Here is a 72,089-nt window from a genome sequence, read left to right as displayed (position 1 = left end):
ATAGGGTGATATGGTACTACAAGGTCATTAAGATAAGATGGGGCCTGATTATTTAAGACCTTGTATGTGAAGAGAAGGACTTTCAATACGATACTCCCGGACAGACTAATAGTTAAACTGCTGGAAATTGGACTTCCTTCCACCACCTGCCGCTGGATCAGAGACTTCCTCTCAGACCGTGTACAGAGAGTTAGAGTGGGGCCTCATCTTTCCTCAGCCCTCAGCCTCAGCACTGGCTCTCCACAAGGCTGTGTACTGAGTCCCCTACTGTACACTCTATACACACATGACTGTGTTAGTTCCCACCCAGACAACACAGTCATCAAGTTTGCAGATGATACCACCGTGGTGGGGCTCATCTCAGGGGGAGATGAGACTGCATACAGAGCTGAAGTTCAGAGGCTGTCAGATTGGTGTGTAGATAACAACCTGGACCTCAATACCACCAAGACAAAAGAACTGGTAGTGTCAGGGCTCTGTGTGCGGGCAGGCGGAGAGGAGGATCCAAGCGCAGGACTCGAACACAGAATTGTGAATCAGAACCTTAGCTTTATTGAAAGCCAAACGTGAAGTGACCACTGAAACCGGAGACCAGGAACACACAGGCATAATCTGAGGGTACGACGCGACACCGAGCATGGGAAAACACAGGGCTTAAATACACAGGGTAGTAATGAGGGAATGGGCCACAGAAGGGGGACACAGCTGGGGGAGATCAGGGCTAACGAGACGGGGGAAACAAAGCTGCACACACTAACATAAGACAGACTTTCACAATAAAACAGGAAACATGAATCACAACTCAGAGACACGGACTCAACACAGAGAGACAGAAAATGACACATGGAACTGAACTATACATGAAACCACAATTCCTAAAATATGGATAACAGAAACATGAAACTCTAATAATAATAATAATAATAATAATAATAATAATAATAATAATAATAATAATCACCACAACCACAAGAGAACAAGAAAACAATCCATGATGCAAAATTAAACCAAAACATAATAAACTCAAAATACTGGGTCCAACGGACCCAGAACCGTAACAGGTAGTTGACTTCAGAAGGAGGAAGTCCGAGCTGCAGCCTGTCAGCATCAACGGGGAGTGCGTGGAAAGGGTCTCCAGTTTCAAGTTTCTGGGTGTGCACATAGACACAGACCTCCAATGGAGCTCTAACACCTCTGCGGTCTTAAAGAAGGCCCAACAGCATCTCCACTTTCTGAGAATCCTCAGAAAAATGGACCTGAAGAAGGAGCTGCTGACCGTCTTCTACCGCTGCTCCATTGAAAGTGTGCTGACATATTGCATCGGTGTGTGGTTCTCTAGCTGCACCACAGCACACAGAAAGGCACTCCAGAGGGTCATCAACATGGCCCAAAAAATCATTGGACATCCTCTTCCCTCCCTGAAGGACCTGTACAGCACTCGCTGTCTCAAGAGGGCACACAGCATCCTACGGGACTGCACACACCCAGGACACTGGGTGTTTAAGCTGCTGCCGTCTGGCAGGAGGTTCAGGCTGCTGAGGTCCCGAACAAATAGACTCAAGGACAGCTGTTACAACAGGGCAACAGCCCTGATCAAGGCAAATAGCTGACCTGACTGGATACCTCCCTGGACTTTTTTAGGGGGAGGTAACAATGTTTAAAACGATAACAATAATATTTATATTTATAACAAGGTGCAATAATAATTAATGTGCAATAATAACAGTGTGCAATACACATACACTTATTCTTCTTTTTTATACTAAGTTAATATACTGTGTTGTGTTGTTTGTTACGTTGTGATGTGTCGTATCGTGTCGTGTTATATGTAGTGCCGACGTAGGACAGTTTTCCAATTTCATTGTACTACTGTACTATGTATGACTGTGCAATGACAATAAAGAGTTATCTTATCTTAAAATTGATTTTGGATTTGAAAACGAGCTGATAAAGAGGATCCCGTGTGACTAAAATAAGCTCTCTTTTTCTAATCCCTGTAAGTACAAAACTCCATCTGGGGAGATACCGCAAGTTCTTTATGTTCCAGGTTATCCTCCTTTCAACTGTGCTCTGTGAAAAACATCACCAAACTCATATTATGTCCAAAACCTCCACATGTTCATCCTTCCAACTTCCTTGAGCAAAGACTGTCTTCCTACGCTGGCACTGATCATGACTACCATGGCCACCTCGTTTCACTGGTACTTTCTTATATCTCTCAAAACAGCCTCTGTCACCGTCATTCTTAAAATCTAGAGTCCAATAACTTCAACATCAGCCTCAGTCACATAATGTCCCTCAGGGATCATTGGGTGACTTCTGTTATGTATAGTTTATCTTTTTCCTCTAGGAAACATCTTCCATCGTTTTCATGTTTTTATGCAGACAACACACAACTATATTGTTCAATGAAACAAAGAACAATCAGCTCAAGCTCAATGGCAATACAAGTGACGTTATTCTTGTGACTTCTAAGGACTCACTTTTTAAAATAAAACCGTTTTGCTGTCTTGGTCATCAATGGCAGTCTCTACATCCGTTCCTCATTACCATCTGTCTTCAGCTGTGTGAGCTGCCTCTTGTAGCATCCACTGTGGGCCAGTAAGTTGTAGGTTTTCATGTAGTCAGTCCAGATGGCACTAAGCTTTGTACTGCCTGGTCTTAGAGTCCTGATGTATTGCTTCATTTACCAGCAGCTTTGCTGGATGTCTGACTTTGTGATGTGGACTAATTCTTGTTATGGCAGATGTACAGTGCTTCTTTGTCCCAGAGTTTCTGCTTTGGGTGGGTCTGACATTTTACTGTTCTTCCCTTGGAAGTGCGCTTACAATTTGGACGGGTCTTTGGAGAACAGGGTCATTCTTTTGGCTTCGTTGATGTAGCTCTGTGGCCAGATCTGTGAGCCTTTGTTTGGCAGTGTCTAGAGCTTCAGTTCCACAGTTAAACTTGATTTATAACAGTGTGAAGGTAACAATACTTACATGTGCTGAAGCTAGGAACAAGGCTAAGTTGAAGGGTAGAACCAGATGAGTTTAATTCTAATCTGAGGACTGTGAGAAACTATGAACAACAGCTATGTAAACACTATGAACATGAACTATGGAGGTTAAATGAAAATAAATTAATCAAAAATACTTAACTCTCTGTGTTTGTGCATCCACTTTTGTGAACGCTGGTCTTAAATACAGCTGTCTCAATCAGTCTCAGGTGGTGATTCTGGGAGGAGCAGCGAAGGCTCCACCCCAAGGAGGAGAGCAGCCACTGTGGAAAATTACTGTGACTCACCCAGACCATGACAGTGTTGTTGTTTAGTGAATGCAACTGATTAAAGTAGAACTGCACTGAATTGAATTACAAAACATTTCAGCATAACTTACAGAAAAAATGTATATTCACCATCCACCCACCCAAATCTCAGTTGGCTAACTGAGAAGAAACTGTAGAGTAGATGGCGCTCACTACCACAGACCGGTAGAAGTTCTGCACACAGATTACTGTACACATTAAAGGATACGAGCACCCTTAGAAAGTAGAGTCTGCTCATTCCCTTCTTTTATAGAGCACTGCTGGTCCCCCAGTCCAGTCTGTCATTCAGGTGAATGCCCAAGAACCAGCAGCTGTCCAGTTTCCACCTCCTCACCCATGATGTTGATGGGCCTAGTCACATTTGTTTTTCCTTCTGAAGTCAACCACCATGTCTTTTGTCTTGCTGATATTCAGAAAGAGGTGATTTCTTCGAGACCACTCCACAAGTTCCTTGCCAGCTTCTTGTACTTGGAAATTGTGTGTTAATAAAATTGGATGAATGTTTATCATTTGCACTGCAGTTTCCCATAAGGAAGCAATATGCAAATGTTGTGTGCATTCACACATGTGCACACACACAGACACAACACGCAGTTGATGCCGGGATATCTTTATTGAGCCTGTTGTTCTGAACAAATAAGTGCTGGAACAGTGAAGTGCCTTGGTAATGTTAGCAGAACGCCTTTTTTAATTAAAAAACGTCCTGCATGAAGCAATGATAACAGCTATCTGTGTGAAGGAGATTAAGTGGGAAATGGGGATTGTGTAACAGACTAGGTCACTTTGTTCACTGTCTGTTTTAGTATATGAATATTACAAAACTTTTCATGAATTATCCAGAATTATGTAGTAAAGTGGTGAAAAATCGTTATGTGTTGTTTGATGTGTACAGTGTTATTTAAATTAACCCTCCCGTACTTTATATTGAACTAAATAACTGAATTATTCCATTTGAATGTCATGTACCTGTAGAAAAAACAAATAGAGCAACAAACTGAGACTATTCTACGCATTTATTTGTGCCAGCACTGCACCTCCAAATCTGACTGAGTGGTGATCGTTATGGAGGGTGGGGTTCAGGTCGTGCCAAACGCCTCTTACGTTTTCTGTCTTATTATACAGTGACGTCGTTGCCACCAACTACTTTAACACCCCGCAGCGCATCCGGACACAGCACTGCACCCAGCTCTTTAAATTGATGATAGTAATGGTATTTGTTTTTCTCGCTAAAAGGCGACACACTGCACTTCTGTCATTGTCAGCAGACGGAAGATACAGCGCCGATTAGAGGAGCGACCAAGCAGTGTGTATGTCTTTTGTTGATTGGCTGAACCGTGGCCACTCTTCCCACAGCCTGCCGCTCACGGAGCTGCGCGCAGATATATTGAGTGCACAGACTTGAGCCAGTCCAGTTTCACAGCCCGCCGCTACTCCCAAGGGCACAGGACGAGGAAATCTCCGAGCGGCTTTATTTTCTGTTAAAGTAAAGCAGAGGTAAGATAGCGAATACTTTTTTTAAAGTGATGCACCGGTGCTTATACTACCCACTATATCTACAGCTAGTAATAAATCATAGAGAATAAGGCACATCACCTGAAGGCGCACTCCCTTTGGGGAACTCTCACAGTTTGCGTTACGTATTTGCCACATTTTTTTAAAATATTTTTTAATTGTCACTGCTCATAAAAGGTGAAATTATAAATTGCTACTAGTTCGTTACAACCAGTAGTATCAGTCGTGTACTTGGTACTCAGTTGAACATTTGTCTGAAAATGATTAATTTTAAAATTAATTTTTTCCTCTCTCCCCTCATTTCCGTACTTAGACCATGGCTTCCCTCGCATACAGCAGTTGCATGTGGATGATGGTTCTGGGCGTTTGTGTGTCACTTGTGGTTGGAACAGACTGCGGGAAGGAGTGTGCACTTTGCGTATACCATCTGCTGGGACAACAGTCTGGTTTCTCATCAATGGTAATGTCACTATATATTGTTTTGTTTATATTTCTTAAAAAGAGACAAATGAATAATTCATGAATTGTAATCAGTAAGTTGACAGTGGCACTGTGCCGTCTGTCCACGGTCAGTCGGATTGTACTTTTTATACAAGCCATTAGTCAGTTTTTCTTCTCCCCTGAAAGCAGTTCATTTTGTCATAGTTCATAAAAAACATGTAAAGTGACATTTACAGTGTTCAGCGAACACATTACGACACAGCTTCTTGCCTTTGCTATTCTTTTGTACTTTATTCTTTTCTGTTCAGTTTTCTATGCCGTTTTTTTCTTTACTAACTACATTTCCGCCTGTTTTCCGTTTTTATTTCCCTTCTAGTTTCCATAGCTTTCCTTTTCACATTTGTAGACTCAGTTATACCAAATTAGACAACAGTCGTAACTGTAATCTCTGTGGGATTTCAACCCATGCCATTTTTTCTGTATATTATGTTATTCTCGCTCCTTGATTTGATTTAGTCTTTTCCTCTTTTCACGCCTCCCTTTTCCCTTTCAAATGCCACTTGCAAGATCTGTTGATGGCTATAATATTGATCTGGCATTCGAGTTCTTCAAACTGCAAATGCATTTTATCGTTTCCCTGCCTTTTCTTTCCATTTAAGACCTCGCACTCTTCGTGTTTTATATTTGTCTAATATTTGTATATATATTTGTATATTTGTTTTAGGTTTTTCTCAAAACTGAAATAATTCAGACGCTGATGTTTCAATCACTTTGAGTATGCAGCATATGCAGTTACAGATTTCAGCCTTGCGTGCTTCATGTTGAGACACAGACAAGTTAAAATATTGACCAGAGAAATAAAAACTCTATGTTTGGAACATATATTTTGCATTGTTTCATATTCTAAGAAGACTACTCCATATCATATTTTACATGTGAAAGAATTTCAAATCATTTAATTAATTATCAGTGCGTTTAGTATATTTAAATTACTTCTTACTTACTTCATTCTCTGAATGTTATTGGTATCTATTGAGATCTGAATTACAGAACCTTACATTTTGAAGAGGCACTTACACTGTTTTTATATTATAACAAATGTATGTGTGCATATATATACATATAATGTACATTATTGTCTTTAGAGGAAAATGGATAAATATGTATTAGGTGCTAATATATTCTAATATATTCCCAGTTCAATTTTCAGTCTTCAAAAGCAAACAGCACTGAAAACTAACCGAGGCACAAATTCTCCCTACATGCTATCGAACATTTTTTTCGAGTCAACATATTTGTGATGACTCTACGAAGTGAAATCCAATCATACCAAGAGGTTACGTGCAGATTATCCTCACAGTGTGCAGCTCAAGGGCCCAGCAGTTGCATTTATTATGACTATGTTCCTTCGCTTGGAGTTAAATGAATTCATAACTTAAGCAGGTTTATATTAGATGTATCTGCTACACTCATGACAGGTGAGGAACAGATGAGACGTCTTGTGGAAAATGTATTGTCAGTAGTTAAAGCAATCGCTAAGACCGTGGACCCGTTGTAATGTGTTCTTGTTGATTGTTTCTCTGCACTGTTGAGTTTATGCCTTTGCTGTCTTATCGTGACACAGTTTGTGTCTTTGTGTGTCTGTTTGTGTCAGCCTCTCTTCAGGTTCAGTAACATTTCATTAGGTAACAGTGTCATGGTTTAATGAAGAGGGGAAATAAAACAACAGTAACAGCAGAATAAACCATTAAGGGAAGACTGAAAATCATTCATTCTTATATTATTATCATTTGTCTGTGACAAAAAAGTAAAACAATATGAAATTCTTTTCTATTTCAATTCTTCCAAACAAGCACAAACTGAATTGGAAATAGAGAAACTGTTACATTTAGTGATCACAGTCTTATCACATATAATATATAACATGTGCAACAAGCTCAGGCTCTAGCTTTCATTCAGAAAATAAACTGTTGCTATATATTGCCAAGAAATTGTTCGGTAACCTGTCTTCTTACCAGCAACTTTGCTCAGGGGTCAGATTGCCACTAACACTCAGATTATTCAACATGTGTCCAGCATGTCCTCAGAGCTTTATGTGCTGCCCTGAGCAGATGTTGCTGTTACAAAATCTTGGACTTCAGGTGGAATTTGGTGTGGATATTGCATGCTGTTGTTCTCTTAAAATTTACTTTTGTTTCTTTTCTTTTTAGAAATTTTAATTGCTTATGCTGCCCTCTTGACCAGGACAAGAACTTAATGGGAATCTTGTGGCTAAAAACAGGACAAATAAATAAAAAATAACAAGAAAAGAAAAATCTTGGAACAGATCTAAAAGTCAATAATGGGTCTTATTATACCTCACCTTTTAAAAATACACTTTCCATAAATACTTTTCTGATGTCTAGAAGTTGTCGTGGTACTTTACAAAATGAAAATGTATCATTGTCACTTATGTTATTAAAAAGGACAGAAAAAGAGCTGTGTAAGAGGTATTAGCTTTATGAGTAGTATAGAGCCTGAATATAACTTCTGATTATAAAGGAAGACAGAAACATTTGAACAGTTGTTCATCATTATTGATAGTTTATTGATGTTTTTGAAGAAAGATGGTTCAGCATGGACTTCTAAATGAAGCAGTCATTTATAGTGTCCAGCTCAAGCTGAAAACTGATTCAAATGAATACTGAACTGGATAAAACAGCGAGTTGTACTTGGAAGCTATTGCATTTATGAAAGACTTGATAGCAATTTTGATTTTTTTTTTTTCAGACATGCTCTACTCAGTGTGATGGTGGGTTGGACAGCCAGAAGCTGCGCCTGTGCCAGGACTTACTGCTGGAAGAGGAAGGCCGTATTCCAATGGATGCTTACCCCAATGCACAGGGGGCGCAGGAAGCAGAAGGAACCCTGAACACTGATGATGAGTTTGCAAGATCACCAGAACAACAAATGTCCAAGAAGTATGGTGGATTCATGAAACGCTATGGTGGCTTCATGTCTCGCCGCTCATCCTCTACAGAGGGCTCACTAGAGGAAACCAGAAACCAGAATGATGAAGAAAACCTCCACCTGGACATCCTAAAGTTCCTTAATACAGAAATTGGGCGTAGCAATAAGGGGGTAGATCAGGGAGGTGAGGTAGTAAAGAGGTATGGAGGTTTCATGCGTCGGGCTGAAGGGGAGGTTGCGCAGGGTGACCTGCTAGAGGCAGTGTTAGGCCGAGGCCTCAAGAAACGCTATGGAGGGTTCATGAGGCGTGTGGGTAGGCCTGAGTGGCTGGTGGACAGCAAGAATGAAGGGGTGATGAAACGAGCTTCGGAGAACGGTGGTGAGCTACAGAAGAGATACGGTGGCTTCATGGACTAGGAGAGTTATGACACCCCAGTCCCTCATCCGTCCAACCTTATCAAGTAATTACCTTGTTATCAGAACTTTTTTGGTGTTCTTGTAAGTTGCCTGCCCACCTATACTAAATTAAATTTCATCTTCTTTTGCATAATGTGCTGATCTTTGGTTTGACTGGTCCATGTAATGATATAAAGAAAAAATATGAACATGCACTGTTCAAATGTACACAAGCTGTTATTCGGTGTTTATGTTTCTCATGACAATATTATTTATTAAAAGAATATGTTAATCAACATGTGTGTGTTCACATTATAATTTCACAAACTCTGACATGTTTGAGTTTATGTGTTTGCAGGCTCAGAAAAGAAATCAAGTGCTCTCATTTAAATATGCAAATATTTGCTGCACATCAATAAAGACAAACAACTTATGACTGGCTGCTATTGTAGTTTCTATAATAGTGATACTGTAATAAAAATAAAATATAAACGCTACAAATTATATAAAAAATGACTAAGGGTATATAAAGAGTTGTACACATGTGTTTTAATCGTTTTTTTATATAAATCAAAATTTAAAAGCAAGAATAGCTTATATTGCCTGTGGGTTTACCTTTCAGTATACACTGGACTTCAACACACTGAACAAATAAATCCAATGTCTACACTGTTTTCAAAAAAGGTAAACGCGATAGTTGTCAAACCTTAATCCAGTCACAAACCACAGAGCAAGTGTCAGGACATTAAAATCTGAGTGGGTGGTGGAAAGTGTAGTTCTCATAGACGAATGGGATACATTTGAATCATATCTGTTATTAACCTCTGTCTCTCTTCCACAGCATGTCTTTATCCTGTCTTCCTTCTCTCACCCCATCCAGTCGCAGCAGATGGCCCCGCCCCTCCCTGAGCCTGGTTCTGCCGGAGGTTTCTTCCTGTTAAAAGGGAGTTTTTCCTTCCCACTGTCGCCAAAGTGCTTGCTCATAGGGGGTCATATGATTGTTGGGTTTTTCTCTGTATCTATGAAGCGCCTTGAGGCGACTTTTGTTGTGATTTGGCGCTATATAAATAAAATTGAATTGAATTGAATTGTAAATCAGGCTAAAATTATATTCTAAGTAAATAAAGTTGCTTATGTTTGGTCTTCTTGTAATTGTGAGTTTTTATTAGATCATTTAGTTTGTGTTTAGTTTCTAGCTCTTTGCTTCTTACTGATGATAGTCCTCCCTCCCTCTGCGTCTCATCTTCTCTTGTGGTTTGTCAGTCCTGTCTCCCCAGTCGCTGTGTCAAGCTCACGTGTCTTGAGTGTGAGTTTCTGGGGGAAGGTGTCGGAAGGCCAAAGACACAGAACACCTGACCGACCTCCATCAGAGGACAGTCACAGGGAAAGTGTCCCGACTGCACTCCGATGTCCGTGCGGCACACAAAGAGGCCAAGTTACCACCAGGGGTAGCAGGACAGACTGGAGAAGAGTGACAGGTGGCGCTGGCATAAAAACCCTCCTGCTGATTTCCCCGAAATGAGGAGCAGAAGAGCTGCTGGAGAATCCACCTCGGAGGATGTTCTCCCAGACGAATGACTCGATCGAAGCTGATGTTTTTCACCGTGTCTTTCAAAAGCTCCAGGTGGGTTTGGATAACATTTTTAACAGTAGACAATGATTCACACCTTCCATTTGCTCACCTTCACCTCACACCTAGATTAAAACACTACCTGCAGCCCTCACTCCCTCACCTCTGACCTCCTACCTGCACCAGGATCTGACGGTGTGTCCACACACCGCCCGGGCAACAAAGGAGTGGCTCCGTAAGAAGCATTTGAAAGTCCTGGAGTGGCCTAGCCAGTCTCCAGACCTCAACCCCATAGAAAATCTGTGGCGGGAGTTGAAAGTCCGTGTTGCTCGGCGACAGCCCCAAAACATCACTGCTCTCGAGAAGATCTGCATGGAGGAATGGGCCGAAATACCAGCTACTGTGTGTGCAAACCTGGTAAAGACCTATAGTAAACGTTTCACCTCTGTTATTGCCAACAAAGGTTATGTTACAAAGTATTGAGTTGTATTTTTGTTATTGACCAAATACTTATTTTCCACCCTGATTTACCAATAAATTCTTTACAAATCCTACCATGTGGATTCATGGATTTTTTTTCACATTCTGTCTCTCACAGTTGAAGTGTACCTCTGGTGCAAATTACTGACCTCTGTCATCATTTTAAGTGGGGGAACTTGCACAATCGGTGGCTGACTAAATACTTTTTTGCCCCACTGTATGTTATGATTTGGCGCTATATAAATAAAATTGAATTGAATGTCTAAAACTAAAACTAAGAGCCAGGATTCAACCTCAGCCAGGCAGAAGGTGAATGAGTAGGCACCACTGGTGGTGGTGCCTGGTTTTAGAGGCTGTATATCTGAGTGTCATCAGTGTGAAAGTGGTTTTTAAAATATACACTCAAGTGTGCATTTTAATGCAATGAAAATGTTTTCATACACAATGAAAACAGCATTATATGCAGCTTGGAACCCTGAGGTATACCACAGGTCAAGGGGGTAGTGTTAGAAGACTCATTTCTGACAGAAAAGTAAATGCTGACAGAAGAAGAACTACTCAAATAAGACTTCTGATACACCAGTCAAGATATGAAAAAAAATGCAGTATTAAAATCCCGTGATCGAACGAGATATTGCTCAAATCGTGTGATTGCACAATTTGAGCAATATCTGAGGTAGGCGTTCAGACAGAGGTAGTTAGTGCTGGGTGAATCCCCCCACCAGTGGCTTAAATCAGTTTCTGTTAATGCATTGTGGTAATACATCTAGGATCAGAGACTTGGACACTTTGAGCGGATAGCCGGTCCAGACTTCTGTACAGAGGTAACTGGGATCTTAACAGTAGGCTGGCACCATCCGTGAGACTAAACACATATTTATAATTGTTAAACTTTCTGGATGCATGCTCAATCATCCAGGTAAGTAAATCCCCAAAAGTTGATTCTGTTCATCTGGACGTTTTCAGTGGGAGAAACGTTTCGTCACTCATCCAGGTGACTTCTTCAGTCTCAGCTGACTGCAGGTTTCAGGTCAGTTCCTTGATCATTAATATGCAAATTCTTCATTGATGACAACTGATCAACAACCACTGATCAATGTTCATGAGTCCCATTCACAGAGAGTTGGGGAATGGCTGCAATCACAGCATGTAAGATGGTGACAGTTGTACCCTTAGGCCCCCTCCTCGATTCAGAGATGGTCTTTCCCTTTTCACGTAAATGGCCTCCTTGACTCCGCCCTCAAACCAGCGTTCCTCCCTGTCCAGGATGTTACATCCTCATCATTGAAAGAGTGTCCACTGGCCTGTAGGTGTGCATAGACTGCAGAGTCCTGGCCTGACGAGGTGGCTCTTCTGTGTTATTCCATCCACTTTGGTTGTTTGGTTTCCCCGATGTATAAATCAATGGTCATGAGAATTGACTTTAATTATGACCAAGGAACTGACCTCCCAGCCCATTGTTCCTTCACTGAGCTGGTTTCAGTCATTATGCAAATGTACTGTTTATAAGATTGAAACCTGCAGTCAGCTGAGACTGAAGACGTCACCTGGATGATGATGAAACGTTTCTCCCACTGAAAACGTCCAGATGAACAGAATCAATCTTTGGGGAGTTTTTAAACTTGTTTAAACAGATGAGAGAGAATAATGTGTCATTTATATGTACCAGGCTTGTCAACAGTATTAGTTAGGGCAGAACGTGAAGCTGGCTAAGAGTGATCCAATACAATTATGAAGGTAAGATACCTGGGTGGATCTTTATTGTACAATGTAGTATTAGTTCTGAGAAGTGAGATCTTACCAATTTTTAGAAAACTGTCACACTGGAAAGGTTATAAGATAACATACACATATAAGAATACCAAATACATAATGTACTTTGTAAATTTATTCACTGGTCATCCCCAGAATATATGCCAGTGGCCAGCCTCCCATGTCATGGCCCAGGGTCCCAGGGTTTATGTTATGGATGTTACGTTATGTGTATGTAGTACCATATCACCCTATTAGAGCACTTCGCTCTCGCTCTGCAGGCCTACTTGTTGTTCCTAGAGTATTTAAAAGTAGAATGGGAGGCAGAGCCTTCAGTTTTCAGGCCCCTCTTCTGTGGAACCAGCTTCCAGTTTGGATTCAGGAGACAGACACTATCTCTACTTTCAAGATTAGGCTTCAAACTTTCCTTTTTGCTAAAGCATATAGTTAGGGCTGGACCAGGTGACCCTGAATCCTCCCTTAGTTATGCTGCTGGGGATTCCCATGATGCACTGGGTGTTTCTTCTTCACTCACTATGTGTTAACAGACCTCTCTGCATTGAATCATATCTGTTATTAACCTCTGTCTCTCTTCCACAGCATGTCTTTATCCTGTCTTCCTTCTCTCACCCCAACCAATCACAGCAGATGGCCCCGCCCCTCCCTGAGCCTGGTTCTGCCGGAGGTTTCTTCCTGTTAAAAGGGAGTTTTTCCTTCCCACTGTCGCCAAAGTGCTGCTCATAGGGGGTCATATGATTGTTGGGTTTTTCTCTGTATCTATGAAGCGCCTTGAGGCGACTTTTGTTGTGATTTGGCGCTATATAAATAAAATTGAATTGAATTGAATTGTAAATCAGGCTAAAATTATATTCTAAGTAAATAAAGTTGCTTATGTTTGGTCTTCTTGTAATTGTGAGTTTTTATTAGATCATTTAGTTTGTGTTTAGTTTCTAGCTCTTTGCTTCTTACTGATGATAGTCCTCCCTCCCTCTGCGTCTCATCTTCTCTTGTGGTTTGTCAGTCCTGTCTCCCCAGTCGCTGTGTCAAGCTCACGTGTCTTGAGTGTGAGTTTCTGGGGGAAGGTGTCGGAAGGCCAAAGACACAGAACACCTGACCGACCTCCATCAGAGGACAGTCACAGGGAAAGTGTCCCGACTGCACTCCGATGTCCGTGCGGCACACAAAGAGGCCAAGTTACCACCAGGGGTAGCAGGACAGACTGGAGAAGAGTGACAGGTGGCGCTGGCATAAAAACCCTCCTGCTGATTTCCCCGAAATGAGGAGCAGAAGAGCTGCTGGAGAATCCACCTCGGAGGATGTTCTCCCAGACGAATGACTCGATCGAAGCTGATGTTTTTCACCGTGTCTTTCAAAAGCTCCAGGTGGGTTTGGATAACATTTTTAACAGTAGACAATGATTCACACCTTCCATTTGCTCACCTTCACCTCACACCTAGATTAAAACACTACCTGCAGCCCTCACTCCCTCACCTCTGACCTCCTACCTGCACCAGGATCTGACGGTGTGTCCACCTCCTGCCTGAAAGTCTGTGCCGACCAACTGAGGCTACGTCCACACTAGCCCGGATAGGTTTGAAAACGGCATTTTCATCTGAAAACGCTCCGCGTACACACTAGCATTTTTAGTCGTTTTCACAGAGTTGTGCGTCCACATTGAAACGGCTAAAAGCGCTTACGTTCCAGTCCTGCACATGCGTGAAACGCAAGAAGATTCCACCTGCCTCATTTCTGTCTGCTGCTTATTTACTTTCTGGCTCTTTAAAACGTTGCAGCAAAATGTCGAGGAAAAGAGGAAAAGAAGGAACACGAGAAGCTGGAGAAATACCAAGGGCTCAGAGAAGAGCTCGAGAGGATGTGGAGGGTGAAGGTAACGGTGGTCCCCGTGGTAATCGGAGCACTAGGTGCGGTGACTCCCAAGCTAGGCGAGTGGCTCCAGCAGATCCCGGGAATAACATCGGAGATCTCTGTCCAGAAGAGCGCAGTCCTGGGAACAGCTAAGATACTGCAGGACGCTCAAGCTCCCAGGCCTCTGGTAGAGGACCCGAGCTTGAAGGATAAACCGCCCGCAGGGGCGTGCTGGGTGTTTTATATATATATATATATATATATACATATATATATATATATATATATATATATATATATATATATATATATATATATATATATATATATATATATATAAAGAAAATATATATATACATGAACATAAATCCAGTAACTATGTATAAAATTGAAAGCATTAAAATTGAGATGTCAACATAATGTTTCACAACGGTACTTAAGAGAGAACTGAGAAAAATTCTGACTAATCTCAACAAAAACACAGATTAAAGGTTTTCTTGTCTAGAAGATGTACGGATGGGCCTAACAGACTGTTAGATTCAACAAGTCACAGGGAGTTAGTGGCTGAACATCACAATAAAGCCAGGTGCTACTGAAGGTGCTTATGCCAGTGAGATTAAAGTGCATATTGAGTAAGCTATTAATTAGAGCTGTTTACTCACATATTCATTATGTGCTTTTGATGTAAGGATATCTTTTCAATGTAACCATTCGAAGGGGACCAATGAAGTAGTCATTTGATGGGTACTTCTCTGCCAGTTCATCATATGTTATCAGGGACATTTTGTCACTTGTACATGGTTGCAGTTCAAAGGCCCGGTAGTGCTCCCTAAACCAAGACGAAAACTTGCTGACAATGAAATTCATTGTACCCTGAACAACACATATTCTTATTATCTCTCCAAATCCAGGTAGCCCATCAGTAAAACCACAGATAACTATCATTCTATTTCTGTAGTTGATCCCTCTATAGTCTGCACTTTTAGTCATGTTTACTTCTGTCATGTCAGTATGCATCTGTTTGATAGGCAGAGAAATGTCATCTTTCAGAACCTCAAGAGGAACTCTTGATGCACTTGACACTTCAACTCCAGCTTTCTGTGGATGTAATGAGTGTAAGTGATAGGCAATCAGCAGTTGATGTTTCAATTCAATTCAATTTTATTTATATAGCGCCAAATCACAACAAAAGTCGCCTCAAGGCGCTTCATAGATACAGAGAAAAACCCAACAATCATATGACCCCCTATGAGCAGCACTTTGGCGACAGTGGGAAGGAAAAACTCCCTTTTAACAGGAAGAAACCTCCGACAGAACCAGGCTCAGGGAGGGGCGGGGCCATCTGCTGTGATTGGTTGGGGTGAAGAAAGATTAAAGACATGCTGTGGAAGAGAGACAGAGGGAAGATTTGCTTCACCATGTTTTCTAGTCTTTGTCTTAGAATGAAGTTGGTTTGGAAACATATTCAGCGATGCTTCATCTCCTGCTTTGCGTTTCTGTGGGTGCTCGGTGCTAGCAGTGTCCAAGCGTTTTGTTTTTTTCCCCCCTTTTCATCCCGCACCCCCCCTGCCATGGCAGGCCCCACACTTTGGGAAGGTCTGACCTAGGATGTGCCTATAATAAAACACTGCAGCCTCCCCCACCAACAGACTGGCTGGGGAGGGAGTCAGAAACAAAGGAATGTCTTTGATCATACAGTTTGAACCAAGACTTACAAATTTAAGTAACACAATGACAACATTTAACAATTTCAACCTATGTCAACAGTTTCCACCAAATTCAGTTAAGTTAGAAACACTTTACTTCAAATGAAAAAACTGACTTATGTGCAACCAACATAGCTGTATTAATTCAAACTATATCTAGTCATCTTAGCTTCAACTAAGAAGTCCTTGTTCAGCTACCTTATGGAGGGCCAGGAGTAACAAAATGAATTCATTCAATACGCCATTAAATTATTAATTAAATGTTTCATTAATTAATTAAAATGTGAATTAATTCATTAAATATTTCATTTCTTTTGTATTGAAAAACATAAACACTCACATCGCTGGTAGGTTAATGCAATGCCAGCTGTTTAATTCACAGCAGCTTCTGCAGTAACCATGGTAACCACAGACACTAAGCAGGTGGGTCGACGCAGGTCAGACTCTGGGAAGTACCCTTCATGTCTCTTTGAAAGTAAAAGTCAGTCGTTCATCAGTGTGCAGCTTCCAGCATGGTGCTGATGAAAAACTGCCAGATGGCTGCAAACCATCCGACACATTTAATGTTGAAACAGGACACACACTCTGTAATTGCTGACCTCATATTGTGTACAGAGACTGAGCCCATGTGTGACGTTTGTTTTTATGTCTAATCTAATCTAATCTAATTATATCTAATCTTTCACATGTGACGCCGTTGCTATCTCAGTTACACTGGCTTCCTATTGAATTCAGAGTCCATTTTAAGATCCTGGTTTTGACTTCTTTGCATGGACAAGCACCAGCTTACATCTCTGATCTTCTACAGGCCCATGTCCCAGCAGGTCCCTGAGATCATCTGATCAGGGCCTACTTGCTACACAACACACTAAGATAAGAACTAAGAGAGACAGAGCTTTTGCCACAGTGGCCCCCAGACTGTGGAACTCCCTCAAAAAAGCTTAAGATCTGTGGACTCAGTTGTCTCTTTTTAAAAAAAACAAGTCAAAACGCACCTTTTTACAATTGCTTTGGGTTCATTTTTGCCTGTTTTATGTTTTATATATCTTTTTTTGTTGTCCTATGTGCAGCACTTTGTAATTGTGTCTAGAAAGATGCTATATAAATAACATTTTACTTACTTACTAATCTTTGCTCTCAAACTTTTAAACAGCAGCAAGTCTGCAGCTGAGAGAATACAAACTCAAACAGTCGCAGCAGGTTTGAACGTTTCTGTTCCAAATCAGCTGGAAGTGCCACGATTTCACTCAGTCTTTTATTTGCAGCATGTTTTAAGTGTTTAAAACGGGGGAATGATGGAGGACTGCGTGTTAAATGAGCTAAAATCACTGCGCAAACACAGCATTGCATTGTCATGGGAACATGCGTGTATTAATTTGGTGATTTATTAAAAGTATAAATGTTATTATCATTTATTCTTATCTGCTGCTGAGTCTCTTACGCTGATGGAAATGCAGATAACACATCACAAACATCTGTTCAACCAACCACATTCATTCCACTCTGATCTGACAAACTGGAGCGTTCGTCTCTTTCACAGCAGTGTTGTGTTTGACTGCTGTATTTTTATGTTCTTTATATTGCAGACTCTCTCTGGAATAGTTGGCAGTAATAAGGATGATAAAAGAACATGGATATGACCTGTGAATTAGATTCATAGACGACTGTTAGATTAGTTTGATGCTGCCAGCGCTTTCATGTGACCGCGCTGGGAAATCTTGGGTGAACTTAGAGAGCCGATAACTTCGTGTGACCGTTTATCCTGGTCCCAGTGTTAGGGTCAGTGAATCCAGATAACAGAAAGATATCCTGGATATGCTGACCTCGCTCCGTGGTGTACAGGGCTCTGAGGGAGCAGCGGGCCTACCCATTTACCCTCATGATTAATATTTACAATAAAAATATTGGTTGAACATCCAGAAGTCTGTATGTGTTTCATCATGTCTAACAAGCCTGGCACAGTTAAACCTAACAGTTACTACGTGACGGAAACACCAAGCTCGAGCGTTTATAAGGCGAGCGGATCGATTACACGCTTTGCCGTGAGACTGGGCTGAACAGACATCTCCGAAATCATCGAAGCACTTTTGCAAAAAGGCTCTATCTTGACAAACTGAACAGATATCTGAAGATTCAATCACAAAAAAATATTAAAATTGTATTTGGTGACACACAAACAGGGCATTTCAAAGTACGGTTCACTTTCCACATGTCCTTGTTGGCTCTGAGAAACACCCACTAAAACAATGGCCACCAAGCCAAAGAAATGGCTTTAACTTTATCAGCATTGACTCCGCCCACCTTCTGTACATTGGGGTTCCTCCCAGTGGACAAGAGGGCCTGTTTCCTGCACCGGTGGGTCGGGTAACAGGTCCTAGCCATCGTCTGCGCCCATGCAGTGAACAATGGTTCAGAGTACCCGGCCCCTTTGGACTCCTTTGGTGGTTTTGCCTGAGTGCCATCAACCCGGGGATTAACTGAAGGCTTTTCATGGAGTTTTTAGGACATCCTGATAATAATGAATTATAATAGTTCAGCCTAGAAGTAATTAATGCATGAACTAGTTTTTTATAAACAGATCAGCAAGGGAGCTAAGTGACGGGAAAGGTAAGTGACTCATGTTGTAGGTGACGTCAGACACCGGAGATGTGGCGGAAAGAAAGTGAATGGTAGCTTAGAATTTTACAAACGTTCTTTCACGCTTCAAGTTTACCAAATATACTAATCAATATATTAATCAATTGTCATATAACTAACCACATCTGTTTAATCATCTCCAACACCCTGGAGGGAGAGTTTAGACGCTCTCCAAGATTTCATCGACCGGTGCTTCGATGGTATAGTTATGAAGAAGGCCGAGAGCGCATCTTCCCCGGTCAATGAGTCGCCGTCATCAAAAAGCTGTCGCCTGGCAGACTCCCCCGGCACACCATCGCCCGCTGGCAAAGACTTTGCTGGCATCCTGGAGTCAATCATAATTGAATCGAATAGAAATTAGATATTTCTAATTATAGAGATGTTGCACAAATGGAAGAACGCAGTCTTACATATTTTTTTAATATGTGCACTGAAGGACATGTCCTGGTCAAAAATGACTCCAAGGTTCCTCACAGCGTTACTGGAGGCCGAGGTAATGCCATCCAGGGTAAGAATCTGCTTAGATACCATATTTCTAAGCTTTTCAGGGCCGAGTACAATAACCTCATAGCAGTGAAAATGTATGCTATGTCTTCTGATGATACTGTCTAAGGCAGCGGTCCCTTTTTGTTGTATTTATCCGCGACACCTTAAAGGCCGGTCCATGAAAATATTGTCGGGCATAAACCGGTCCGTGGCGCAAAAAAGGTTGGGGACTGCTGATCTAAGGGAAGCATAACATCTGGTTTACGGCCCGAATAGCCTGGGGGAAGAAACTCCTCCTCAATCTCTCTGTTTTGGCCTTAAGGGAGCGGAAGCACTTCCCAGACCTTAATTAATCCATAATTAACCTCAGTGTGTGAAGAGGACTCTCCATTTACATGCACAAACTGGAGTCTATTAGATAGATATGATACAAACCACTGCAGCACAGTACCTGTAATACCTACAGCATGTTCTAATCGCTCTAATAGGATATTATGGTCGACAGTATCGAACGCTGCACTGAGGTCTAGCAGGACAAGCACAGAGATGAGTCCACTGTCAGAGGCCATAAGAAGATCATTTGTAACCTTCACTAAAGCTGTTTCTGTGCTGTGATGAGCTCTGAAACCTGACTGAAACTCTTCAAATAAACCTCTGCAGATGATCTGTTAGCTGTACATCGATGCTGAAGAGATTCAGTCATTTTTGTTATAATCCAATCACTCGATGTCCAGTTACATTCTATCATCTTCTCTCTATGTGACCTTACTTCAACATGATTTAAAACATAGTTTAAACATTAAAAACACTTGAATACATTTCTCCTTTTCTATGTTTTACAATTAATTCCATCACACATGAATATTAAATCACATATAAGTATATTTTCCTTCATGTTTCATTCAATTTATGCTTTTATACTTCGACTGGATTCATCATGAGCTCAGTCACACATGAATATCTATTTTAACACAATCTCTTTTGACTCCGTTATATAGAAATATGTTGTTTCCCTTTTTATTTTCTTTGATACTCGTGTTTGTCAGTCACAATAGACACAGTATAAATCATTTTATTAAATGATATATTCTCTGAGTGTTTCTTTACAGTTTCCTACTCAGGTAATCACTGTGAACTCCCTTTTATGGGAAACAGATGTCAGGGACGTCGTCATCGTCATAGAGCAGATGTTCCTCACTCACATCAGCTGTGGAGGCTGGATATCCCCTGTTTGAAGATAGCAGGACAGTAAATTCCTTCAGTACCATTAATGCTAAGGTTCATTTCCCCCTTCATAACAATGACAGAGTTCTTCAGAGCCTCTCTTCCAAGCTTTTTCTTTCTTAATGCATAAACATGTAAGCGTCTAAACCATCTGATCCAGAGATATTCGCTTTTCGCTTGTCTGGTCTTTTAAAACCTTGATTACTTCTTTTCTGAAGTGTTTTTAAAAAAACCAAAATAATCAAATCTCACACCCCTTCTCAATCTGACTCGATGGCTCTGAAAGACTGAATAGATTTGAGTGTTTTCATTCTTCATCCACCTGTTGACCAAGGATCTTTAATCTTCCTCCTAGAAGGAAATCTTATCCTGGCTTAATTCCAATTTCTATAGAGTTCTGCTTGCTCAGATCTCCAACATGGTCCTTTTGAAACAACCTCCATCTAAACAGTAGCCAGTCTGCCACAGGGACAACGTTCCCGTGCATTCCTGACGGTTCCTCGTTTTCTTCTAACTAGAATGAGGTCGGGTGATGCATCTTCTTGACTTTTCCCCTCTTTTTGTAAACTGGGCTCCATGTATTGTTTGACTTTCTGGGTCTTTCCAAATCTGCTGCGTTCGAATGAGAGCTGCTGCTGGTCACTAATTCTTCTGTGTGAACTTGGTATTTGCTTTAATTTTATGTGTAATATTGAGAGGACTCTGACATGTGACATACAGGGAGTGCAGAATTATTAGGCAAGTTGTATTTCTGAGGAATAATTTTATTATTGAACAACAACCATGTTCTCAATGAACCCAAAAAACTCATTAATATCAAAGCTGAATGTTTTTGGAAGTAGTTTTTAGTTTGTTTTTAGTTTTAGCTATTTTAGGGGGATATCTGTGTGTGCAGGTGACTATTACTGTGCATAATTATTAGGCAACTTAACAAAAAACAAATATATACCCATTTCAATTATTTATTTTTACCAGTGAAACCAATATAACATCTCCACATTCACAAATATACATTTCTGACATTCAAAAACAAAACAAAAACAAATCAGCGACCAATATAGCCACCTTTCTTTGCAAGGACACTCAAAAGCCTGCCATCCATGGATTCTGTCAGTGTTTTGATCTGTTCACCATCAACATTGCGTGCAGCAGCAACCACAGCCTCCCAGACACTGTTCAGAGAGGTGTACTGTTTTCACTCCTGGTAAATCTCACATTTGATGATGGACCACAGGTTCTCAATGGGGTTCAGATCAGGTGAACAAGGAGGCCATGTCATTAGTTTTCCTTCTTTTATACCCTTTCTTGCCAGCCACGCTGTGGAGTACTTGGACGCGTGTGATGGAGCATTGTCCTGCATGAAAATCATGTTTTTCTTGAAGGATGCAGACTTCTTCCTGTACCACTGCTTGAAGAAGGTGTCTTCCAGAAACTGGCAGTAGGACTGGGAGTTGAGCTTGACTCCATCCTCAACCCAAAAAGGCCCCACAAGCTCATCTTTGATGATACCAGCCCAAACCAGTACTCCACCTCCACCTTGCTGGCGTCTGAGTGGGACTGGAGCTCTCTGCCCTTTACCAATCCAGCCACGGGCCCATCCATCTGGCCCATCAAGACTCACTCTCATTTCATCAGTCCATAAAACCTTAGAAAAACCAGTCTTGAGATATTTCTTGGCCCAGTCTTGACGCTTCAGCTTGTGTGTCTTGTTCAGTGGTGGTCGTCTTTCAGCCTTTCTTACCTTGGCCATGTCTCTGAGTATTGCACACCTTGTGCTTTTGGGCACTCCAGTGATGTTGCAGCTCTGAAATATGGCCAAACTGGTGGCAAGTGGCATCTTGGCAGCTGCACGCTTGACTTTTCTCAGTTCATGGGCAGTTATTTTGCGCCTTGGTTTTTCCACACGCTTCTTGTGACCCTGTTGACTATTTTGAATGAAACGCTTGATTGTTCGATGATCACGCTTCAGAAGCTTTGCAATTTTGAGACTGCTGCATCCCTCTGCAAGATATCTCACTATTTTTGACTTTTCTGAGCCTGTCAAGTCCTTCTGTTGACCCATTTTGCCAAAGGAAAGGACGTTGCCTAATAATTATGCACACCTGATATAGGGTGTTGATGTCATTAGACCACACCCCTTCTCATTACAGAGATGCACATCACCTAATATGCTTAATTGGTAGTAGGCTTTCGAGTCTATACAGCTTGGAGTAAGACAACATGCATGAAGAGGATGATGTGGACAAAATACTCATTTGCCTAATAATTCTGCACTCCCTGTATGACAAATTAATTTAAAACTATTTACATCCCCCAAAATGTATTGACCTATCCAGTTCCCACATGGGCTCTTCTGGGATCACTCCTTGTCCGAGGGTCCAAATCCCCTTTTCTTCAATCCCCACAGTTATGCAATTGTTCTTTTTTTCACACTTTGTTTTTCTAACTTTCCTAAACAAACAAAAACAAACAAACAAAATATTCTCAGCTTCATGATGAGTTTTTCTCTCCTGCTGGGAGAAGGATATACAACATTTGGATAACTGAACTTTGGATTTGTGTCGGTTCCCATAGATACTGACTGCAAAAACGACATCATCCCGTCAGCGTGTTTTTAGTGGCTGAGGCTATGCGCTGGGGATATTACTGCTGACACACTTCCAACAGAGCAGCTACCATAATAATAAAGATAAAAAATAGTTTTTAGCAGAAAAATAAACATCCAAAAAATATTTAGTTTCTTTTTAATTTTATTCAGTTAGCACCAAATCACAACAACCGTTGCCTCAAGGGCTTTATATTGTAAGGTAAAGATCCTAGAATAACACAAAGCAAACAGAGAATACCCCAACAATCAATATATTCATGACATGACAACAATCAGCAAACGATACAACCCCCCTTTGAAGCACTTTGATGACAAGGGGAAGTAAAAACACTATGTTAACAGAAAGAAGCTTCCAGCACAGCCAGGCTCAGGGAAAAAAAGGGATAAAGACACGTTGTGGAAGAGAGCAAGAGATTAATAATAACCAATACTGAAGTGGAGAGAGTTGTGCAAAACAAATAGTGAGTGGAAAACACTCAGTGCATCATGGAAAGCCCCCATGATGGGGCCTGATTATTTAAGACCTTGTATGTGAGGAGCAGGATTTTGAATCCTGGATTTAACAGGAAGCCAAAACAGGAGAAATCTGCTCTCTTTCTAGTCCCTGTCAGGACTCTTGCTGCAGCATTTTGGATCAGCTGAAGGCTTTTCAGGGAGTTTTTAGGACTTCCTGATAATAATGAATTACAGTCGTCCAGCCTGGAAGTAATAAATGCATGAACTAGTTTTTCAACATCCACCTAATCAGAGTGATGCTGAGTGAGGAGGAGAGATCATCAGAGGGATGAATTTAAATTTAGAGATATTGTGCAAATGGAAGAAAGCTGTCCTAAATATTTGTTAAATATACATATTGAAGGTGGGCAGCATGGTGGCACACTATTGCCTTAGAGCAAGAAGGTCCTGAGTTCAATTCCACCAACACCTGGCTGTGTATTTGGGATCACTGTCTTGCTGAACAATCCACACTCGTGTCATCTTCATCATCCTGGTAGATGGGAGCATATTTTCATCAAGAATGTCCCTGTAAATGTTTCCATTTATCCTGCCTTCAGTTATGTGAGGCGTACCAATACTGTATGCTGAAAAACAGCACCGCATCATGATGTTCACCACCTCCAAATGCCGCTGTTGGTGTTTAACAGTGATATGCTTTTGACCTTCAAAAGTGTATCACAGCTTCCAAAAAGTTCAACTTTGTTGAGATTGAAAAGGAATTCATCCGACCAGAATATATTCTCCTTTATTTTCCAGGGTTGTCAAAATGTTGTTCTGCAAACTTTGAGCATGCTTCCACATGGTTATTTTCTTGCATGGTAGGCATGCATACAAGAAGCTATGGCGGTTGATTGCATTGAAACAGCTGTACCTGCTGATCCCAGGTCTTTCTGTAGCTCTCCACATGTGGTCCTTGGCTCTTGTACAACTATTCTGATATTTCTTTTCACTGTTCTGCTTGTAATCTTGCAGGGAACACCTGGCTGTGACCCGATTTATGGTAAAATAATAATTATAATAAAATAATTAAAATAATTATTAGTTTAGAAATTCTTCTATAACCAGTGCCATTGGTACTTTTTGCAACAATACGGCCACAAGTGTGTTGCAGAAGCTCTTTGGTTTTACCCATGAGATATTTGTGTGACACCTTGGTAATGAGACATCATTTTACAGGCTTTATCAGTTGGGACTGAACCAGCTGATATGGATTTGCACTATGTGACAGCATTTCTTGGATCATTGATGATAACTGGTGATGTGTTCAATACTTACTTTACCTGCTGTTTAGTGTTTAACAGCAGGTAAAGTAAGTAAACACACACACACACACACTTCTATATACTTCAGGTGTAACGACTGAATATTAGAATTAGGCTGTTGCCTTCCTTTGAGCTCAACAGTCACCTCTTGAACCATTTTTAAATAGAACAACTGATATTTTCTCTGTAACAGATCACTCTATGTAACCTGGTTTTATGCTTAAATCCCAGCAGATACGCAGCTTCTGAAACCTTCAGCCCTGTAGTACCACAGCATGGCGTGATTAAAGTCATTTAAGTCACACTACTTTCTCATTTTTATGCCTAGTTTGAAAAGGTTAGGTTTGACAGTGTCTACATGCTTAAAGGCATGGAAGCGCTTTAAACATGTAGCATGTGGCTAATTACACGCTGTATGCGTAACAGTAAGCACACGTACTCCAAGTCCCATGATGCATCTGGGCAGAAAACAGGCACAGACACACCCCGCATATCCGTGTTGGTTCTGTTTGATGTGACATCGTGCTTCTTCGCCCGCAGGCTACACAAACTGCTGTGACACAATATTGAACGGCTTGTGTTGGAGACGCGGTGTTGTCCCACCAAATAAAGAGCACGGTACGTTTCCTTTCTCTGCGAACTCTACAGATACTCTTTATTAGTTTCCGTTATCAGTTTGATAACGTTAGCCTATGTGGAGAGCAAAGGTTGACTCAAACTGATGCGGTGTGTGACAACAAGGCGAGGGAACGGGTTCACTGTCAAACCGCCTGAACGGGACTCTGGGTTTTTGGTGAGTTAATGAAAGTTAATTTCAGCTGAAAGCATCAAAGTGTTTCATGATATGCTTGCCTTTTGCAAACGGCTGTAACACGGCAGCGTGTTCAAGCTGGTGTTAAACTGCCAGTGATGCTTCACAACAAGATACAAGTTTTGATTTTTGAGTAAGTTTTTGTCTAAATTCCTAGAACTGGTTACTTTTAGTGAATCGTACAAAACTTCATCACCAGAAAATTACTTACCCGGATGTTTGACAATCAACAACTCGAGTTTTAATTGTCCCAGAAAAGCCTGCAGTCGTTTTAAAAAGCAAAAGGTGTCCTGATTACCTTTGACACGAAACCTACTTTCTAACCTTTGTCCAATCGGGACAACAGTTTTCAGAGTTTTGAGGTTTTGACCGTTCAAAGAGGAAGTGGTTGTTGCCTTGCGGTTTGGTGCTGTCTGCAAATTCTGTCTCACGTGTAAGGAGGTTTTTGCGAAGGGTGATTTCAGTCTTGTGGCATATATTTAAAAAAGTACACACACATAGAAAAGTACACACATTGAGTTCTCAGGTTTTTCTCACTTACTCATTATAGAAATAAAATCGGGTCCCTGCCAGCTTCTGAAAGTAAAGTAATGCAACCTCTGATGAGCAGCACATGTTGTATTATACAATGTCATTATTTAACACGGTGGTTGATTCGACAGCTGTTAGCTGTCCTTAGCAGCAACACATTGAAGTAATGAATGGCTGTCAGTCTGGCATCATTGTCAGTTTTTAAACAGCGTTGCTTTACGTTGAGCTTTGCAGCCAGTTGTTCATGTACAGCTCTTGCTCTGGTCCACTACAACATTTCAGTCGAGGTCTGGACTTTGACTGGGCCATTGCAGCTCATTGATTCTTCAGCCCTTCTTGTTGCAGGTGTGTTTGGCTCTTTATCATGTTGCATGGCCCATTTGCAGCCAGCCTCTAGATTTTAAACAGATAGCCATACATTTGACTGTAGGAAACTAAGATAGGAAACGCATTACAATTAGGGCTGGGCTATACCGATAATCACGGTCACGATAGGAAAATGAAATATTGCGATAGAATATGGGTAAAACACGCATGCGCAGTTACTTTTTTTAAGTAGTAATGGAGTTACAATATTGTAAACGTAACTAATTACCAGGAAAGGTAACTATTGCATTACTTTAGAAAATGTTTAAATTAGAGATGGCACGATACCACTTTTTTTTATGTCCGATACCGATATCATAAATTTGGATATCTGCCGATACCAATATAGAATAGAATAGCCTTTATTGTCATTGTACAGAGTACAACGAAATTGGAGTGCCACTCCCTTGGTGCAAGTTTCAATAATAAATATAAATGTAAAATATGAAAAGTACAAAAAAAACAATCGTAAGTACTCAAACAATAGTATGTACAATATATACAGGATAGCAGCATAATATAATGACAGTGACTGTATGGAATAGGTTCAATTGTTTTTGTGCTTATTTACTACGGTGGTAGCTCTGGGAAAGAAACTATCCCTGAATCTGTTTGTCCTGGTTTTATGTGACCTGTACCGTCGGCCTGACGGTAATAGTTCAAAGAAGTAAAAACGAGCACCAAACTGGAGAGCTAAGAGCCGCTGCACCCGTGCGCGCCGCCATCTTGAATCTGTCAATATGAATCCGATATAGTGTTTTTTAATCAATAAGACTGTTTTTTTAATATCTTGCTGCATTTTGTATAAGTTCATACTCAAGTTTAAATAAACAACAACACTAAAGCTATTCTGTTAAACCTGTATGTAAAAAATACACTGCACCCAAAACATTACATAGTTCAGCAAAACTGATCAATCTAATAAACTTAAACCTGCTCCATCCTCCCTATTCTGGCATTTTAAAGAGTACTTAGCAGAAATATTAAGCAACCTAACTAATAGGGTTGCAAACTCCCAGCAAAAAAAAGGGGGGAACCACGCTCCACCTCATGATGCTTAATCGACATAATCAACTTTAATTTGATGCAGTGTGAAAAAAAATGCACAGAAATAAATTATTTTTCAAGAATAATTAAATAGATTCAACATCTTTCTTCAACAGAACTGCACAGATGGTATCTTTCCAAAGGAAAAAGTACTATAGCTTACTAGGGTATATTAGACTTAATAGTTACTATATACAGTAATGGACTTCTATACATTTTACATCAGATTAAAACTTTGGGTGTAAGATTCGGATAATTATTTATTAAAAGCTCGACATTTTAAATGAGAATAAGAAAGAAAAGTATGTCTTTGTGCCCCCTTTTCCCTGTTCATGCCCTATCGGCCCCCCTGGCTAAACTTTGCTAGATCCGCCCCTGCACAGTTACAGCCGTCAGCTGTAGAAAAAGATCCTGGTGTAGAAAGTAATATTAAATACATTATAACAACAGCTTATCAAGCTTAAACGTGCTGCTGTTGTTCAGCCGCTGGTTTCCTCTTTCTGGTGCAAAGTGGGCCAAAAACAAACAAGAGACACGGACTCGCCACAGAAAAGCCGATCAGCTGATCATTGATCAGTGTCACGATTGAAGTGGCAGCAGGAGAGAGAAGAGGCAGTCGCTCCATAGGTTGTTAAACTTAACGCTGGAATGCTTTACAAACATTCAGAGATGAACTTACACACTTGCTTTACTTCTCTCTGGGAAAACTTCCTCGGAGATGAAATATTGGTTTGGTAGCGAGGCTGCAAATACACACAGCTGCTCTATCACGTGACCACACTGCTGCGACGTGCTACGGTTATGAGCTGAGTTACGCCGTGTTGCAAGTTTTGTGAGGTGCTTTTTTTTTTTTTATATTTATTGGATCGGATTACATTTTTTATTTCTCTCCGATATCCGATCCAGTAATTTACGTCAGTATCGGACCGATACTGATATGTAATATCGGATCGGTCCATCTCCAGTTTAAATATGTAAAAGAGCTTGGATCCCCTCTTAATGAACTCTACTAAAATATAAATTACTAAACATACTTGAACATACTAAAATATATCTTCAGCTGTTTGTTGTAAAAATGAGTTTATTATTAAAGTAAATGGGAACTAGCCTTTTATCTCTTCTAAGAGAAAAATCATTTCTGCACTTCCACTTCAGCTGTTTGCTACCTTTGAATTATCTGGACTCTCCATGACTTTGTCTCATCGCTCTACATATCTGTTTGTATGTCAGCACCCGCCCATGCCTGCTCTGGTTGATTTACCATGACTACTTTACTCTTCCTCAGCCAATCAGCAGCACTTGTGCAATTGTTTCACCCTCCCTAGCTCACAGTAAGATGAAGACGGCTTTAAGCATCTGTGTGTTGAAAAACAGTAACGCACCCACCGCATTTTCTTGTTAGTAACGGTTACGGCGTTGTAATGATAGAAAAAGTAATTGGTTAGATTACCAGTCGCTGAAAAAAGTTATTTTAATGGCCTTATTCTCATCACTGTGAAGAACATGGCTGCTGGTTTGTGGTACCCCAGATACTCCACCTTCCTCCGTCACTTGGTTTGGCCGTGAGTCTGGCCTGCCTCAGAGACTCCAGGATCGTGGCCACCTGCTCCACATTCTTGGCACAGATGTCGTTGTGGATGATGTTATCTGGGGAGGTGCAGGAAAGTGTCTGGGACTCCGAACAAGCCAAATGCATTAGTCTGTGTGTGGACAGGGGAGGCCAGTTAACCAAAGAGTAAAAAGTACAATGGTGAAATATAGCGCTGCATGATCAAGCAGTGTCTGTAAAAGAGCTCACGGGAGTGTTCATATAAGTAATCTCATCATAATCAACGTGAGGTAAGAACGTGGTAGCAAAGTTGTTTTTGATTCATTTCTATAGAAGAACACTACTTTTAATCTGAGCTTTTTTTAAAATTAATTTTTAATATGTGACTTGAGACACATTCATGTATTAAAATAGCTAGGTGTTTATAACCACACAAATTCAATTAGGCAGGTATTTCTTTTAGTTTGCAGACAACATGTGCTTCATTTTGCCAGCATTCAGTACGAGTTTGAGATGGAACAAATGTGACTGAATAATAAATGCAATCTGTAGATGATCAAAATCCAGGGCATTTGAGTTTGTGTGATAGTAAACAACAGTGTCATCAGCGTAGAGATGCAGCAGATGCATTCTGCTCCAAATTATTAATGTAAACTGCAAATAGTGTCGATCCTAATACAGAGCCTTGAGGTGCACCTTTTGTGACACTTGGATAACAAGAACAATCGTGAACACTCTGCTTATGATCAGAAAGATAATTTGAAAACCAGTCAGTAGCTTGGTCTGGAAAGCCAATATCTAAAAGTCTGTGACATAACAGCTTATGATGTACTGTGTCAAATGCTTTTGACAAATCTATAAAAAGTGCCACACAGTAAAAGCTTCCACAAAGTCATTTAAAACTTTAATCGAAGCTGTGACAGTGCTATGTTGCTTTCTGAAACCAGACTGATCGGGGGAGAGAATATTATTTTAGAAAAAGATTTGGAAAGCGTCATTCGCACTGAAAAACTACATTTAACATACATTGCTACTACACCATCTTTTCTTGGACGATGAACACCATATCTATCTTGTCAGGTAGGCATTAACATGTAAAATATGTAACCCAGGCATGTTTTTAAAACTACTCAGGTGGGCCAGGATTAGGCTGAATGCCAGAAATGAGTCCACTGTCAGAGGCCATAAGAAGATCATTTGTAACCTTCACTAAAGCTGTTTCTGTGCTGTGATGAGCTCTGAAACCTGACTGAAACTCTTCAAATAAACCTCTGCAGATGATCTGTTAGCTGTTTGACAACTACTCTTTCAAGGATGTTTGATATAAAGGAAGGTTGGAGATTGGCCTATAATTAGCTAAGACTGCTGGGTCTAGAGATGCTTTTTGAGTAAAGGTTTAACTACAGCTAGCTTGAAGGCCTGTGGTACATAGCCGATCATTAGAGATAGGTTGATCATATTTAAGATTGAAGCATTAATTAATGGCAGGACTTCTTTGAGCAGTTTTGTAGGAATGGGGTCTAAAAGACACGTTGATGGTTTGGAGGAAGTAATTATTGAAGTTAACTCAGAAAGATCAATTAGAGAAAAAGAGTCTAACTTAACATCAATGGTACTAAGAGTAGCTGTAGATAATATTACATCTGTGGGATGATTACTGGTAATTTTTTCTCTAATGATAAAAATTTTATTTGTGAAGAAGTTCATGAAGTCATTACTAGTTAACGTTAAAGGGATGGTTGGCTCAACAGAGCTCTGACTGTTTGTCAGCCTGGCTACAGAGCTGAAGAGAAACCTGGGGTTGTTCTTATTTTCTTCAATCAGTGATGAATAGTAAGATGTTCTGGCTTTGTGGAGGGCTTTCTTATAAAGCAACAAACTATTTCTCCAGGCTAAATGATGATCCTCTAAATTTGTGACACGCCATTTCCTCTCCAGATTACGAGTCATCTGCTTTAGGCTACGTGTTTGAGAATTATACCACGGAGTCAGGTACTTCTGATTAGAGACCTTAGTTTTCACTGGAGCTACAGTATCCAGAGTCGTACGTAGTGAGGAGGTGAAATTATTAACAAGATAATCGACCTCTGTTGGGGTAGCGTTCAGATAGCTGCTCTGCTCTGTGTTGGTACAGGGCATTGAAGATGATAACAGTGGGTGGATTATATTCTTAAACTTAGTTACAGTGCTTTCAGAAAGACATCTATTTTGATAAAGTCTACTCTCCACTGCTGTGTAATCAATGATTGTAAATGTAAATGTTATCAGGAAATGATCAGACAGGAGAGGGTTTTCAGGAAACACTGTTAAATGTTCAGTTTCTATGCATATGTTAAAACAAGATCTAGAGTGTGATTAAAGTGGTGGGTGGGTTCTTTTACATTTGAGAGAAACCAATTGAGTCTAATAACAGATTAAATGCCATGTTGAGGCTGTCATTTTTAGCATCTACATGGATGTTAAAATCACCCACAATAACTGAGCATTAAACCAGATTAAAAACAAAGAGTTCTGATAAAGTCTGAGTAAGGCCCAGTTGGATGACGGGCCGCAACAAAAAAACAGGTAGTGTGCATATACTTTCTCCTGGCTGTGTTTGACATCATTATTTAGGGCTGTGCTGATAATATGGTATGGTATTACTTTTTATGTGATTGTCGTATCACAGTGTCATTGTTATAGCAATGCTATGCGTTCACATCTTCAGCACACACAATGGAACAAGCACAGACACACAGGCATGTCTGAGAGGGAGAGCTATTCAATCTTCAATACTGTGTAAAATAAACTTGTTTCACCACTTAAGACAAAAAAACTTTTCTCCTGCTATATATGCACTATGATGCAGCTCATGTCAGATTTGCACTCCAAACGAGGTAGTGTATGATAAATGAGGGGCGCTTGCTGATTGTACTCATTATTTATTTACACTTATAAATGTTCCTGCCTGCAAGTTGCCAGTATCAATGCTGATACACGGTGCATTCAGAAAGCATTAACAGCATATCCCTTGTTCCACGTTTTGTCACGGTACAGCCTTTTTCCTAAATTATTATTGAAATAGTGTCGGTCCTAATACAGAGCCTTGAGGTGCACCTTTTGATTATGATTATTCCTGAATTCATTTTTCACAAAATTCTATAATGCCCCAAAACAACTTGCTTTGAAGTTCTTTTAAATTCATTAAAGACAAAACTAAAAAGAGTCATAGGAATAACACAAAGGTTTCTGTAATCTGACTGAAGCTACTTGTATAAAAAATTGGAGGAAAATCATTTCATCAAGATTTCCAGTCTTATTCATAATACCAGGAAACGTTTGTTTTGTTTTTGATTGATGTCTCTCTTCTTTCTTTCCAGATTCATTATGAATTTCTTCTTGGAAACCATCAAAGTACTCCTTTTGTCCATCTGGTACAATGTGGAGTCTTTCATCTACTTCTTTGTGCCAAAGAAAAAGAAGAACATTGCTGGTGAGGTGGTGCTCATTACAGGAGCCGGTGGTGGAATCGGCCGTCTCATGGCTCAGGAATTTGCAGCTTATAGCACCGTGCTGGTGCTGTGGGATATCAACCAGGAAGGGATGAAGGAAACTGCTAGACTGGCTAAAAGTAATGGAGCCAGTCGAGTCCACTACTATATCTGTGACTGCAGTGACAAGAATGAAGTTTACAGAGTGGCTGACCAGGTAAAGTTTCTGGGTGAACATTAGACCGACGTGCCTGTAGCGCAACTGGCATCTACTTCGTTTTTGACTTGAGTTAACATCGATGTGTACGTGCAACAAGTTAACCACCTGAGCTTATTACAACGTCCAAACTTTCAGTGGCTTGAAAATAAAAATACATTATATTAGTCTAAGTAGTTTTAGAACTTTTAACTTTTGTATTCAAATGATTTTAAGTCTTCAGAGAAATCTGTGGTTTCCCTCATTGTCTAATTCAGGTTCATTGGGGGGCTGGAGCCTATTGTAGTGGGTGAAAGATGGGGCGCACCTTAAACAGGTTTCTACTTGTTGCAGGGCTAACAGAGAAATGACCATTAAGAGTCATAGTCACAATTTAGAATCAGCAGCTAATCTAACCATATATTTGTGATGGGTGAAGCTGGAGTACCTGGACTGCTACACAGAAAAGTCCCAGGAAGCCAGTGCTTTTAACTGTAGGACGTAATTGCTGTGCAGCAACAGTGCTAACCACTGGATCAACATGTTACTTACTTTGTTATCACACTGTCTGATCCATTCACTTTAATTCAGTTTTTTGGCTTGTGACAATGATGCTATGGTTGCACAATTATAAGAAACCATATGAAAAATTTATGACATACAAGTTGTTCATAATTTCTGCAGGAGTTAGCAGAGCTGCGTAAACGTTTGCTCATTAAGACCCCGTTGAATGCTAATGATGTGTTAATTCTCTCCTACTTAACAGCACATGGAGTTTTTGCACTTATGAGTAACTCGCTCTCTCACACTCAGCCACACACACATAGTGATACACTAAAATTAAAATTAGCTGCAGACAGCTTGAGTAATGCCGTCCTTTGCATTGTTGACTTTTCATTTATTTGAAATGCTGGTGCAACGTGGCAATGACAGCAGTCGTGTTAATCACAGTGGCTCCTACAGCAGCTTTTCCCTCATCGTTAAAGTGAAGCTCCGCATATTTTAGGTATAATTCTTTAGGGCAAAAAACCCCAAAACAATAATAAAAATAATCCAAAGACTAAAATGCACCTTTCTCTGACTCAGCAATTAATTAATTCATGTTTTATATTAAGACTTTTGCTTTTTGTACACATCTGTATACATTAGCAGTACGGTTAAATAATTGATTTGTCCTTTCATGTGTAGAAACATGAGTCAGCAATAACCATCGAGTACAAGCATCACTTCCTGCCTTCTGTCTTGTTTGGGTCTAGATCAGCGTTTCACAGGAAGATTTAACACTGAAAAATGTAAACAGAATGAATATACAGTGTAGGAAGCTGTAAATGAACGGACACTCACACTACTCCCCGGTAGTGTTGCTTAGCGGCGTTACTACTCGTGGTGTCATTGTCCACGTCACAGGCGTGGGATCGCTTTACCTTGGCCACGCCCGCTCCGGCTGAGGAGCCACCACGGGCCGTTTTAAGTGTAACTGTAACCATCCAAACATGTTTCTCTCTTTGCATACTCTCTCTTGATTCAGTTTGTTGTCTGAGGTTTTCTCTAAGATGGAAGCTGACAGGATCTTTGTTTTATCACTTTATTGGGAGGCTTTTATTTTGTGTACCATAATGAAATATTTTCTAGTCAGTGTAACATAATGTAGTGTGTGTTTGATCTCCAACTGAATTGTGAATTGGTGCTATTTAAAATTTAACTAAAAAGTGAATCTAAATGTTATGTAGACTGAGCCTGCAGTGCTGTGAAAAACTGTTGGCCCCGTCCTGATTTCAGGTTTTTTGTATGTTTGTCACACTTGCATGTTTGAGCTCATCAAAGAAATTCAAATATTAGATGATCAAATATTAGTTACATGACACACAAACAGGAAGGCTTTTAAGAGGGAAGAAAAATCCATACCTACATGGCCCCATGTGGAAAAACTGATATACCCTGATCTGATTTAAATCTGATTTAAACTGATATACTGGTATACAAACCCCCCGTTATAACAAATTCATTGTGGTGTATCACAGCATTGTAACGCTGAGTTCAATGCCAATTTAGCCACATCCAGGCCTGATTACTGCCACACCTGTTCTCAATCAAGAAATCACTTTGAATAGAACCAAAAAGATCCTCAAAAACAAGACGACATGGCACGATTCAAGGACAGTGAGGAAGAAATGAGAAGCTAATTGAGATCTGGAAAAGGTAATGAAGCCATTTCTAAAGCTGTGGGACTCCAGTGGACCACAGTGAGAGCCATCATCCACAGATGGCAAAAGCATGAAACTGTAGTGGACCTTCGCTGTTCTCTTAGGGTAATTTTGGTCGGCCGGCTTTTCCTGAGAGGAGTCATCCGAGATCACCAAAGACCCCAGAACAACAACTGCAGGCCTCACTAGCCTCAGTTAAGGCTACTGTTCATGACTCCACAATAAGAAAGAAACTTGGCAAAAATGGCCTGCAGAGCAGTTCCAAGACAAAACCCACTGCTGAGCGAAAGGAACATAAATGCTCGTCTCAGTTTTGCCAGGAAACATCTGGATGATCTCCAAGACTTTTAAGAAAATACTCTGTGGACTGACGAGACAACACTTTTTCACACCGCTGTATGTTTGAGTTATGTCTGTGCATCACTGAGGCAGCTGAGAGAACAACAACAGCTCTTCGTCTAAATCACAGATCAATTTCAAGACAACACAGATTGTTTGGGAAATCATAGAATCTCTTTTCCTCATGCATATCCTACAGCTGTTGTACATTTTACTTTGGAGTATCTTTTTTACAAAATGATATTTATTCATACGTGATGGTTTTTCTTCATTCCTTCATGTAGGTGAAGCGAGAGGTGGGTGATGTCAGCATTTTAGTGAACAACGCCGGCATTGTGACAGGAAAGAAGTTCATGGATGCTCCTGATTCACTGATTGAGAAGACCATGGATGTCAACATCATGGCTCACTTTTGGGTCAGTCAGTAAAGGACATGGACAAGTCTCCACATGATTTTACTAGCAGATTAGACAACACTGTGATATTTAATTTGGCATTAACGTCTCCAGTTGATTCTTTAGTAGAATTTAAGAATGAATACGACCTTTTCTGTTACAGCAGGTGATTTGGTCTTTTTCCCCCCCCCCTTTTCTTTCTCCCCTCAGACCTACAAGGCCTTCCTTCCTGCTATGATTGCCAACAATCATGGGCACCTTGTCAGCATTGCCAGCTCTGCTGGACTAATAGGAGTCAATGGATTGGCAGGTGTGTTTTCTTCCCTAAACATGTGATGCATCTCAGTAATTCTAAAGTTGAATGTGTTGGATGAATCCCCTGTTTGACACGTGGAGCTTGAGAACATGACGTATTCTTTAATCTATTTATTGTTTTTATTAAGGACTGAATTATTTATTAAGCCATCAGTGTAAAAGTGCATACTCCCATACGTGATCATTTTAACTAAACAAATACACTTTCTGGTATTGGTGAAGTAACCTTATTTAAGGAACATCTCTTTGTAATGCTTTGTCTTATACCTTCATTCTGCAGACTACTGTGCCAGTAAATTTGCTGCAGTAGGGTTTGCAGAGTCTGTGGGTCTTGAGCTGCTAGCAACTGGGAAAGATGGTGTCAAAACTACGATTGTATGCCCGTACTTCATCAACACCGGAATGTTCGATGGATGTCAAACTAAGTAGGTCATGCTACATGGTTTCCATTTTTATGGTTTCAAATGTCACAGGTGTCATTAAGAACCTGTACAGTGGTTTTCAAAAGTATTCGGCCCCCTTGAACTTTCCCACATTTTGTCACATTACAGCCACAAACATGAATCAATTTTATTGGAATTCCAGGTGAAAGACCAACACAAAGTGGTGCACACGTGAGAAGTAGAACGAAAATCAGACATGATTCCAAACATTTTTTACAAATAAATAACTGCAAAGTGGGGTGTGCGTAATTATTCAGCCCCTGAGTCAATACTTTGTAGAACCAGCTTTTGCTGCAGCTCCAGCTGCCAGTCTTTTAGGGTCTGTCTCTACCAGCTTTGCACATCTACAGACTGAAATCTTTGCCCATTCTTCTTTGAAACAGCTCCAGCTCAGTCAGCTTAGATGGACAGCGTTTGTGAACAGCAGTTTTCAGATCTTGCCACAGACTCTTGATTGGATTTAGATCTGGACTTTGACTGGGCCAGTCTAACACATGGATATGTTTGGTTTTAAACCATCCCATTGTTGCCCTGGCTTTATGTTCAGGGTCGTTGTCCTACTGGAAGGTGAACCTCTGCCCCAGTCTCAAGTCTTTTGCAGACTCCAAGAGGTTTCCTTCCAAGATTGCCCTGTATTTGGCTCCATCCATCTTCCCATCAACTCTGACCAGCTTCCCTGTCCCTGCTGAAGAGAAGCCCCCCCAGAGCATGATGCTGCCACCACCATATCTGACAGTGGGGATGGTGAGTTCAGAGTGATGTGCAGTGTTAGTTTTCCACACAGCATTTTGCATTTTGGTCTCATCTGACCAGAGCAGCTTCTTCCACATGTTTGCTGTGTCCCCCACATGGCTTGTGGCAAACTGCAAACAGGACTTCTTATGGTTTTCTGTTAACAATGGCTTTCTTCTTGCCACTCTTCCATAAAGGCCAACTTTGTGCAGTGCACGACTAATAGTTGTCCGGTGGACAGATTCCCCCACCTGAGCTGTAGATCTCTGCAGCTCGTCCAGAGTCACCATGGGCCTCTTGGCTGCATTTCTGATCAGCTCCTTGTTCGGCCTGTGAGTTTAGTGGACGGGGGGGGGGGGGAGACGTAGAGACGTAGATTGACCCGTAAATCGAGAGCTTCACTTTTATATTTGGTGCTTTTTTTTACCACAACTGACTGATCGAACTAGTCAGGTGCTGCATCACTGCAGCCACAGAACGAATCAGTCTGTCGATCTCCCACTCCTCTCACTCACGAACAAGACCCTGGGATATTTAAACTCCTCAGTAACTGGTCCCTGACCCGGAGTGGGCCCTGCACCCTTATGTAGCTGAGGATGATGGCCTCAGACTTCTCACTCACTCTGCTTCATACTTGGCTGTTAACCACTCCGATGTGGGATGGAGTTCACCACCTGATACCAACAGAAGCACATCATCTACAAAAAAACAGAGATAAAAGTTGCAAAAGTCGAAATTTTGAGATTTAAGTCAAATGTATTTTGAGAAAAAAGTCAAAATGTGGAGATTATGGTTGTTTCCAGACAAACTGCGGCAGTTGCTGTACCCTATAAGTTTATAGCGTAGTACTTCAGAATCTCATTTAGTAACAAGGAATGAAGTTATTTCTCTTTTGGGTCAAGTACAAGGACATTGAAAAGATGGTGCAGAAAGTTGCTTATGGCCACACAAACTTGGAAGAATGGATTTATACAGCATGAAATGGTTGTTCATGGACAGATTCAAGGCTACCAACAGTTGCATCACAAGTATGCTGATCAGTTAGTAAAACTAACTGTCTATACAAGGCATTTTGTAGCTGTGGCAGTTTGTCTCGAAATAACCGTAATCTGAATATTTTTACTTTTTTTTTCTCGAAATAGAATTACAATAGTTTTTCTTAGTGTCACACCAATATTCCTCCATGCTACAAACGGAGATAGATGCCACTGTTGTCAAGGTGCATACTCCTCTTAAAGCATGGAGGTCTCCACCTGAAATCCAGCACACTGTGACTCTATGAGCAACAGGAGGGGGAGGATTAGGATTACTGAGTGTCAGAGCCATCATCAGAGATGCGCCAGCCCACCAACCATCACCACCTCACCAGATGAGTGGCTCCAAGAATGCCTTAAGCAGCTGAAGATGCATAAAGATGTCGGACCAAGCCCTTGCATGATACCATTGGGCGAGGACGTGCTGACATCAAGAAGTGCTACCAGTGGCTAGAAAAGGCCAATGTAGACAGAGGCTCTGATTATTGTTAACAGGCCTAAGCAGCAGGTCCACAGAGACAGGAGCCTACCCCAGCTGACATGACCTAAGTTGCAGATTCTGCAAAGGTGTCCCAAGACGCCATCTAGCACATAGTCGCAAACCACCTTGCTGACACATATGAGGACTAGAAGTCCTGTTACACTTCCAGTTTCACACAAAAACAGCAGCTTTTGCTGTCTGGGTGACGAGCTGATAGGCAACATTAACAAGGTTACTGTGACTTACAGTAAAATTTCCTCCCTTACTGTAATGTTTGGATGGCAATGTCAGAATGTCAGTTCATGCTTGTGGAGATGTTACGGTGTGTGTGTCCTGTTTAAATAGTGTTCAGTTGGTACTGAGTATTGTTGCCACAGTGTCCATCCCTGTATCACCACAGTGCATCGAGCCAGATAAGGCATCATGTCATAAAGCTCAGTCAGCTCAATATTGTTTCTTCAACATGGCAATGAGTTCACTGTAGTGGCCTTCAGCTGCCACATCCCAATGAAGCAGCTTTGGGATGTGGTAGGTTCACATTATGCACGTGCAGCCGACAGATCGGCAGCAGCTGAGGCCATGATGTCAACGTGCACCAAAATCTAAGTACTGTTTTCATCACCTTGTTTAATCTATGGCACAAACATTAAGGCATTTCTGACAGCAAAACGGGGGCAAACCTGGTGCTAGTACGGTGTAACTATTCATAGAGTTGCCATTTGTAGCATTATTGAAGGGTAAAATCTTTTTAGGGGGCCTGTTTGTGCAGATTCCAATAGTCTGTTTAAAATTAGAATTACATGTTGTATATTTGGTGTGATGAATGTTATAATACACATCATGTAAGCAGATGTAGTGCATTAATTACATGAATTATATAAAGTGTAATAATTTTCCAAATCATTTAAAAATCTACCCTCTGTAACCTTCAACCAAATATCTGATTACCCACCCAGATTGTCGCAGGAGAACTTGAAATGGAGAACTTGACAAATGCTAAGTTCAGTGCTTTTTTTTTTTTTTTTGTCTCTTTTTTGTGTTCATCAGGTGGCCAAAACTGCTACCAATCCTGAATCCTGATTATGTGGCAAAGAAGATCATCCATGCTGTGCTCACAGACCAGGTCTACTTGCTTTTGCCTCGGAGCATGTACCTCATAGCTGGTCTGAAGAAGTTAGTCACTACCTTTCTTTGTTTCTTTCACTTGCACACAGTTCCACACTCACTAATGTAGAGATATCTGAAGATTTATCCACTTCACTTGTCCCATATTTTGTCATGCCTTATCACAAAATGGATCATTTGTATATCCCCATTGGAAAATTGAGGGTGCAGAAATTGGTAAAGTGAAATAGAACAAGTGCTGGGGTTTAATAGACCGCCTGACCTACCTCAAGACACAGAAGGCCTTGATTGGTCCTTCCATAGATCAATGCACCTATCTGGGGAAGGGTAGAGAATTTCCACAGCACTGAAGATCACAGTGAGCACAGTGGCCTCCATGTGTAAATGGAAGAAGCTTAGAACCACCAGCTCACTCTTTGGAGCTAGCTCCCCAGATGATCTGAGGGATCAGGTAGAAGGGCCTTAGTTAGCAATTATAACCAGATGGTTGCACTCAAAAAAACTGGAGCATTGCTGTTTGGAGAGAGAACGGTCCAGAAGGACTGGCTGTTTTGCAGCACTGATCATTTATACGCAGAGGCCAGACAGAAGTCACTTCTTAGTAAAAGGCATGTGGCAGCCTGCCTGAAGTTTGCCAAAAGGAACCTGAGGGGACTCTGAGATCACGAGAAATTAAATTCTCCAGTCTGATGAAACAAATATTAAACTCTTTTGCCTGAGCGCCAAGCGTCATGTCTGGAGGAAACGAGGAACTGCTTATCACCTGACCAATACGGTCCCTACAGTGAAGCCGGGTGGTGGCAGCATCATGCTGTGGGGATGTTCTTCAGCAGCAGGAACAGGGAGACTGGTCAGGGTGGAGGGAGATGAATTCAGCAATGTACAGAGACGTCCTTGATGACCTTTTCCAGAGCACTCTGTACCGACCTCAGACTGGGACGAAGGTTCATCTTCCCCCTAAGCACACAGCCAGGATAGCAGTGGCTTCTTATCATGTCCCGAGTGGCCCTGCCAGGAGCCAGACTTGAACCGGCGGGGTTTTTGTTTTTAAGGTGAAAAGTGAATTGAATCCATTTTGAAAAAAGGCTTTAAGATAAAAATGTGAAACAAGCGAAGTGCTGTGAATGCTTTCTGGATGCTCTGTGCATAACAAATATAGTTTGGCTGCACTCCACTTTCTGGTGAAAACACTCATGCAGCAATGCACAGAAATTATGAATGACTAACTTTTTAATAATATTGTGGGCTATTTCTGGGGTCATGGGGGCACCAGTCACCATTCTGTGTATTTCTGGTTGTACTCTGGTGATTCAGGTGGCCTTGATGGGAGTGGGAGTGGCCTAATGACACTGCCTGTTGCTCTCTGGCCTTTGCTCGACTTGGTTAACTTCTAGTTTTTGTTGTGATGCATGTTACCATCTTTGAAGGTCGATTTTTGCTGGAGGTGGGGTGTTGAGGAGGATCATTTACACATGTTCACACGATGGGGCGGGGAAAGGCTATCACAAGAATACAAGGTGATGGATGTCTCTACCTGTAGCTGGTGACATTTCACCTACAGGAATGGGACAACCTGTCAATATTTACCTGAAGTCCAACCTCGAAAAGAAGGCCTGGCCAAAAAAACGGGACTTTAGACCCTAAATCATATTTAGTTAGAATAATGTAAACCATATCAATAAATCCTGTATCCATTTTTACATATAAATATTAGGGGTGCAACGATACTCGTATCGATATTGAACCATTCGATACAGTGCTTTCGGTTCGGTACGCATATGTATCGAATAATACAAAATTTTTTATTTATTTTATCAACTTTTCTTCTGATGATGCTGTCTGTGTTGAGCGCTCAGTGGATCTGCGTTCGACTTATCCGCCTAGGCTGCACTGTCGAGCGCAGATCCACTGAGCGCAGCGCAAGCTAGCAAGACAGAAGCTAAGCTCGTTGCAACATGGCAAATTGAACCTCCCCCACCCTCATTCAGATCTGGCGTTTGGAATTATTTTGGTTTTCATGTGACGTATGACCCTGAAGGTAAGCGCGTCATGGACTAAAGTAAAACAGTATGTTGGATGTGCCACGCAATGCTCAATTACATGGGTGGGAACTAGTGTGTTAGCTTGTTAGCTTGTTGGCCGTCCAGCCCCACGCACGGGGCGATCCGCGGTAGCTCGTTAACGGAGATTTGCCGTGTTGTGGCGTTAACGTCATTTCAGATTAACGCTGACAGCACTAGTGGGAACACAACGAATATGACTGCACATTTACTCCGACAGCATCCTAGTGCAAAGACAAGTGGAAGCAGACAACAAGCATGCATGCTACAAACTTTACCCGAGTCATTTAGACAGCCGTTAGCACAGGATTCTCCTTATGGGGACCTGATATGTTTAATATGCTGCTGAGAATATAGCCCAGAAGAAGTGTATAGTACAGCTTTTATTTTGAAAGAGCCATTTCTCTGTAATAAACTCTCTTTTCCAAAGATGAGGGATTCCTCAATCAGATTTATTTTTTATTACTTTGTTGTTTCAGCAACATTAAATTTAAAAACTGTACTTTTGAGTTAAAATATATATTTATAATTTTAATAAATGACAAATTAAAAAAGCATGAACATTTTTTTGTATCAAAAAAATATGAAACCGTGACACCAAAGTATCGAACCGAACCGTGAATTTTGTGTATCGTTGCACCCCTAATATATATATATATTTTGCCAGAATCTCAGCTTAAAGCTCACAAAACTATTTCAACAAACTCCAAACAGTTAAAACAGCAAACGATTAAAACGGAGTCCACATAAAGTGGTGATGTTCCTAAATGAGAAAAGGAGAAATCCAGATTCTAGGTTTTATCCATTTCTCAGCAGAGAGAGTTTTATGGCTTTGTCCAGCAGCTGAAGCTGTGTCACGAGTTCCATACATATTGAAGGATGTCAGTGTGTCAGTTTGAACTGCTGTTACCAGAGTTGGAAACAGATCTGAGGAGGAGAAATCGTTTCAGAGAGCCCAGTGAGCCAGACCAGCGTTCATCAGTGTGTCTGTGGTAAAAATGGTAACATTTTCCTCTTTCTGTATCATTGTATATGCAGCTATGAGCAAGCTTGTTGCCAAATACAGCGATTTGGTTGGTCAGATCAGTTTATTCGGATCCAAAACATCTGAAGAGTCAAGCTTGGTTTGACAAAAATAAATTCAGCAAATTCGTCCAATAAAAATACACGATTGGTGTGAACGGCTGCATTAGCAATAGGTAGTCCAAAAGTATTTTTAACGCACAAAATGTTCACACGGACGTCGTATGTCCGTATGTCCGGTGTGAAAAGGCACCAAATTTAAAACCAATTTGATACGTGCAAAAACTTATTGTATATTTAAAAAACAAAACAAACCCAAAACTGATTCTGAGATTTATTTTGTTTTTAATTATTTCTTTTTGCCCTCTTACTAACGTTTCCAGAATGACTCAGACCTAAATAATGTCTTTGGCACACACTGAACTCATGCACACTAACTAACACTCATAAAGATTCCACTTGGATGACTTTTGTGCCAGAATACAGTAATGTTGCATGTTGTTTATGTAATGGTCTTATCGTTGTCGGTGTGTTTGGTACAGTAGTTGTTTCAGGTCTGTCCTCGTCTTTGTCATCTTTTTGTGTGGATGTTTGTTTTTAGATGGATACATCCCAGCAATAACATGAGGTTAAACTTGGCTTTAAACTGATTGTTGAAGAGAAATATTATTTCCTTATAATTAAAATGACATCACAGCCATCACTGGCAGATTATTCGATTGCCGTAATGGTTACATATGTTATGCATTTCATTAAAATGACCTTGGTGCTGATGGGGTTATATTTCTGTTGTCCTCATCCTGTTCTCTTTTGTTTCCCTCCATCATCGTCAGTGTGTTACAGTGGAAGCTGCGCTACCTCTTTGGCCGTTACATGGAATTGGCCGTTGAAATAGACTGCCACAAACGCCTCAGTGCACACTGAAATGTGTTTGGATGTTGTGCTCAGCTGTAATCTCTAACCACGTACAGGGCACATTGTAGCTCGGACTGTTGTAACGTGTAACGAAACATTCTGCAACCTCCGTCTGTGCTAAATGTTGAAGTTTACTAGGAGGGATTTGATGCTTTATTGACCATGAAACCCAGCACATGACATTTTTACATGTGATGGTGTATTTACATGTAGTGAAGCCATGAGTGCTATATAATATCTAAAATGTCAAGTATTAAAGACAACATTCAGATACTATGTCTTGCTCTCATAACACTTATTTAACTTTCATTAAATTTGTGTTTCCCTAATATTGTATTCGCCAATGTCATTATACTGAAACAAGATGTGGGGTCAAATCTTCCTGGACCTGACTTGTGCTACAAAGCTGGATTGCTCTTACGCAGCTAACTAACCCAGTGGTTTAAGAACTACAAAGGTGGATCATTTCTTATTGGGGAAGATTACCATGGCAACTCATGCCTAACTGGTTTCAGAGCATGTTATAATCCAGATTAGAGATCAGCAGGTATCGGATCAGCCACCGACTGACCAAGATCCCTAAGATCTCAGATGTTTCAGATCCTTAGGATTCCTGGGACCTCGTTCCATGAATTAGATTGTTTTTGTTTTTTAAGAGCATCTAATGTCTTTGTGTTGCCTCAAACACAAAGTGAAATACTTGATTGTAATTCATCTAATCCCCAATTTAATGATAGTGTTGTCATATTGATAAATCTGTTAATTTTCTGAATTTTATTAATGTGAACAAATGAAATGGCTGTAGCTCAGGTGGTAGAGCAGATCAGCTACTGAGCTACTGTTGGTGGTTCGATCCCCGGCTCCTGTCTGCATGTCAAGTGTCCTTGGACAAGATACTAACCCCGAGTTGCTCTCCGATGCGTTCATCAGAGTGTGAATGTGTGTGAATTAGGGCTGCCACGATTAGTCGACTAGTCACGATTACGTCGACTATTAAAATCGTCGCCGACTGATTTAATAGTCGACGCGTCGTTTGAAGCTTTGTAAGATCCCAAAAGACGCAGGAATAAGTAGCAGGATTTAAGAGTGTAATAACGGACTGAAACAGAAGATGGCAGCACTGCATGTACAAGGATGCCAGCTGCCGTTAAACCCCGAAGAAGAAGAAGCTGTGTCCCAGAATTCATAGCGCAGCCCAGCGCAGTTGTCAACAATGGCGGCAGCTAGTTAGTTTTAACTTTACTCTTATTATTCTTTCTGGGTCACAAAATAAACGTTTAACATATTTTCAGGCGAGAATGTAGCTGTGTAAACCTCAAATATCGGCTCAGTTTATCAGGACACCACATATTTTCAAAAGCGCTCCGACGTTTTCGGAGACGCCTGTTACCCACTAGCTCGATAGCTAGCCGGGGTTTAACGCTCACTAGAGCCGTGAGAACACCGGACTCCCGGCAAATCGTTTTCAAACCCACCGCCGTCTTTCGCTACTCAGGTTAAACATGATATATGAGTCACTTAGATCAATTAAAATGTTATTGTTTGGCTTTTTTTAGTATTTTATTTGTTCCTGAGTAAATCGGTTTGGCTGAGATTAAAGTTATAGTTTTTACACAGCTGAATAAACATCAAGCAGACAGCTGATCATCAGAAGTGTGAGATGCTGGAGAATTTACTCCGGTGTCCTGTTATATTTTAGATAGCAAGGAGTTTATTAAACTTCACTGAAACAATCTGCAAATTTCATTAAAATTTAATAAACTATCATCTTGTCTTTATTTTTAGTTAGCACAGACCTTAAACACTTAAAGCTGTAAGCTAATGATAGTTATATAAGAGCAGATGCTGCTGGTGCAATAAGCTGTAGTTTTACGTCCAGTGGATGATGATCTGATTAGTCGACTAATCGCAAAAATAATCGGTGACTAGTCGACTATCAAAATAATCGTTTGTGGCAGCCCTAGTGTGAATGCTTAAGTATAGAAGGAAGTGCTTGTATGAGTGGGTGTGAATGGCTGAATGTGGCATGTTCATTCATGTTCATGTACACAGTGCTTTGAGCACTCCGGGAGAGTAGAAAAGCGCTGTATAAGAATCAGTCCAATGTTCAGAGCACAGACTGTCTGCAGCCTGCATTTAAAACTCACCTCAAATGCATCTAGTTCAGTTTTTGATTTTTGGTCATTTTAGGCTCAACTTCACTCAAATACTGGAATCCTCTCAGACACGAGTCACTGACCAGTCTGGTCTGTTGAACAGACAGCTGCATTCAATTCAGTTAAATTTCATTTATTTAGTGCCAGAGTTACAAAGATGGAGATTATAGAGTTTGTTCTGAGCTGCTAATAAATCTGTGATGTGATCACCGTCTCCGGCCTTTGATGTTGACGAGTGAATGACTGTAAACGTGTTTGTGTCAGCTGCCAGTGCCGCCCCTCAGCCTCCAAGTAGATGCATGTTTGGTATCCATTTGAAAATCTTAAGTGTCTTCCTACTTGAGTTATTGCATTCACAGGATTTTCAGAAAACGTGACCCCTGACCTTGACCTTAAATCCAAGGTCACTGAGATTCTGACTCATCTAACATGCCAAGTAGGTACACCTGTGGTATGAATTTTAAAATCCTACATCATCTTGTTCTTAAGTTATCGCATTCACAAACCACGCTGCCTGTTATAATACAAATGTATAAAGACACAATATACACTGCAAAAGCAAACAAGTTTCTAAAGGCAAAGAATTTGGATATTGTATCAACTAGTCTGTCAAAACTGGATTAAAAAATATGGCTGAGGGACGCTACAGTAAAGGGCTGGCAGATTCTCTGAACGGAGGAAATGCAGCATTTGGTGATGTTCATGGGTTCCAGACGTGAGGCATTTAGTGACTGCACAATTTTCATTGTGTAAAAATTACATATTTTTTTTATTTGTTAGATATTTTTTCTGCCTTTGAGACTGAAAATGTGTCACGTGTGTAAAATTGACTCTGATTATAAACAAAAATGAATACTTTTCTTAAACCTCTTGAATTACAGCTACTGTATCCACTTCAATCATCTTGTTTGTTTTAAACTCGTCTGTAGTGGTTTATTTGTTTATTTATAAGGAACCCCATTAGCTTCCACAACAGTGGTGCTGAGAAACACAATGTAAAATAAAAATAATTTTCAGCAACCTGCTGGGTCTGCCCCTAGGATACAAGGGACACTTCACGCACCTAGTAAACACACTTGTGGTTAAGAACTTTAAGTAAAAAAGCAAGGTAGGGCCAAAGTCACATAATTAGGAAGTTTTTCCTTCATCATGTATTCCTACAGAGAAAACAAAGGTCTTGGAAGGATCCAGCTCAGCAGAGCTAATTTAAAAGACTTGAGACATAGAGTGGCCACATCACTTCCCCATGACAGGTGTATCCCTGCTGCTGCACCATCTTTGCCTTTTGGTGATGCATTTAAAACTATGTAATGGTTAAACTTAAATATGATCAATCTGTTTCTATTAATGGGCTATGTACCAGCAGTCATTAAGGTGGCAGTATTTAAACTGTTACTCAGAAAGCATCTCTAGACCCAGCTGCCTTAGCTAATTATAGGCCAATCTCCAACCTTCCTTTCATTCCTTTTTGTCTTTTGAGTAGTTTCAGTCAGAATGTAACGATCATCACGGTACAGAAAGTGCAAAGTGAAGGTTACAAATGGTCTTATGGCCTCTGACAGTAGATTCTAATGGTAGTTACTCTGGATGGTGTTACCCTTTATGAATGAGGCTCGAGTATAAAATGCTCTGAGTGTTCGAGCAGAGTAGAAAAGCACTAGGGGAGACTCATAACACCACAAATGTCACCAATGAGGAAGGCGCTAGGAGTCTCACGATCATTTCAGTGTTTGCCCACATGACACAATCCCTGTTTTTGCATGGTGGTTGTCATGGCTGGAAACCGCTGCATGCAGGTTTTATTGGGGGGAAAACTGATTTTGAGGTAAGAAAGTTGATCTTTTGAGCAGGTTTAGTGCTAAACTTTGTTTAGTGCTTAAACTGCAAAACAGTGTGACTTACAGTAGATGAAATTGTAGTTTCTTAGGCAAACTGTGATGCATTTTCCCCCTGATCATTTCAAACCACAATGCTAAAGCCGTTAACAGATAATGGTAGGGTGGGTTGTAACATATTTTTTAAGTGTTACAACCATCCCCTTCCCTAAAGAAGAGTTTATTCATTTTTATACTTTTCCAGCTGCCTGGAAAAGGGATACTGATACTGGTGTGGCTGCTGAAGGCAGTCAGATCAGTGGCAAAGGAACATCTGCCATGTAACACTGAGTAGATGCTGCAAAAAGCTGTGAGACAGAGACCCCGTGATCCTTGGTAGGTTAGTATAGCAGCAATAAAGCTTTCTCCGAAGCGCAGGAAAAAGTGTTGGTTGACTATTCGACTTCGACAGCAGACCTGGTTATAAGTTAGACAGAATACTAGCAAAGGTGCCTGACCAATTAAAAAAAATGTTTGTACTCAGTCGTTATTCCACTTCTTTTTTTAGGTCTGAAAGTTTTTTTATTAGCTCACAGTAACTTATAACACCCACAATCATGTGGTGAGAAGCACATGGTTTACAATTTTTATGAAGCAGAACCACAGCCTGTTGCAGAGGAGTGCAGAGGCAACTAGTCATGAAAATAAAGAAAAACCATTAAAGGCGTGTGGTAGTGCATATATCAGTGAAAGCTATCCAGTTCTGCGAGGAAAGGGGAATCATGGCGCTTACCTTCCATCCCATCTGCACCCATGAACCTCATCCACTGGATCGCAGTGTCTATGACCCATTTAAGAAAACGGGAAATAATGCAAGTGTTGCCTGGATGAAGATGAATTCTGCCAAGACTATGATCATGTATTATATTCCAGGGATTGTCGAGGCTGCTCTGCCTCCAGCTGCAACACCCAAAACCATTCCATCTGGTTTACAGTCCACAGATATTTCGCCCTTCAACACTGACATTTTTGAGAAGTGTAGCGATGCACCGTCACGAATCAAAGACCGCCCAGAACCAGGTCCATCACTAAGATCTGCAAGTTCCCAGCCATGCTGTCCTCCAACTCTCCTAGGGACTTATGACTTCCTTACTATTTATGTCCTGTCCTCTAGATGAACCTAGTACCTCAGGGTTGTCTACAGCTCAGACAGTCAATTCTTCAGGTATACGGCCATTTTCAAAACCAGGGCCAAGAAAAAAGACTGGCAGGATCAGGAAGAAGAGGCAGTCTGAAATGATCATCAGTACACCAGTATGGGATGTGGCTCAGGTGGTAGAGCAGATCAGCTACTGATTGGAAGGTTGGCGGTTTGATCCTGGGCTTCCCCAATCTGCATGCCAAATATCCTTGGTATTAGTTAGTGTTAGTATCCAAGATACTAACACCAAGTTGCCCTCTGATGTGTTCATCGGAGTTTGTTAGTTTGCACTTGAGTTTAGAAGTGCTTGTATGAATGGGTGAATGAGGCATGTTGTATACAGCACTTTGAGTACTCCGGGAGAGTAGAAAAGCGCTATGTAATCCCTGACAATTTAATGTCTTTAGCTATTCAGCGATGCCCGCATCATCAGCTGGCATTGTGTGGGAAATGGCCACTATTCTCTAAAAGTAATGACGGAGCGGTATGCGTTCACACCCAGTAAATTTGTCTTCTCATTTTGACTTGCAAACCTGTCTGAGTCTCATGCAGAGGTTTGCCAGCATCTGAGGTGTCGTATTACAGATTTTTCTGTCTCAGCGTGCTGTTGCACACTGTAATGCAGATACAGTCATTCTTTCACTGTTTGTCTAGCACAGTTGATATTCAAGAAAGAAACTGTGCAGAAGAGAAGATGGAAAAGCTGTGCATTTCTCAGTTTTAAATTGTATCTTTGAGGACTTTGTTACTAGTAGCCTGTCGCAAAAACACATAATTTGCTCACATTTCTTTAATCGAATCTATGGGGAAAAGGGGGCAGACCTAACAAAACAATTTAAAGAAGATAAAACAGTATCTGAAAGTCATGTCCTTAAGAAACAGATGAAAAGACAGTAAAGACAGTCTCAGTGGAAGCATTGCTGTCAAGGAGCCATTCTTAAAGAAGGGAAACATGGAGAAAATGCTGAGCTATGCCAAATTAAACAAGAACTGGACTGAAAATCAGTGGGAACAGGTCTGATGGTGGAGGGACTTCAAATGGGAAATTTATGGTTCAAACCTTCATCAATAGGTACGAAGCAGGTCAAGAGAAAGACACAACAGCCATCTGTAAAACATGGTGCATGGTGCAGACTCTACCATGGTTTTGGGCTGGATTTTAACCAGTAGTATTGGGAATATTACCAAAATTGATCAAATTACGAAGCAGAAAAGTACTGGCAGATTTTGATCCACCATACAAACCTTCTAAAAAGAAGAGAAAAGAAGAAGAAAAAAGTGCTATATAAGAATCCGTCCATTTACCATTTAAAACAAGCACTAATGCAAGTGGACCAGAAAATAACCAATATTACAAGAAAGAGTATCTCAGGAAAAAATCAAGGCGAGCAGAAGAAAAATAGAAATGTGCCCAAAAAAGTCTTAAAGTAACGCTGAAGATTCTGAGACAGCAGATGACAAAAACTTTTGCGTTGTCTGTCTGGATTTGTTAACTCAAAGCCGGAGGTAGTTTGGGTAAAATGTCCACCCAGCCTGCACTTTAAATCAAACCTATATGTTTGTCACACAGGTGCATTGTACTAACTGTTTGAGTATTTGTAGTGTCATGAAAGTTTGTTTAGTGAACTAATTTACACACTGATACCACAAGAGTGTGTTTGAGTTATGGCCAGTCACAGAGAGAGGCGGACGCTGTTCTTTCTTTTCAATAAACCACTTTTTTGAAGCATGTTCTCTGGTGTAATTTTAATGTTAACACATGAGATCTGTGGTATTCTTGCAGGTGTCATTCATAGTAAACAAACAGGATATTTTGTTTCAAAGTACAAAAATTCATTGAGTTACAGATGCTTAAGCACAATGTGTTACAACCACACATGGCTTTCCCTATATAGGAACCTATCCATTTACCATCTCTTTAAATAGAGACTTTGTTATATAAGTTGTATTTCACCAGTGTAAGTCAAATAAAGGTTCCCAACTAAAAGCACCCAGGATGTTTGCTTTGTTGTCTTTATATACATTTAGGAAAATATCTTCTTATTCAAGGAAAAGAGCCAAGACATGAAAAATACAGGTGGGTGGATGCTTTTGGAAAATATAGTAGATATCTGAGGAAACGAATCTAAGGCAGCTTGAAGGGTTAGACTGGCAGCGTGGCAGAATAACAAATTTACAGGATGTGTTTGGTAGCAGTGTGTGATATTCTGAAAATGTAATCTTGAATGGATATGAAACCTGACTGAGTGGTGATGAAGTTAGGAGCTGCAGCCATTATTTGTGTAATGGATTTACATATGTTAATGATATTCCTGGTTCTCCTTGTTATAGTGATGAAAGCGAATGCAGGCCACAGTCCTATTTTAGTGTTTGTTCATCTGGTTCATTACAGTTTTTTATATAGCACCAAATAATAGGACCAAATCAACAAACAGTTGCCTCAATAATCGAGAGAAAAGACCAACAATCAGACAATGTCCTACGAGCAAGCACCTGGCATCAATGGGGAGGAAAAAAACTCCCTTTTAAAAGGGTACTAGCTAAGAATTATGGGGAAATAGAAATTAGATGAATTGTAATAATTACTAATGATTAAATGTGAGTTTGGTGTGTAAATTTGCAAAAATAGAGTGGACTAAGAGTGAAGAAACTGATTTTGAGGTTTCTTCTGAAACTCAGCTGCTCCCTCCCTGAGCCTGGTTGTGCTGGAGGTTTCTTCCTGTTAAAAGGGAGTTTTTGCTCTCCACTGTCGATACATGCTTGCTCATGGGGGATTGTCAGATTGTTCAGATTTTCTTTCTAATATTGTAGGGTCTTTATTCTACAGTATTTATTTAAATAAAATCAATTCTAACATTAATATATAGAGGTGTATTACAATTTATGCCAAAAACATGAAGATGTATCATATCTGCAGTTGCCAATTAACAGTCTGTACTGGGAGTTTTCATCCTTTTTCGATGTGTCAAAAATATAATTCTCAGCTAATTGAACCTTGCACTCAAACTTAATTAAACTTTAATTGTTACTTATAATCATGTATGTAACTTTGTAATTTTAACATGTTGTCGCCTCTTGGCCAGGACTCCCTTGGAAAAGAGGTTTTTAATCTCAATGGGACTTTTCCTGGTAAAATAAAGGTTAATAATAAACTTAATATTTCTATCAGTTTTCTGTTGCTCAGTTAGGGAAATGGGATCGCAGAACATCATATAGACATTTTGAATGTGGCATTTACTGTGTCAGTAATTCTGTAGAAGTCAACAAAGAGGAGAGATCGTAGTCTGTCTAAAATGTGACTTGCCTTTTCAATGCATTGGTGGAACTTTAAAACATTGCAGATTTTCTGTACAGTTTGTATGAAGGTGAGCAAATTTCCACCAGCTCGTATGTCAATCAACGCCATACTTTGCTCTCATTGGCTTCACATGCTCCCCTGGAAGTTCTGCCACTTCCCTTCGAGCACAGTTGTTTCACATGTAGTTGCTCAAAGTCACTGCATGTTATTCACTTTCCGCAGCTTCTGATCACCACATCAATATGAGTTGCTTGACACCTGAGTCTGAAGCTCCGAGAATAGTGAGGGAGGTTAACCCCTTTTGGTTATAAAGGCAGCAGAAGTGAGCAAAAATGTCAGCGCGTGAGTTTTACATAATAGTGCATTAACCTGTTAATGTGGTTTCCTGATCTCCACGATCTCCTCCCTCTTGCACCCATCTTTGGGTGTTTAAGAGGTTAACAGAAGTTGCAATGATTTCTTGCTGGGACTGTAAGGTCACATTGTATTTGACTGCCCTCAGCTTGCCAACATAAGTTAAAAGTCTAGTTGTATGAGCACTGTGTAAACTTCACATCACTTTACCCAAATGAGTGAAATCTGTAATACCTTAGCAATAACACTGATAATAGAAATAATAATGCACCATTTGGAAGAGCCAGGTCTTAGATAGCTGAAGCCCCCTGCACTGCTGCTGAATGGTTTTGTTCTTTAATTGTATTTCATGAGTGAGTGTTTAAGAAGAAAAGATGTCTGCCATTCTTTTCTTCTTCTTCCTCTAGTCCATTTATCTGAGGACAGGGCTATTATTCTCTATTAGAAAGATTTTTGTCTCTGGAAAACAGCTCACACAAATACAGCTCACAGATAGTGCCTCGCCTGTCACCTCTGTTCATTTTAGATAAAAGCCATTGTATCCGGGCTTTTAATAATGTGTTGTATTATCCTGCCTTGTCTCTGCTCCCTCTTTGAAGACAGTCATTGTTGGAGTTGTTAGTCATCCAGATTTCGCTACCAGTGAGAAATGCAAGCAACATTATTCTGGCTCTATGAAATTATTAGACATGACCTATTTAAATTAGAACAAATATTTTGTTCCATTAGGAGCTGTTTGTTAGATTCATTGTTATGCTTAATGCTAATGATGCTAATGAGGTCATCAGTCCTTGGAATGTTTGTTTATTTTTAAAGGATTGCTGCAGCACTCTTGTAGAGTTGCTGGAGGTACAGTTTCATTGTTTTAGAACTTCTCACGTGATCATAAACTTTCTAAGAACCAGCTGGCTAGCTTTGCTCTGCTGCCTTGCTCATCTTTACAGTGAGTCGTGTCCCGTCGAGGTGTCGTGTGTTTATTGAGTAGCTGTTTGGTTTCTCCAGTACATACACTATGTTGCTTCGTTTGTGTTTGGGAGTTCTGTCCTTGGGATGAAAGAGTTCATTTACATGTATGTGCTCCTTTTCTTTCTGTTTCTGCCTTATTGGGATGGGCTTTTGCCCGGTGTTGCAGGGTCCTGATTGCTCCAAGTTTGTGTTTCAAAGGGTGATGGGAGTCAAAGAGTAGATGCTGGTCTGTGTGCGTGAGCTTCCAGTGAACGTAAATGTTGAGGCTTCCCGAGTCCTCAATGCGCTCAGCACAGTCCATAAATGGCAAACTATGGTCCTTTGTGTCTTCCCCGGTGAGCTTTATGTTTCTATCCACTGAGCTGATGTGAACAGTGAAAGATTCTACTTCTTGGGTTTTGATAGATTTTGATTTTAACCGCAGTGGCATCCACATATCTTTTGGTGGCTAGGTTCTGTCTGTTTGAAAGAGCCAAGAGCTGTACTTATCTATAGATACCCTTGTTGTGTTTAAAATATCTGGTTGTAAGTATGTGGTCTAACAGCATGTAAATCTAATGCAACTTGTTCTTTACAGTGGCCCTTTCTCTGATTTTTAGATATATATTCCTCTTGACTGTACATATTTCTCCTGTTTGCCATTTATTCCTGCTGTCAACTATTCATATTTTTATTCCAGCACAGTTACTGTGGAGCACCCACAATTTCATTGTACATGTACAGTGACAATAAAGGACTATTCTATTCTATTCTGTTCTGTTCTATTGTATTCAGGAGTAAAGTTCTCTTCTGTAAGGAGCTGGATGCTGTTGTCTTGTTGTGACAGTCTCCACTGCCTTGGTTAAAGATATGCAAGTGGAAATGTAGGCCTCATTAAAGGACACTCTGGTTTCATCTGGATCCAGTGATCCAGGTTTTAGGTCTGTAGAGTTTTTAATGGGGTGTGTTTTCCACCGGGGGCTGGGATGGTGGTGAGATGTTTGGAAATGTTGTAGGTGGATGAGTTTACTGCTAACAATGCACTTCTTGTGCTACATACTGGCAACCATGTGGTACTGAATCCCCCTTTCTAGAGTAGGTTTGTGAATGGCTGTGGAATTAAAGCACTGAAATTAATTTATTTATTTATAATAGGCTGACTCTTTATAATACACCCTGTCTATATACATGTGTGTCAACATGTATGGTTTGTATTGATAGCACAAATGAGATACTGCAGGGTTATTGAAAGGAGGCACTCTCTCCAGTGTTCATTTATTTTGTTTGAAAATGACTGAGTGCTGCGGAGAGGTGCGGCCCTACTACTTCCTCAGCAACTTTCTGTGGGCAGTCACTGAGGAAGTCCTAATCCAGAGGGAGATGGAGTGTAGGAGGCTGAAGTTGATTAAGTTTGTTACCAGTCTGTTAGGGATGAACAATGATGTGGGTTTTGTACATACTTCGGAAGCTTTCTGGGGGAAACACAACCTCTTGTTAGGAAAGATGGCATCCATTCCACTTTGGATGGAGCCGCTTAAATTTCTGGAAATCTGGCCAAATTTCTTAAACCACCTGAAAATATGACTATCCAGTGATTCCACACAGAGCACCTTGGGGCTCAATGTCTTGCCCAAGGATACTTTGGCATGCTGGATTAGTCAGGGTTCAAACCAGCAACCTCCCTGATGACCTCTCCTAGGCTATAGCCACTCCAGTTGCATTTGGACTTTTTTACTCAGTAAAACTTGATCACAAAAGTTTTGCAGAGTTGATGTTGAAACTGTTCGTGGAAACTTACACTCGCTTTGGTCCGTGCAGTTTCTGGTGCAGTTGCATTGTTATAGCATATTAAGACATTGGCACATAAAAAGAAACTAACACAGATGTCAAACACCTTTTTGTATGTATTTTGTATGTTCATTTCTATGTTTTTTCTCTCTTCAAAGTGTACTGAACATGAAGCAGGCCATTGTTCTGGGCCAGTACCTGGGAGCCTTCAACCTCATGGACACGTTCAGGGGGCGCTCCAGGAAACAGGAGTGACGGAGAGGAGAAGCACTTATGAAGAATACCTAAGATGGAAGGATGGATGCATTAAAATTAACATCAACAACAATTTAATTGTTAACCCTCGAATTAAGTGTTTGTTGGTGTAATATCAGGGAGCAGCACATCTCAGTATAACGAGCCTTGTGTTTTAAATCTCAGCTTCCCAAATGAATGAATGTGTTTTTAAATGTGTTTTTAAATTGCATTATTATTATTAGTGAATCATTGTCATTTTACAGTCTGTGATATAGTATTAACAGGAATACAAAGACCACTCATGGTGATCCTTTATATGTAGTTTTGTTAATGCATGCTAGTCCTCATAACTCTGCATCAAATGTGACGTTGTTGTGAATGTTTCCTGACATTTCTGAAATTGCCTTTGTGTAGATTGTTTAACACTGACAGTTTCCAGCGTAATTGTCAATTAAAAATGCTTATATGATGTTGCTACCAAATTTAGTGCATTAATAAAGAACATCCATTTACTAAGAGGCCTCTTCAGTGAACGTGCTATATTTAGAAACCTTTAAAAATGGCATCAGTTGAGTTTTTAAACAGGCACACCATGGACCTGAAAATGGGACCCCAGGAAAAGAGAGGCTGACGCATACATTTAGTTGTTCATGCTGTTTAGTGTTTACCAGCTGAAATACTTTCTCATCAAACACCAAGTGCCAGAGCTAAGCACTCAGGAACAATCAACCATGATAAAGGAATTTCTAAGACAATTTCTCACCCTGCTAAGGTTAATAGCTGTTGGTTCAGATTACTTAAAACTGCAGTTAGTTCAGGCTGGAAAAATCATTTTCTTTATTTAAGTACGTCTTTATTTGTAAGTAACTTTACAAAATGTTGAGGCATTAAATGTCGTGTGTTGAAGCAAAAACTTGAGACAAATCTTTGAAGTTGAGACTTCCAGCTTGTGCAGATGCACCAGTGACATTGAAATAAATGTGGTTTTGTGTAGGCCTGAAGCAACTCTTTCTAACTTTAACTGTAATATAACATAGCAGGAGCCATGAGCACGTGCAGCTCTACTTAAATCTGGTCTTTGATGTAACACGTGCATACATGTGTGTGTGTGTGCAATGCTACCACTCTCTGCACCCACCTAGTGTGTCAGATCTTGTAATTATGTCTTCATTCCACATATTTTACATAAAGGGCCATGGGTAAACACATGGCTCGGTTCTCTCCCTGTGATGCCCTCACGTCTTGTAAACTGTACAAGAACTCACCAATCTGCAGGTAAAATCCAATTTCAGATTTTTCTTTAAAAGTTCTGAAATTCTCTGATCCTCGCCTGCGTACAGTCGCCTTTTTATGAATTCGCTTTGGCATTTAAGGACATTCTGTGCTCAGTTTACCCAAAGCTATTGCATTGGCTAGTTACTAGTTGCTGTTTAATGATTACTTTAAATATGAATTAAAAATAGGAATATTTTCTGTCACAAACTTTCCACGTTCTCAGTCCGATCATTCTGGCAGCTGCCCAGATCCAACCCACTCGGGTCGATCGCTCTGTTCGGCAGCCTCATGTTGATCTAGAGAAACGTCTGCAGCAATTGTAGTGAAACTAATTGCATTTGCCCTTCTGCTCCTTCCTCCATTTACGGCAAACAGCGCTTGCATCAAGTCATTTGAAAGTGAGTTGTGTCTTAACCTTGTAAGCAGAAAGTGATCATTCATTCCTCCCTTCAATAGATCATATTATCCCTAAAAGCAACCAACGTAAAAGGGGGAAAATTAGTTCACGACACATTGCTCACCCCCAAAATTACAAGAAAAAACTCATAATCATGCATCAAGGAGCTCTGGGCTGCCCCCACACCTTATTGGAGGGAGCCTGTTTATAAGTGGATCGTTGTTCGAGTGTGTGTGTGTGTGTGTTTGTTTGTTTGTGACTCAGAGGTGGTTAGAGTGTTCTGAGGCCTCTCACATAGAGCTAGCTCGAAAATAAATGCATGGATGTGATCCAATGGATGTGAGAGGAGATGGGGCGGAAAAAGCAAGATATATAGATAACAGACAGTATTATTATTGATGACAATGAAACAGTTAAACTATCTGAAACCTGGCTCACAAGAACAATTACTGACAAACACATCGCATTAACGGGTTACAATCTTCTCCACTGCGACCGCCCAGTGTTTCAATTTATGTAAAAAACAAATTCCATGTTACTGTCCAATCATCAGTAACTGTTTGTAAACACATTGCAAGTTCTAACTTTACAAGGGCTATTTTATCACCATTGTGGGCTGTTATAGACGCCCCTCAGCTAGTAGTGAGGCTTTAATTTCACTTAGTGGAAAAACGATCTACTTTAGATTTTAATGAAATTATCCTGACCGGAGATTTCAACTGGGACTGGTCGTCTTCTGCCTCAGTTTTAAATCTATGTGTGACTGATATAATCTCACACAACTAATTTATAGCACAAATCTTAAATACCTGGAAAAGTTGTCACTTATTGATTTATTTTTAACTAACATGCCACATAAACATTCTCACACTGGTGCAAATGAGATCAGTGACCACTGCGTGGTAGCTGTACTCCGACACTCCTAAAATCAAGACCACAAATAGTTTTTAAACAAGATTTTAAGCATTTCTTTGAGTAAGCTTCTCTTTTTTAAATCAAAAGTAAAAATAAAGAGTAAAAATACAGAAACAATCCTTTGTTTTCTCCTCAGCTCTCCAGTCTCCTCAAAAAAAGGGGTGCTGCCTGGGCTCAGGCCAGAAAAACTCAATCTGAAGTGGATTGGCTGATTTTTAGACAGCTCAGTGACTGGATGAAGGAGAGAAGTAACGTCGGCTACCCACACACGTTTCACCCAGAGAGCTGCTGCACTTCCGATACCAACGTGTTCACCTTTGAAACACAGACCAACGGTCCGGTGTTTGGAGAGGACAGGGAAGGCCGAGGACCAGGACGAGATTCCGGTCTTGACAGATGGCGAGCCAACCACTTTCAGGACAAATCACTACCACAAAGAAGATACACACATCCACACTCATACATTACATTTACAAGGACCTTTGACGTCAGCTGTTGCTAACATAACTAAATTCTTTAAAGGGCCCCAATGAATACTTTTTAGTTTGTTTGAGTGTGCACACTCTTCATTTCACACTCTAAGCTCTAAATGATTGATTTTGTAATTTTATCATCAGAGCCGCATCCATCTGGACACTCGGGTGACGAGAGGTTCTGAGCTTTCAACTGATCACCATCTGGTGGTGAATTGGATCAGGTGGTGGGGGAGGATGCTGAACAGCCCTGGCGTGCCTAAAGGTATAGCGATGGTGTGCTGGGAGCACCTGGCAGAGGCCCTGGTCCACGAGATCTTCAACTTCCACCTCCAGCAGAGCATCAACAGGATTTTGAGGGGGACTGGGGACATTGAGTCCGAATCGACCATTTTCAGCACCTCCATAGTCAATCAGGCAGTTAAACAACAAATTAGTGGCAGGGCCCCTGGGGTGGACGAGTTCCTGAAGGCTCTGGATGTTGTAGGGCTGTCATGCCAGAGGGGCCGATGGCGCGATATGGCAGCCTGGCTTCTGTCAGTCTGCCCCAGGGCAGCTGTTGCTACAACTGTAGCTGCCTCCACCAGTGTGTGAATGTGAGAGTGAATGAATAGTGGCATTGTACAGAGCATTGGGTGCCTTGAAAAGCGCTATATAAATTCCATCCATTATTATTATTATTATGGTTGACACACCTCTACAATGTTGCGTGGAGATAAGGGGCAGTACCTCTGGATTGGCAGACTGGGGTGGTGATTCCCATCTTTAAGAAAGGGGGCCAGAGGGTGTATTTCCACTATACACACTCCTCAGCATCCCCTGGAAGATATATGTCAGGATTCTGGAAATGAGAGTCTGTCTATCAGTCGAACCTCAAATACAGGAGGAACAATGCGGTTTTCTATCTGGTCGTGGAACACTGGACCAGCTCTTTACCCTCTCGAGAATACTTGAGGGTGCATGGGAGTAACAACCAGTTACTGCACAACTAGTCCATGTCTTTGTGGACTTGGAGAAGGTATTCGACCTCATCAGAAATCTCATATCTATTTTTTGGAGATGAAGTGTTTCTGTTTGCGTCATCGGGTGATCGCCTCTAGCTCGCACTGGAACGGTTCACAGCCGAGTATGAAGTGGTGGGAATGAGAATCAGCACCTCCAAATATGAGGCCATGGTCCTCAGCTGGAAAAGGGTGGAGTGCCCAATCCGGGTCAAGGACGAGTTCCTGCCCCAAGTGGAGGAGTTTAAGTATCTCAGGGTCTTGTTCACGAGTGTGGAAAGAAGGTGGCGGGAGATCGACAAACGGATTGGTGCTGCGGCTGCAGTGATTTGGACGCTGTACCGGTTCGTCGTGGTGAAGAGAGAATTGAGCGTAAAAAAAAGAAGCTCTCAATTTAGCGGTTGGACTCAGGTGCAGACCAGCTGAACTAGAGTTAAAGTCACAAGTTTATCTTTGAATAAATCCCAGCCCCAGTGTACTGGGGCTGGGATTTCCAGGGGTCCAGGGAGAAAGGGAAGAGGGTCCAAACACACTCCGCTCATTCACTCCTCTCACTCCTCTCACATTTGTCTTCAGCACCCACACCCACTCCACGCCACGCTAAACTAAGAAATCACACAAGAAACAGAGCTTACCAGAGCTGAGCTGACGAGTGTTACTCAACAATCCAGCGAAGACGCGTGGCTGTGTTTCTGTCAGGCAAACTATCCTGGAAATATCACCCTCTCAGGTGGGTTTTGGCTCCACCCCCATGAGAGCATATAACTAATAGGTGGTCACAGTACTATTTTAGCTCAACAGTGTGTTATCACTAATAAGTTACACCACATATAAAATGACAGAGGCCCAATATTAAATATGTGTTTCAACTCAAGCAAAGACAGTGAAAGTTTTAAAACACACCTCGGCAGCTTCTGTGTATGAACAAAGATGCTCATCGTGAGTTATATAAGTCATAATCTGATCACGTTCAGAACATATAAAATGGGGAGTCTGCAGCTTAGATGGACTACTACTGCCATCATATGGACTACTTGTTAATAGCTGTTTGATAAAACACTTGATGTTGTTGGAGTTTTCAAAGCAGAAAACTGACCTGTACTTTAAAGAGAATTTGATAGAAGTATTTCCTGATAGGCATTATTATTTGTACTTCTGATATCAGGTTGTTAAAGCAGACAAGACAGCCCACGATGCTGATGACATTTATGAGACATTCTTAATAGGACATATGGTCTCACTTTACAGTAGGACTCCTGTTATAGAAAGCTAATAAATAGTTTATATATATGTTATTAATGAATCTGCAAACAGTTTTTCATAAGTGTTTACTATTCATTATTTAAGGGCAAAAGATAGAAAAATCTGACTAGTTTCTTGCCAAATAGTGAACCGAATCTGTTCACCTATATACTTCATCTAGAGTTGCTATATTAAACATTTCAGAGTAAGCTACTACCTTCTAGGCACAATAAGCATTTTTCAACATATTTTTTTAGCATATACTTTATCACTGCCATATAAATATCCAGAACTATCAAAGGGAGCTATGTTGTAAAGTGTGTAACGTGTGAAACATTATACCTTTTATTAAATCAAATTAAATCACTTTTATTGTCACATCACATGTGCAGGTACACTGGTACAGTACATGTGAGTGAAATTCTTGAGTGCGAGCTTCACAGCAACAGAGGTGTGCAAAAAATACAATAACATAAAACAAGCAAAAATATAAGATTGGCTAAATCTGAGAGTAATAAATATATGTACAATATAAGCGTGTATGCATTACTGGATGTGTTTACGGTCAAGGACGGCTACAAGGCACAATCCCGCCCCCCGTTTGGCAAATCTGATCACGCCGCCATCTTCCTCATGCCAAAATACAAACAAAGGCTGAAACAGGAAGTTCCGGTTCAGAGGAAGGTCGCGCACTGGACGGATCAATCGGTGGCCGCGTTACAGGACGCACTCGATGACGCAGACTGGGGCATGTTCAGAAACAGCTCCGACGATGACGTCAACGTGTTTACGGAAGCGGTTGTGGGATTCATCGGGAAACTAGCGGATGATACCGTGGAGACAAAGACTATCACAACGTTTCCCAACCAGAAGCCGTGGGTGGATAAAACCATCCGCGACGCTCTGAGATCCCGCACCGCTGCCTACAACACGGGACTCATGACGGGGGACATGGACCCGTACAAAGCCGCGTCATATAACGTGCGGAGGGCGGTGAAAGAGGCGAAGCAGCGCTACGGGAGGAAACTAGAGTCACAACTCCAACAGAGTGACTCTAGGAGCCTGTGGCGGGGACTAAGGACAATAACGGACTATAAAGCACCAACAACCGGTATGACGAACGCGGCCGTGACTCTGGCAGACGAGCTGAACACTTTCTATGCTCGCTTCGAGGCTGCAGCTAAGGTCTCCAACAATGCTTGTGTTAGCGGCGCTAACGGCTGCAGACAGGAAGATACTGCCAGCACCGGAAACGTGCTCGTCATCTCCGAGCATGAAGTAAGGAGAGCCTTCAAGAGAGTGAACACCAGGAAAGCAGCAGGACCAGACGGCATCCCAGGTCGTATCCTAAGAGACTGCGCATACCAGCTAGCTCCTGTGTTCACTGAGATATTCAACATCTCTTTATCTCAGTCGGTGATCCCCACATGCTTCAAAGAGTCCATCATTGTTCCTGTCCCGAAGAAACCCCACCCTGCTTCTCTCAATGACTATCGCCCTGTAGCCCTCACCTCAGTAGTGATGAAGTGCTTTGAACGCCTGGTCAGAGACTTCATCATTTCACTACCAGACACACTGGACCCACTACAGTTCGCTTACCGTCCAAATCGTTCCACAGACGATGCCATCTCTCATCTCCTCCACACATCACTCACTCACTTGGACACTAGAAGGGGGAATTATGTTAAAATGAGATGAGACAAACTATAGGACAGAGGTGCAACAACTAGAGTCATGGTGCCACGACAATAACTTGGTCTTAAACACCAAAAAGACCAAGGAGATCATTGTAGATTTCCGGAAGAGGGGTCATAACAACCATCTGCCTCTCTTCATTGGCAGTGAGGCGGTGGAGAGGGTGAGCAGTTTTAAATTCTTGGGGGTAACTGTGACCGAGGACCTGTCCTGGGGCAACCATATCACCTCAGTTGTACGGAAGGCCCAACAGCGCCTCTACTACCTGAGGAGACTGCGGAGCGCACACATTCCCAGATCTCTGATGTTGAACTTCTACAACTGTGCCATCAGCAGCGTTCTGACGTATGGATTTCTAGTGTGGTTCCCCAGCTGCACCAAGGCCGATCAGCAAGCACTCCAGCGGGTGGTGAAAGAAGCTGGCAGAATTATTGGAACAAGTCTGCCAGAGATCAGTAATATCTTCCCCACTCGCTGTCTGAGGAGGGTGCACAGTATCCTGCGGGACCAACATCACCCTGCGCGCCACCTTTTCCATCTGCTGCCCTCAGGGAGAAGGTACAGGTCTATACAGGCCAGAACATCCAGACTGGCCAACAGCCTGTATCCACAGGCTGTGAGGCTCCTGAACTCTCTGCCCCCCTCTCACGGACAATAACCATATCCAACTTCTTAATAGCAATGAACTGGTCTGCATTGGTGCATCATATCTTTATTCTCTTCCCCCTCCTGCCCCCCCCCCCCCTCTTTCTTAAATAGATAACTATCATATCTGATATCATATCTCACAGTACAATAATATTGAATGGGTTGCATTGTTGTATTTTGTCATGTTTCTCAGGTCTTTGTCTGAATTTCTACGAACATTATTGCTAAGGATTGTCTTATTGCATTGGAGTCACACTGGGTTAAATATGTACACTTGGGTTTTAAGGGGTATTTATTATTTTCTTCTTTTTTTTGGGTTGTATGGAAGCCCCAAACGCAATTTCATTGTTCTTGACAATGACAATAAATAAATAAATACTAAATACTAAAATACTAAAATGCTCTTCATAGACTACAGCTCTGCATTTAACACCATAATTCCCTCCACACTCACCACCAAGCTGGAGCATCTGGGACTCAGCTCATCTATGTGTCTGTGGATCTCCAACTTCCTAACTGGCAGACCACAGGCAGTAAGGATGGGCGGACATGTCTCAGCCTCCACCACTCTCAGCACTGGAGCCCCCCAGGGGTGTGTTCTGAGCCCCCTGCTGTACTCTTTGTACACATATGACTGTGTGGCCACTACCAGCTCCACCACCATCATCAAGTTTGCTGACGACACCGTCGTGGTGGGCCTGATCTCTGATAACAACGAGACGGCCTACCTGAAGGAGATTAGGAATCTGGAGAACTGGTGCCAGAGGAACAACCTCCTTCTAAACGTCAGTAAGACAAAGGAGCTGATAGTGGACTTCAGCACTAAGCAGGAGAGGAACTACCAGACCCCCGTCATCAACGAGTGCCCAGTGGAGAGAGTGGACAGCTTCAAATACCTCGGAGTTCACATCACGCAGGACCTGTCATGGTCCTGTCACATCAACACCGTGGTGAAAAAGGCCCGACAGCGTCTCTACCACCTCAGACGCTTGAGAGACTTCCAACTGCCCTCCAAGGTGCTCAGGAACTTTTACTCCTGCACCATAGAGAGCATCCTGGCGGGAAACATCTTAACCTGGTTCGGGAACAGCACCATGCAGGACAGACGAGCTCTACAGAGGGTTGTGCGGTCAGCTGAGCGCACCATCCGCTCCGAGCTCCCTGACCTGCACTCAATCTACAGCAGGCGGTGCTGGACCAAGGCCAGGAAGATGGTGAAGGACCTCAGCCATCCCAACAACAGACTGTTCTCTCTGTTGAGGTCAGGAAAGCGATTCCGCTCCCTGAAGACCAACACAGAGAGACTGAGGAGGAGCTTCTTCCTGCAGGCGATACGGTCTCTCAATCACACCACCACACAGTACTGACCCACACATACAGTTCTTACACACACACTGGACTTTCTGGACTTTGGTTTTGCACAACACTGGTCACTATATTCTTCATTTCCGGTTAATACTTGTACAGCTGCTGTTATTGTGTATATATTTATTTATATTTATATTTCTTCATACATTCTTATATAGTTCTATATTGTGTATTTTGTTGTACAGTTATTTTATTTTCAACTTTAATTTATATATTTATCTTTATCTTATTCTTCCCAGTTAAATTTACCCTTCATTCTAATTTGTGTTGTACAGTTATTTCATTTTTAACCTTAATTTATATTTTATTCCTTCCTAGTTAAATTTACCCTTTTTAATTTTTCATATTTATTTCCTATCTTATTCATAGCCTTTTCCTTTTTTGTTTTCTTTAGGTCACGAGCAGTTGTCCAAGCATTTCACTACATATCGTACTGTGTATGACTGTGTACGTGACAAATAAAATTTGAATTTGAATTTGAAATTTACTAAATACGTATATCTACTTGTGTGTATGTGTGTGTGTGTGTGTGTGTGTGTGTGTGTGTGTGTGTGTGTGTGTGTGTATGTGTGTGTGTGTGTGTGTACACATATTTTACAAATTAAATAGAGTAAACAATAAAATAAAATATATAAAATATACAGAGTGAGACATGTGCAAAACAGTGGCGTTACTGTACAGTATGGAGTGCATAATGTTAAAGTTCCAGCAGTGAAGCTGAGGTGTCTATGACGTGTTCAGCAGTCTGATGGCCTGATGGAAAAAGCTGTCTCTCAGTCTGCTGGTTCGGGACCGGATGCTGCAGAACCTCCTTCCTGATGGAAGTAGTCTGAACAGTTTATGGCTGGGGTGACTGGAGTCCTTGATGATCCTCCCCGCTTTCCTCAGGCACCGCTTTCTGTAGATGTCCTGGAGGGAGGGAAGCTCACCCCCAATTATCCTTTCGACCCACCGCACTACTCTCTGGAGAGCTTTGTGGTTGTAAGCGGTGCTGTTGCCGTACCAGGTGGTGATGCATCCAGTGAGGATGCTCTCAATGGCACAGTGATAGAAGGTCCTGAGGATGCGGGGGCTCATGCCGAATCTTTTCAGTCTCCTGAGAAAGAAGAGGCGCTGCTGCGCCTTCTTCACTGTTTTGTTTGTGTGTACTGACCACGTAAGATCCTCAGCCAGGTGTACGCCAAGGAACCGGAAGCTGCTCACTCTCTCCACAGCAGCGCCGTTGATGGTGATGGGGGTGTGTACTTCTCTGCACCTCCGGAAGTCCACTATCAACTCCTTTGTCTTTGCGACGTTGAGGGTGAGATGGTTGTCTTGACACCAGTGCGTCAGGGCGCTGACCTCCTCCCTTTAAGCCGTCTCGTCACCATTGGTGATAAGACCCACCACTGTAGTGTCGTCCGCAAACTTCACAATGATGTTGGCGCTGTTAGTGGCTGTGCAGTCGTAGGTGTAGAGTGAGTACAGGAGAGGGCTCAGTACACACCCCTGTGGAGCACCAGTGTTCAGTGTGATGGGGGATGAGGTGATGCTGCCCAGTCTGACCACCTGGCGTCTGTCAGACAGGAAGCTAAGGATCCAGCTGCAGAGGGAGCTGCTCAGTCCTAGATCCTGCAGTTTCCTGTCCAGCTTCGAGGGAACGATGGTATTGAATGCTGAGCTGTAATCTACAAACAGCATTCTCACATACGTGTCTCTCTTCTCCAGGTGTGACAGGGCAGTGTGTAGTGTCAGGGCTATGGCATCATCAGTGGACCTGTTGTGGCGGTATGCAAACTGTAGAGGGTCCAGTGAGTCGGGTAGTGCAGAGCAGATGAAGTCCCTGACCAGCTTCTCGAAGCATTTGCTCACGATGGGGGTCAGGGCTACAGGTCGCCAGTCGTTCAATGAGGAGATGGTGGAGGATTTGGGTACAGGGACGACGGTGGCCATTTTGAAGCAGGCTGGGACTACAGACAGAGAGAGGGAAAGGTTGAAGATGTGCGTGAACACTCCAGCCAGCTGAGCCGCGCATGACTTGAGGACGCGGCCGGGAATCCCGTACAGAGAGAGGCCGTGGTCTGCGGTGTGCTGGTTTTCCCTCTAAAGTCTGCGATCGTGTTTAGTCCCTGCCACATACTCCGAGGGTTGTCAAACTGTTGCTCCACCCTGTCCCTGTGCTCACGTTTGGCTGCTTTGATCGTCTTCTGGAGTTGGTAATGTGCGTGTTTGTAGTCCGATGTGTTCACGGAGGCAAAGGCGGTGCTCTGTGCCGCGCGAACATCTCCGTTAATCCAGGGTTTTTGATTTGGGAAGGATTTAACTGTTCTGGATTCATCGCTGCCTTGAATTGCAGCCTCACATCACTTATCAAAGCTAGAACTGCCTCTCCACTCGGCCTGTTGGACAGTAGCTCCTGATAAACATTTGGAACTGCAAGAAAAGCTCCTCAGCTGATGAAGTGGACACAGTGTTTCTGTTCATCACATGCTTCTGAAAATCTTTCGCCATGTCTTTGGAAATGTCTTGAAGAGGGATTTGTATTGCTGCACATTGTCACCTTGCGTCTGGACAAATCTCTCTCTCTCTCTCTCTCTCTCTCTCTCTCTCTCTATATATATATATATATATATATATATATATATATATATATATATATATATATATATATATATATATATATATATATATGGCTGCAGGACCATAAAAATCTGTCCCCACAATCAAAGGATGCTTCAGGTGGGAGCTCACTGCAGCTTGTACTTGATGCGTTTTGCCATTCTATTTCATTTGTAGTGGCTCTATGGGATATTTGTGTATGTGTACTTGTCTATCCCCATGTCCCTATACACACCTCAACTCCACCCACTCTAAAGCCAGTGGCTGATGCTCCATGATGATGGCACACAGTGGTGAAGCGTCCTGGAGCAGACTCCACAGAGCTGGAACTAGCTGCCTCCCAGCCGTTGGTCATAGGTGCTCTGATGCCTCCCTGGGCGCGCCGACAGGTAATCCATGGCCCGCATCATGTCCAAGCTGGCCTATTGGTGGCAGTGGACCCACTCTGTGGTGTCTGAGGGGGTTCCCCAATGAATTGTTTGTTCACCACCTGCTCCAGTGATGTGAGCCTTCAGTGGGGTCATGTTGTAGCCACCATGTTGTTGTGTCAAAGAGCCGCTTGTCATAGGCAAACGTCCAGTTCTCAATCAATGCTGGTGATCATCCTCCGTCCCGGAGTCTAAGCAGTCCACTACTGCTCAGCGGACATCTTCAAAGCTGCTCCTTGCTGCTATGAGCCATTGGAGAGCTGCCGTGGCAGTGATGGACCACTGCCTGCTGCCACTGCATGGCCTACAGCTTGGCCACCATCTGGCCCAGCGCCTCAACTGGCTGGGCCGGTTGAGGGTCCACCATACCATGGCACGGCACTGTTTTGGCACCACTGTGATAGAACAAGGAACCTTGCAGATAGTGTTGCAAGATGAATGAACTTTTATCTGCACAATTTCTCCTTGCAGCAGATTTTCAGCTACACACCACATCCTGAACCCACTGCTCCACCCCTGCCCTGTAGCTATGCCACAAACCACACCCCGCCACAGAGGTCTAAACACCAGCTCTGCTGCACTGAAACCTGTGGACCTTTCTCACAGCATTGGGAAGACAATTGGCAACCCCTCATCCCACTCTCTTCTTATCTCAAGGCAAAATTTCCTCATCATGGACTTTTGAAGCATTTGACAAAAATGCTCAAGTGCCTCAGGATGGATTCTGTGACTCACTGGATTGTTGATGCTTGATGGATGATCGTGACTTTTAGGACTGAACATTTTAGATATGAATCTGAATCCTTGGTCAGTTTGAATGGACTTTGGCGAAATAAAAACTGAGAAAAAATGCTTTGATTTTGAAAGTGGAATAGCCTCGGAGAAGTGTGTGGGAGCGCACATTAGCGGACCTACACAGTCAGGAGTAAATGGCTAAAAGGTGACATATGTGGAAAGAGCAGCAGTACCTGGTTCTGTCCCCTTTTCATTGATATAAACACGAGGACCTTCAGCACTTGGGTTTGCAGTCGACAGATACAGGGAGTGCAGAATTATTAGGCAAATGAGTATTTTGTCCACATCATCCTCTTCATGCATGTTGTCTTACTCCAAGCTGTGTAGGCTCTAAAACCTACTACCAATTAAGCATATTAGGTGATGTGCATCTCTGTAATGAGAAGGGGTGTGGTCTAATGACATCAACACCCTATATCAGGTGTGCATAATTATTAGGCAACGTCCTTTCCTTTGGCAAAATGGGTCAAAAGAAGGACTTGACAGGCTCAGAAAAGTCAAAAACAGTGAGATATCTTGCAGAGGGATGCAGCAGTCTCAAAATTGCAAAGCTTCTGAAGCGTGATCATCGAACAATCGAGCGTTTCATTCAAAATAGTCAACAGGGTCGCAAGAAGCGTGTGGAAAAACCAAGGCGCAAAATAACTGCCCATGAACTGAGAAAAGTCAAGCGTGCAGCTGCCAAGATGCCACTTGCCACCAGTTTGGCCATATTTCAGAGCTGCAACATCACTGGAGTGCCCAAAAGCACAAGGTGTGCAATACTCAGAGACATGGCCAAGGTAAGAAAGGCTGAAAGATGACCACCACTGAACAAGACACACAAGCTGAAACGTCAAGACTGGGCCAAGAAATATCTCAAGACTGGTTTTTCTAAGGTTTTATGGACTGATGAAATGAGAGTGAGTCTTGATGGGCCAGATGGATGGGCCCGTGGCTGGATTGGTAAAGGGCAGAGAGCTCCAGTCCGACTCAGACGCCAGCAAGGTGGAGGTGGAGTACTGGTTTGGGCTGGTATCATCAAAGATGAGCTTGTGGGGCCTTTTCGGGTTGAGGATGGAGTCAAGCTCAACTCCCAGTCCTACTGCCAGTTTCTGGAAGACACCTTCTTCAAGCAGTGGTACAGGAAGAAGTCTGCATCCTTCAAGAAAAACATGATTTTCATGCAGGACAATGCTCCATCACACGCGTCCAAGTACTCCACAGCGTGGCTGCAAGAAAGGGTATAAAAGAAGGAAAACTAATGACATGGCCTCCTTGTTCACCTGATCTGAACCCCATTGAGAACCTGTGGTCCATCATCAAATGTGAGATTTACAAGGAGGGAAAACAGTACACCTCTCTGAACAGTGTCTGGGAGGCTGTGGTTGCTGCTGCACGCAATGTTGATGGTGAACAGATCAAAACACTGACAGAATCCATGGATGGCAGGCTTTTGAGTGTCCTTGCAAAGAAAGGTGGCTATATTGGTCGCTGATTTGTTTTTGTTTTGTTTTTGAATGTCAGAAATGTATATTTGTGAATGTGGAGATGTTATATTGGTGTCACTGGTAAAAATAAATAATTGAAATGGGTATATATATTTTTTTTGTTAAGTTGCCTAATAATTATGCACAGTAATAGTCACCTGCACACACAGATATCCCCCTAAAATAGCTAAAACTAAAAACAAACTAAAAACTACTTCCAAAAACATTCAGCTTTGATATTAATGAGTTTTTTGGGTTCATTGAGAACATGGTTGTTGTTCAATAATAACATTATTCCTCAAAAATACAACTTGCCTAATAATTCTGCACTCCCTGTATTTAGCCATATATATACTGTGCTTGTGTCATATCTGTCCTTTCAATTTTAATAGCATTTTAGTTTTCACCCAGTCATTCTCACTATTTACACCCCATACACCCATATACACCAACACATGCACCCAATGGGCTACTTTTAACACAGACAAGCGGGGAAGTGGTCTCCTGCACCCTGTCTGGGGCTGGGGTTTGTGGTAATCCCCTGATTACACAGAACTACTATAGGTAATTGAGTGGTACTTAGAAACTTAGAATTATTACGTTCTTGTTTCCCTCCTTGTTACCCTACTTTTACCACTTTATCACCAAGCTGTAATCTGAACATTATAGAATTCATTTTGAAATCGTATTACTGACTTTTAAAGCTCTGACTCGGGACGCTCCTGTCTGAGTCTGTGATCTTTTAGAACCCCAGATTCTGTCTGGGTTTATCTGGAACAAAAAAACACCCAGAATACGCAAGACATATCTTCAAAGACCGAAAAAGATGGGGGGGATGGCTTTACCAAACTTTATGTTCTATTATTGGGCATGTAATATTCGTATTCTCAGGTATTGGCTACAGGGGGAAGACACGAATAATGCCCCGGCCTGGCTCAGTTTGGAGACTTCTTCCTGTGTCTCAGCCTCTTTACCAGCCCTGATTTATGCCCAAAAGCAGCTTTCGAGTACAGGCTCTTATAATAACTCTATTGTCAAAGTTACCTTGAAAATATGGTATCAATTTCGTCGTTATTTTAAGTTGACCTTTTTTCCCCTTCAATCACCCATCTTGAAAAATCCCTCTTTTCAGCCTTCGTTAGCTGATGGTGCTTTTTATTTGTGGGCCTCTTTGGGTATCAGGTCTTTTTCTGATCTGTACATTCAGAATACATTTGCCTCCTTTGAACAGCTCTCATTGAAATTTGGCCTTCCAAAAAGTCACTTTTTTCGCTATTTACAAATCCGGAGTTTTGTTAAGGAGAAATCCTCTCAGTTCCCATCTAGACCTTCTTATCATGACTTTGATAACCTTCTATTGCCTCCGCCCTCATTACAGGGCCTGATCTCCTGTTTGTATGGGAGAATATGTTCCTTTGGCAACTCTTCAATCTCGGCTATTAAATTGGCATGGGAGCAGGATCTGGGGTGTGTGATTCAGGATGACTCTTGGGATAAAATTCTTTACCGGGTCCATGGCTCCTCATTCTGTGCCAAACATGGGCTGATTCAATGTAAGATTCTGCACCGTGTACATTGGACTAAGGCCAGACTAGCTCAAATATACCCCAATCTTAGCCCTGACTGCGACCGTTGTCATCAAACACCTGCCTCTTTAATGCATATGTTTTGGTCATGTTCATCCCTCAAACAATACTGGATTAATATTTTCTTGATTTTATCTAAGATCATCCAGCTAACCCTCCAACCTGTGCCCTTAACTGCTTTGTTTGGGGTTCTTCCTGATTCAGTTGCCTTGCCGACGCCTCAAGCGGATCTGGTCGCATTTCTCACCTTATTGGCAAGACGCAGAATATTGCTATGTTGGAAGTCCCCTTCTGCCCCATCCTGGGAAATCTGGATCAGAGACGTTCTGCATTTTAGCAAACTCGAAAAGATTAAATTCACCCTGCGCGGGTCTACGGCCAAATTTTTTAAGACCTGGCAACCCTTTTTTGATCATGTTCAGACTTTGCGGTCTCGCAATGCTCCCAATTAGCCAGCTCAGACTTTATCATATTTTATTTTTTCTTATCTTATGTTCAAGTAAGAGGCCTAAGTTTAAGTATATGGATTCTATTGTGCCTGCGTTCTATGATGGTATTTATTTAACTACTTTATACATATTTCTTTTCTCTAACAGAATTGATTTATCCCTATAACTAAGCTGACCATTTATCATGTGTGGGTTTATTTTTTATTTTTTTTTTGTGTCTGTGTGGAG

General features: G+C 41.5%; 2 protein-coding genes across 4 annotated transcripts; both read left to right on the top strand.

Annotated features, from left to right (window-relative positions):
• The first annotated feature begins 4,463 nt into the window (after window positions 1-4,463).
• On the top strand, window positions 4,464-9,019 carry LOC308383835 (proenkephalin-A-like). Its single transcript, XM_080861993.1, has 3 exons — window positions 4,464-4,800; window positions 5,132-5,278; window positions 8,029-9,019. Exons 2-3 carry the CDS (start codon window positions 5,135-5,137, stop codon window positions 8,623-8,625), a joined length of 741 nt encoding a protein of 246 aa, XP_080718119.1. The 5' UTR covers window positions 4,464-4,800; window positions 5,132-5,134; the 3' UTR covers window positions 8,626-9,019.
• A 16,244-nt stretch (window positions 9,020-25,263) lies between these two features.
• On the top strand, window positions 25,264-56,034 carry LOC308383861 (epidermal retinol dehydrogenase 2-like). 3 transcript variants are annotated; one of them, XM_080862025.1, is made up of 7 exons: window positions 25,264-25,311; window positions 32,357-32,684; window positions 35,491-35,622; window positions 35,812-35,911; window positions 36,197-36,341; window positions 39,654-39,779; window positions 55,444-56,034. In XM_080862025.1, exons 2-7 carry the CDS (start codon window positions 32,364-32,366, stop codon window positions 55,538-55,540), a joined length of 921 nt encoding a protein of 306 aa, XP_080718151.1. In that variant the 5' UTR covers window positions 25,264-25,311; window positions 32,357-32,363; the 3' UTR covers window positions 55,541-56,034. The 3 variants fall into 3 exon arrangements, with proteins under 3 accessions (XP_080718151.1, XP_080718150.1, XP_080718152.1); XM_080862024.1 differs by having other exon boundaries at window positions 25,270-25,486; XM_080862026.1 differs by lacking the exon at window positions 55,444-56,034 and adding an exon at window positions 43,648-46,701 and having other exon boundaries at window positions 25,270-25,486.
• Window positions 56,035-72,089: the final 16,055 nt, after the last annotated feature.

This window comes from Rhamphochromis sp. 'chilingali' (genome assembly GCF_963969265.1).
Source record: "Rhamphochromis sp. 'chilingali' genome assembly, chromosome: 16".
NCBI lineage: Eukaryota > Metazoa > Chordata > Actinopteri > Cichliformes > Cichlidae > Rhamphochromis > Rhamphochromis sp. 'chilingali'.
The sequence above is the reverse complement of the archived record's forward strand: the minus strand, read 5'-3'. Positions and strand labels throughout refer to the sequence as shown.

Bases quoted from the DNA above. Each gene is read 5' to 3' on its own strand.
- LOC308383835 (XM_080861993.1), top strand. From the start codon at position 5,135: ATGGCTTCCCTCGCATACAGCAGTTGCATGTGGATGATGGTTCTGGGC. The intron at 5,279-8,028 runs GTAATGTCACTA...TTTTTTTTTCAG, and splicing joins AGTCTGGTTTCTCATCAATG to ACATGCTCTACTCAGTGTGA.
- LOC308383861 (XM_080862025.1), top strand. From the start codon at position 32,364: ATGAATTTCTTCTTGGAAACCATCAAAGTACTCCTTTTGTCCATCTGG. The intron at 32,685-35,490 runs GTAAAGTTTCTG...TCCTTCATGTAG, and splicing joins TTTACAGAGTGGCTGACCAG to GTGAAGCGAGAGGTGGGTGA. The intron at 39,780-55,443 runs GTTAGTCACTAC...CTCTCTTCAAAG, and splicing joins CTCATAGCTGGTCTGAAGAA to TGTACTGAACATGAAGCAGG.